Raw genomic sequence first — 72,089 nt, 5'->3', positions numbered from 1 at the left:
TAATCTCGAAATACATCAACCCAACATGTACCTTTGGAGACACCTGTAGAGCACCTTTATAATCACCCAGTTACGTTGTGACATTTGGTAGCACACAAAGTGTTCCTCCGGCACACGGGAGTTACATAATCTCATAGTCATAGGAACATGTATAAGTCATGAAGAAAGCAATAGCAACATACTAAATGACCGGGTGCTAAGCTAATGGAATGGGTCATGTCAATCAGATCATTCAACTAATGATGTGATCCCGTTAATCAAATAACAACTCTTTGTCAATGGTTAGGAAACATAACCATCTTTGATTAACGAGCTAGTCAAGTAGAGGCATACTAGTGACACTCTGTTTGTCTATGTATTCACACATGTATTATGTTTCTGGTTAATACAATTCTAGCATGAATAATAAACTTTTATCATGATATAAGGAAATAAATAATAACTTTATTATTGCCTCTAGGGCATATTTCCTTCAAATATGTCGTCACATGGTCGTCTCGCCAACTATTGCTCTTGCAACTATTGCTATCGCATAGCGATAAAGTAAAGCAATTATTTGGCGCTTGCATCTTATGCAATAAAGAGACAACCATAAGGCTTTTGCCAGTTGCCGATAACTTCAACAAAACATGATCATCTCATACAACAACTTATATCTCATCACGTTTTGACCATGTCACATCACAACATGCCCTGCAAAAACAAGTTAGACGTCCTCTACTTTGTTGTTGCAAGTTTTACGTGGCTGCTACGGGCTTAGCAAGAACCAATCTTACCTACGCATCAAAACCACAACGATAGTTTTCAAGTTGGTGCTGTTTTAACCTTCTCAAGGACCGGGCGTAGCCACACTCGGTTCAACTAAAGTTGGAGAAACTGTCACCCGCAAGCCACCTATGTGCAAAGCACGTCGGGAGAACTGGTCTCGCATAAGCGTACGCGTAATGTCGGTCCGGGCCGCTTCATCCAACAATACCGCCGAACCAAAGTATGACATGCTGGTAAGCAGTATGACATATATCGCCCATAACTCACTTGTGTTCTACTCATGCATATAACATCAACACATAAAACCTAGGCTCTGATACCACTGTTGGGGAACGTAGTAATTTCAAAAATTTTCCTACGCACACGCAAGATCATGGTGATGCATAGCAACGAGAGGGGAGAGTGTGATCTACGTACCCTTGTAGATCGACAATGGAAGCGTTTGGTTGATGTAGTCGTACGTCTCCACGGCCCGACCGATCAAGCACCGAAACTACGGCACCTCCGAGTTCTAGCACACGTTCAGCTCGATGATGATCCCCGGACTCCGATCCAGCAAAGTGTCGGGGAAGAGTTCCGTCAGCACGACGGCGTGGTGACGATCTTGATGTACTACTGTCATAGGGCTTCGCCTAAGCACCGCTACAATATTATCGAGGACTATGGTGGCAGGGGGCGCCGCACACGGCTAAGAATATGATCACATGGATCAACTTGTGTGTCTATGGGGTGCCCCCTGCCCCCGTATATAAAGGAGTGGAGGAGGGGAGGGCCGACCCTCTCTATGGCGCGCCCTAGGGGAGTCCTACTCCCACCGGGAGTAGGATTCCCCCTTTCCTAGTCCAACTAGGAGTCCTTCCATGTAGTAGGAGTAGGAGACAAGGAAGGGGAAGGGAGAAGGGAAGGAAGGAGGGGGCACAGCCCCTCCCCCTAGTCCAATTCGTACTAGGCCTTGGGGGGCGCGCGGCCTGCCCTAGGCAGCCCCTCTCTCTTTCCCGTATGGCCCAATAAGGCCCAATACTTCTCCTCCCGTATTCCCGTAACTCTCCGGTACTCCGAAAAATACCCGAATCACTCGGAACCTTTCCGATGTCCGAATATAGTCGTCCAATATATCGACCTTTATGCCTCGACCATTTAGAGACTCCTCGTCATGTCCCCGATCTCATCCGGGACTCCGAACTCCTTCGGTACATCAAAACTCATAAACTCATAATATAACTGTCATCGAAACCTTAAGCGTGGGGACCCTACGGTTCGAGAACAATGTAGACATGACCGAGACACGTCTCCGGTCAATAACCAATAGCGGGACCTGGATGCCCATATTGGCTACTACATATTCTACGAAGATCTTTATCGGTTAGACCGCATAACAACATACGTTGTTCCCTTTGTCATCGGTATGTTACTTGCCCGAGATTCGATCGTCGGTATCTCAATACCTAGTTCAATCTCGTTACCGGCAAGTCTCTTTACTCGTTCCGTAATACATCATCTCGCAACTAACTCATTAGTTGCAATGCTTGCAAGGCTTATGTGATGTGCACTACCGAGAGGGCCCAGAGATACCTCTCCGACATTCGGAGTGACAAATCCTAATCTCGAAATACGCCAACCCAACAAGTACCTTCGGAGACACCTGTAGAGCACCTTTATAATCACCCAGTTACGTTGTGACGTTTGGTAGCACACAAAGTGTTCCTCCGGTAAACGGGAGTTGCATAATCTCATAGTCATAGGAACATGTATAAGTCTTGAAGAAAGAAATAGCAACATACTAAACGATCGGGTGCTAAGCTAACGAATGGGTCATGTCAATCACATCATTCTCCTAATGATGTGATCCCGTTAATCAAATGACAACTCATGTCTATGGCTAGGAAACTTAACCATCTTTGATCAACGAGCTAGTCAAGTAGAGGCATATTAGTGACACTCTGTTTGTCTATGTATTCACACATGTATTATGTTTCCGGTTAATACAATTCTAGCATGAATAATAAACATTTATCATGAAATAAGGAAATAAATAGTAACTTTATTATTGCCTCTAGGGCATATTTCCTTCACCAACAGGTATCATCACCTGTGCTAATGCACAACGAGCTCATCAGCATTGGTCGTCCTCTGACGCCAATTGCTCAGGATGCATCATGGGCTGATCACCCACAAGCACAAGAGGAAGAAGACTTTGATGCCCAACCAACTCCAACTCCACAGGCGTCGCCAGCGTTACGCAGGCTTCGCAAAGGACCAAGGCCTCCAGTCTCCGAGTCTGAAGCTAAAGCTGCTGAAGACATTCCGGCTGCATCAGCCGATGAAGAAGAAACACCGAGCGCTGCTACACCCCCGTCTCACCAAGAAGCTCTTCTCGAGGAGAACGTGGCTGTGACCGACCCTCCAGCTCATCAAGTGGAGTTTGAGAATTTTGAGGCTGCCACCGACGCCACTGACGCTGTCATGGCTGAAGCCAATGTGGAGCCTTCACCTACCCAAGCACCAGAAGTCAGTGAAGCCAATGATGCTACTGCTTCTGTTCCTGCGCCTGCTGCTGGTCCTCAGTTTGACTACCATGTTGAGCATAGGCCTCAGGTACAGAAGCCAATCCCCAGATTGCCCAGGTTTCCAGGTCCTGCATCAGCACCTGGATCCTTCAATGTCAATGGCTTCAAAGCAGACAACACTTTCTTCAATAGCTCCAGGAACCCCTACTCAAGGGAAAGAATATCATCTGATCGGTTCTGGAGCTATCCGCAGCGAAGCTATTACTTCTGCATTCTATACAATCAAGGTCGCATCTTCCCACATAAGCGTCTTGACATCGAAGCAATAGCTGGTCTGCCCTGTCTGGAAGAAGCTCTGGATTGCTTCAAAGAGGTTGGATTGCTGCCGTTTGTCACCGACCAAGAGCACTGGAATGAAGAGTTGCTGCTCCAATTCTATGCCACGCTTCACATCCGTGGGTACAACAGAGATCCGAAGACTTGGGTCCTGGAGTGGATGACAGGAAATGTTCATCACAAAGCCAAAGCCTTTGATATCATTGAGCTTACTGGTCTGCCCACTCCTGGCGATCTCTACGAACATGGTTGTTAGCTTCATAGTGAAGCTGTGGAGAGCATCTTTCAGAAGCCTGAACCTAACATGAGTCAGATGCTCAGTATGATGAAGCCATTTCCCCAAGATGCTGCATATCCCAAGGAGTTCTTCGTTGAAGACCTTGAGTATCTGCCAAGGACTATTTATCACATCATAAGGCGAACTCTCTGGCCCATCAAAGGACATTCTCCACATGCCAAGCTGGAAGGTGCAATGAAGACTTTGGTCTTCTATATTCTTCATGGCAAATGCTTCAATGCACAGGACTTCTTCATCCACCAACTTGCTGCATCAGGCTTTGATCTTTTTGGCTTGAAGTTTTACGCTCCATGGATAATGCGGCTGATTAAACTCCACTCCGCTATCTCATATCAGCCATCTGCTCGCAATTATCGGATCTTTCTGCCTGATGTGGATATGTCTGTTGAAGCCATTTATCCTAAGCCTGCCAAGGAACCTCTAAGTCTTCAAAATGCGGAGCATCAAAGTTTTTCTCAGAACATTGAAGGAGTTGAAGCAGTCACTCGTGTGTATCCTTTGGCTGGAACTACACGTGCACCACATCCCGCCCTTACTGAAGCCACCGATAGCACCATTGCCCAACGACCTAAGAAGCGCACTCGTGTTCTCAATGACCGAGAGCTTCTGGTGGCTCTTCATCAGAAACAAGATAGGCATCAGGACTGGCTGAAGCGCCAAATGCAAAGCCTTTTGGTGGATGTCAACCGTATTCGAAATCTTGCCACCAAGAATGCCTTTGTTGCACATGAAACCTCTCGACGCACATGGAAAGGGCTGACGCTTATGTGCTCTGAAGATGATCTTCAAGAGGATGGCTTCTCTGAACGCTTCAAGTTTGACTCCACACCTCCTCGAAGGGCAGTGCTGCGACGAACTCCATCTCTTGAAGACTCTGAGTTCTCTTCCTCTGCTGCAACTGTGAATGCCAGAGTGATCGAGGATGAAGACGATGCTACTTCACCGCCACCTCCTTCAGCACGCTTCGACACTGCTCCAAGTTCTTCTGCACCGCCGAACACCACCGACGACCCTGCTGCTTCACCTACTCTTCATGGGAATGAGTAGATGCTCTATGTCTTCAAACCTTTTTGGTCCTTACTGACAAAAGGGGGAGAAGCGCATGAGTTTGATAGTCTTCAAGCGGGTCCACATGGGCGGGTGCTTTATATTTTGCCTTGTGTTTACAACTCTCGTTTTGATACATTTGGTTCTTGAGTTGTAACACCTAAACTCGATGGTCGTCTGCTACTTATTTGCTACTTCGTGATGCAACGATAAATTCCGCATGTGCGACGATAAATTCCACACTTAGATCATTTTGCAGACGTCCATTTTCCATTATGCATGTCATTATCTTCACACACCTTCTCATGCATAATGAATTGTCATCATAAGTTGAAGAGGATCTCCACGAGTACAACCTGCCATGTGCATTTGCATTCCAAAAGCAAATTACTTATATGCACATCTTCAGGGGAGCCCTTGCAACTAATGAAGACAATTCATTTACAATTTCACATATTATATTCCCCGTTGAAAACTTCAACTAGTTTGTCATCAATCACCAAAAAGGGGGAGATTGTAAGTGCATCTAGTGCCACCCCTAGTTGGTTTTGGAGTATTGACGACAAACCTAGTTGAGAGACTAATGTGTTTGTGAGAATTGCAGGATAACACAGGTAGAAGTCCCTCATTGATTCGGTTTTCCTATCAGAGATGACCCCTAAAAATGTATGAAGACATTGATGTCAAAGGTGGTATATGAAGATATTCACATTGAAGACTATGACAAGAGAAGACATCGCATGAAGCCTATGGAGCTCGAAGACTTAGATCTTTCGTAGTTCTTTTTCTTCTTTGTTGAGTCATAGGAACCACCGCACTGTTAAGTGGGGTCCAAGAGAACCAGTCAGAATGACTGAAGTGATGCTTAACCAAAACCTATGTCTTCGAGTGAAGACTATGAGAGCGAATCTTGTACAGAGTCGGACAAGTCAGCTTTGCTTGTAGCCCAAGTAAAGTTGCCGTGTGTGTTTGAAATCTAACCGTTGAAACACGTGTCAGTTCCTTAGTGACCCAGGGTCATTTCGGACAAATCAGGTCGGGTTGCCTAGTGGCTATAAATAGCCCACCCCCTACAACCATAAACGGTTGGCTGCTCAGAGTTAGAGTACGGCTTTTGTCGTTTGAGAGCAACCCACCTCGAAGCCTTTGAGAGAGAATTCCTTGCGAGGATAAAGCCCTAACCACCCAGAGCCAAAGAGTGTTAGGCATCACTTAAATCTTTTTGTCTGTGTGATCTGAAGACTTATTACACTTGAGGACTGTGAATCCTCCAGCCGGTTAGGCGTCGCGTTCCGAGCATCCAAGAGACATTGTGGATCGCCGGTGAATGAAGTCTGTGAAGGTTTGGGAGTCTACCTTGAAGACTTACCAGAGTGATTGGGCGAGGTCTGTGTGACCTTAGCTCAAGGGGAATACGGTGAGGACTGGGTGTCCTGAGCTGCGTGTTCAGGACTGGGTGTCTGGGACTGTGTGTCCTCAGGTTTAAATACCTAGCCACCCTAACCAGACGTACAGTTGTCACAGCAACTGGAACTGGTCCAACAAATCATTGTCTTTAACGAGTCACTGGTTTCATCCTTCCCTTCCCTTTACTTACTGTTGGTCCTTGTGAAGTCATTGTATGATTGCACTATTTTTTGTCTTCACTGAGTGACTGCGTGTTCTGTTTGTCTTCATAATATCTTCCTACCTGATCCTTACTACCTAGCTGCTATTAGTCATTGTGCTTTCACTTCATTGAATACTTGACTATGGTTTGCCTAGTGTAGTCTACCTTCCGCTGCATGGTAATAGGTTTATTTCTATCGTTTTTCTTCGAAACTTCCACGTTTTGAAGACTTTCATAAAAATTGCCTATTCACCCCCGTCTAGTCGATATAACACACTTTCAGTGAAACCAACCACGGGTGACAACAATAATCGGACAAGTCATGTAACGAGAAAACTGTTTGTCCTTTATCTCGATCAACATACTACATACGCGACATGATTTTATTTGATTTTGGTATGACCACTAGTGTGTTTTATAAAAATGGTCATACAGACGCCTTTACGAGGAAGAGTGTCCTAGGATGATTTAATAATTAAAAACCTATGTTAATGGGCTAAATCTCATGTCGGGTTAGAGAAACCTTGGACCAATTTGATGAATATAACAGTGGATACATGATACTTAATACACGTCAATTGATGTGTTTGATGAATATGAACCAAGTGATGGTAATATTTAGAGGCAATAAAAAAGCTTGTGAAGTGAGGAACTCCTAAATTTTCCATGCAGTGTGACGACAATAAAACTAATTACTAGGAGACATGTCTAAATTTGGAGGAATTAGTGTAAGATGATGTGCATGCATGTGGAGGCTAACACAAACTAAGTGGCAGGCAATGATTCTGTAGCTATATATATAAATTTTCATACATCCATGGACTATGCGATGTGTGACCTATATTGGCATTAACTTGTAGGCTACGAATAATATCTCTAACATTCATTATATTTTATAGCAAAATGTAATATGAGAAATGTCAAAATTGTCTCAAACATCAACCACCACACTTTACGCAATTACTAAAATTTAGAGCAATGTGTCTCAAACATCAACCACACCCACAACTTACTCAGCAGTTTTCAAAACCAACTAAACTGAAAAATGTGCAATTAGTACCTGCAGGAACGGTCCAAACAAATTTGGGGACTAGAGCGAATTGATAGTTTATATCAAACTTTTGTATTTGTTTAATTCAATCTTACTACAATATTAAGAAGTATAATTTTAATGTTAGTTGGTATAGTTAATCACATAATTTAGTCGGTGCAGTTAACCCGTGCTCTTTGTTGTGACTAGTAATGTATATGACCCGTCACTTATAAATTAAGTGGTGTGATATAATTTATCTTTAAATTATTTTTGTGACAATTAAAAAATAGCGTAGTGCGCACCTACATATTTGTATGAATGTGCCTATGCTTATGTATAGTTTATTTTCATTAAATATCATGTGATAGGTTCCTAAATAATAATATCTAACTAATATTTTTATAGTGATTTCTAGTGTGTTAGGTGTGCATATTTCTAGAATTCACAAACTGTACCATTTGCAAATTTGCTAATGTTAGATACTGTAACGAATTCAAACGCATGGTACTAAAAATAGTCACTGACGAACATAACATATCGCCGATTCAGCTATGTTTACCTACAATTTATTTATTTGATATGCTTAGAAATTTGGTTCCGTCTGGTGTGTACAAAGAGCCGATGCCAATATCTAAAATAAAAGCGTTTGTACAGATTAAACTTAGAATCTATCGTAGCTCATTCTCACCTATCAGATTCACTATAGCCTATCAGACTGGTTGTTAGTTTGATGTGATGTTGATTTGCTCATGTAAAATTACAATTTTATTTTACATGTTTATAATAGTATTTTTGAACATAATAGATAATATGACATAATAGATAATACTATAGTGGTTTGTACCATATTTAATATTTGGGGCCCTTCTCCTCTTGGGGCCCAGGGCGGTCGCCCTCTTTGCCCGGCCAATGGGCCGGCCCTGAGTACCTGTATATGCTTGCCGTGACCAAAGGTTGCTTAGTAGAAATAATCTACATGTGGTTGTTGGTTTTATTTGCTGAAACTATTCCCAGCCCTTTGTCATTTGAGAAAAAATATGCATACAACAGGTGTTCTCAGAAGAAAATAATTTAAAAGAGTGAAACTAATCGAAGCAGTGACTTCATTAACTCTCTGACAGTACCATGATTATTCCAGTGCCGTTTGTGAAACCACTGCTACAACACCGCATGTGAAAGGCATCTGGTGCAGGGAAAGAGTAATCTCATGCTAGAGGAACTTCATAGGGCCTAGGTGCATCAAGTTGCCTGAAAGTGGACCGAGTTTTACTTTTTTGCAGGAACGAAAATGGAAGAAGCACCTTTCTGATGGCTACTCCTACAATAGTAATAGAAGTACCAACGAATCATTCCTACAACATCCACATTAATGTGCAAAGAAATTATATGATCCAACAATGGGCTAGGCAAAGAACATAGTTTCTTCTATTTAAAAGAAGAACAGAGAACCTGCCATATCATGGCGTTGCCGCTTGGATTTGGGGACCCGACGGCGAGCTAGCAGGCGGCTGGCCATCGTAGTCAAGGTGGTGGCCAGCGACTTTGGCAGTAGAGAACGGGGACTTCATAGGGCATAGGTGGGTTAGGGATTCTGACGCCCACACGCGACCAATCACTCACCTAGGGCGCACCTGGTTCGCCTCGTTCGTTGGTTGACTAGTCCATGCCTGACTAGTTGACCAGTCAACCACTGATTTTTTAAAAGCAAAAAATATCCAAAAATCCAAATAAATGAAAAAAAGTTCACAAAAACTGAATGATTTTTTACAATTTTGGGAAAAAAGTTCACAGATTTTGGGAAAGAAGTTCAACGATTTGAAAAAAGGTTCATGGATTTTGAAAAGAATCACAATTATGAAAAGATGTTTATCGATTTTGAAAAAAGTTCAAAAGTTCGTCGATTTAGAAAGAACTGCACCTATTTAGAAATATAAAAAAGAAGAAGAAAGAAAGAGGAAAATGAAAAAAACCCGTAGAATCCAAGTGGAAAATGCATACAAAAATTATAAACATGAAGAATATGGGCCGCCCCGCTACTAGACCTACTGTACATGGGTGTGCGCCCTGTATGAAATTGCCTTTAAGCGGCGTTTAAGGCGCCAATAGGCGCCGGGGCCTGCAAGGCCCATATAATTTTGACGCAGTGGGTGGGAGCCCACGAGGGTGATTTTGTGGGCTTGGATGTGGGCATTGAGGGCAGCCCACGTCCACCTCCGGCCTGGCTTAAGTACATCGGAGAAATCAGTTCAAACTTGATCTCATGGCGTCAGTTGGTTTGTACTAGTTCATGGCTTCAGAGGACGGCACTTTGCACGCCCTAACTTTATAAACAGCAGAAGGCCCTAGGGAGATGACATGAATGAATGTCGGAAGCTTGTAGGAGATGACATGCCAGAATGAGGAAGTAAGAAAGAATAATTGGTGGAGGGACCAAGGATCAAGGTACTCCCTCCGTCCGGAAATACTTGTCATCAAAATGGATAAAAGAGGATGTATGTAGACGTATTTTAGTTCTATATACATCTTTTTTTATTCATTTTGATGACAAGTATTTTCGGACGACGGGAGTACCAAGCAAAAAAAAAATAATAAGACAACTAATTCGGGGCGGAGGGAGTACATGCCTACCGAAACTTATCTGTAATACTTTTTCCCATTTTGTATGGAACTGTAATTTCACAGAGTAAAACACCACCTATTGCACCTTACACCATCACTAGCATTGAGAACAGCATATATTTGTCTTCATCGGTCAATATATATCAGCCACATCCACGATATCAAAGTATCAAATAGCTAGTTTTCTCGTCACACCACACTCTGTGATGAGTGCTGTAGAAAAGTCACTGGTAAATATATAGATGGAACAACCGTTAGACGTATGCAGAGATTGATACATGGGTGTGGTCTGATTCGTTGGAAGTGTATGCATTGAGAAAGAACTAACGAGTACGAGGGTGCAGAAGTGTAGTTTCTTGCCAAAACAATCGATTCACACGAGACGTGTGACAGCTCGTGTGCGACAGAAACACTCAAATTAACACTCACCTCCTGCTTCTACTATGGGAACGAAACCCATTTGAAATATTTACATGAAAATGGTACAACTAAACCATGTGTAATTGCAGGACATCACCTGCCACCACCGCTCATTGGATGAGGAATTTTGCCTCATATGACATGGCTCTTCCCCGCCCTATGTGGGTTCAGTTGAACATTCTTAACATCCTTGCTCCACACGCCCTATGTCTGGTCATGTTCTCTAACCCGGCGTCCTACCCCTTCCCCGTGGCATACACTGCTGCTGGTCCGACCACCTACCCCACTCCTTCACCTTTTGCCGCTGCTCCACCTCTTGCTACTGGGGCCAACAAGCTAGGATCAGCAGGACCTTTTCAACATGGCCTACGACAACACCGCCATGCAATATCCCAACAACGCCATTGATTGGGTGATGGATTGTGGCACCTCCTCACATGTCACAGGCAGCAAGGTAACCTCTCCATTTGTCACTCTTTTCATCTGGCATTACTGTTAGAAATGTCCTTCGGTTACCTATAGTTGCATATGGTTCCAGCACACTTTTACCATACCCTTTTCTCTAGATGATGTTTTAGTTTCCACACCTCTCAAAAAAAAAATCTCATTGGCGTCCGCATATTTATTACTGACAATTGGTGTTATGTCGAATTGAACCTTTTCAACTTTGATGTGGAGGATCTCGTCAGCAGGACGGTTCTCTTGCGCTCCAGTAGCCTTGGGTCTCTCTACACCTTCCATGGTGATTCTGTCCACACCTCGTCGTGGTTCTTTCCATTTATTACTGACAGTTGGTGTTATGTCAAATTGAACCTTTTCAGCTTTGATGTGGAGGATTTGGACGGTTCTCATGCGCTCCAGTAGCCTTGGGTCGCTCTGCACCTTTCACTGGTCCCAGCAATTCACAACACCGGTCGAAGTTTTTTCGGTCGCAGAATCACTTGTTGCAGGTCCTAGCACAAGTTGTGGCACTATATGTCATTGATCGTAGTCGCCGTCATCACCCCGTTAGGGCATGGACTATGGAGGTGTCACCTTTCTAGTGCCTCACGCTCCATCAAAGAAAAAACGATTCAGACACCATCAATAGCATCTACCACCACCAATCCCAGCTCCCGACAACCACCACCGTCTGTCCTAGCATCAGACGTCTTTTGTCGCAGACAAAAGTCCATATTTCGATCCTGAACTAACCAGGTGGTTTAATTTATGACCTTGAACATTTCAAACCGGTTGGAATGCACCCTCAACTTTCCATAAGGTTCAAATCTAAACCCTGGTCTTGGTTTTCCCTCAGTCAACCGATTTTGACTACAGTTAACGCTGACGGTGAATGCCAACTCAGCAGCAAAATCCACCTCAACATAGGGATTAAAAATCAGGGTCATTTTCTTTCTTTCACTCGACCCCCTGCTTCTCCCGCAGCTGGAGTCGCCTCCGCTGCCTCACTTGACTCCGGCCACCGACGGAGACCGGCAACCGGAGTCGCTGCATCTCGGCCGCAGCCATGGGCGGCTCGTCCAAGCCCGCTTCCTCTCAGAGGGGGGAGGTAGGTGAAGGAAATATGCCGTAGAGGCAATAATAAAGTTATTACTTATTTTCTTATATCATGATAAATGTTTATTATTCATGCTAGAATTGTATTAATCGGAAACATGATACATGTGTGAATACATAGACAAACAGAGTGTCACTAGTATGCCTCTACTTGACTAGCTCGTTGATCAAAGATGGTTATGTTTCCTAGCCATAGCCATGAGTTGTCATTTGATTAACGGGATCACATCATTAGGAGAATGATGTGATTGACTTGACCCATTCCGTTAGCTTAGCACTTGATCGTCTAGTATGTTGCTATTGCTTTCTTCATGACTTATACATGTTCCTATGACTATGAGATTATGCAACTCCTGTTTACCGAAGGACCACTTTGTGTGCTACCAAATGTCACAACGTAACTGGGTGATTATAAAGGTACTCTACAGGTGTCTCCAAAGGTACTTGTTGAGTTGGCGTATTTCGAGATTAGGGTTTGTCACTCCGATTGTCAGGGAGGTGTCTCTGGGCCCACTCGGTAATGCACATCACTATAAGCCTTGCAAGCATTGTAACTAATGAGTTAGTTGCGGGATGATGTATTATGCAACGAGTAAAGAGACTTGCCGGTAACGAGATTGAACTAGGTATTGAGATACCTACGATCGAATCTCGGGCAAGTAACGTGCCGATGACAAAGGGAACAACGTATGCTGTTATGCGGTTTGACCGATAAAGATCGTAGAATATGTGGGAGCCAATATGAGCATCCATGTTCCGCTATTGGTTATTGACCGGAGACGTGTCTCAGTCATGTCTACATAGTTCTTGAACCCGTAGGGTTCGCACGCTTAAAGTTCGGTGACGATTTGTATTATGAGTTATGTGATTTGATGTACCGAAGGTAGTTCGGAGTCCCGAATGAGATCGGGTACATGACGAGGAGTCTCGAAATGGTCGAGACGTAAAGATCGATATATTGGATGACTATATTCGGACATCGGAAAGGTTCCGAGTGATTCGGGTATTTTTCGGAGTACCGGAGAGTTACGGAATTCGTACTGGGCCTTAATGGGCCATACGGGAAAGGAGAGAAAGGCCTCAAAAGGTGTCCGAATTGGACCAGGGAGGGAGGGGGGCGCCCCTTTCCTTCCTTCTCCTTTTCCCTTCCCTTTTTCCTATTCCATATGGGAGGAGGAATCCTACTAGGACTAGGGAGTCCTAGTAGGACTCCACACTTCTAGCGCGCCCTAGGGGCTGGCCGGCCTCCCCTCCTCCATCCTTTATATACGGGGGCACGGGGGCACCTCTAGATACACAAGTTGATCAGTTGATCTCTCCCAGCCGTGTGCGGTGCCCCTTCCACCATAATCCACCTCGGTCATATCATAGCGGTGCTTAGGCGAAGCCCTGCGTCGGTAGCATCATCATCACCGTCATCACGCCGTCGTGCTGACGGAACTCTCCCTCAAAGCTCTGCTGGATCGGAGTCGTGGGACGTCATCGAGCTGAACGTGTGCTGAACTCGGAGGTGCCGTGCGTTCGGTACTTGGATTGGTCGGATCGTGAAGACGTACGACTACATCAATCGCGTTGTTCTAACACTTCCGCTTTCGGTCTACGAGGGTACGTGGACACACTCTTCCCTCTCGTTGCTATGCATCACCATGATCCTGTGTGTGCGTAGGAATTTTTTTGAAAATACTACGTTCCCCAACAGTGGCATCCGAGCTAGGTTTTATGCGTAGATGTTATTTGCACGAGTAGAACACAAGTGAGTTGTGGGCGATACAAGTCATACTGCTTACAAGCATGCCATACTTTGGTTCGGCGGTATTGTTGGATGAAGCGGCCTGGACCGACATTACGCGTACGCTTACGCGAGACTGGTTCTACCGACGTGCTTTGCACACAGGTGGCTGGCGGGTGTCAGTTTCTCCAACTTTAGTTAAACTGAGTGTGGCTACGCCCGATCCTTGAGAAGGTTAAAACATCATTAACTTGACAAACTATCGTTGTGGTTTTGATGCATAGGTAAGAACGGTTCTTGCTCAGCCCGTAGCAGCCATGTAAAACTTGCAACAACAAAGTAGAGGACGTCTAACTTGTTTTTGCAGGGCATGTTGTGATGTGATATGGTCAATACATGATGAGATATAAGTTTTTGTATGAGATGATCATGTTTTGTTGAAGTTATCGGCAACTGGCAGAAGCCTTATGGTTGTCTCTTTATTGCATAAGATGCAAGCGCCAAATAATTGCTTTACTTTATCGCTATGCGATAGCAATAGTTGCAAGAACAATAGTTTGCGAGACGACCATGTGACGACACATTGATATAAATTAAGATGATGGAGATCATGGTGTCACGCCGGTGACGATGGAGATCATGACGATGCTTTGGAGATGGAGATCAAAGGCACAAGATGATGATGGTCATATCATGTCACATATTTTGATTACATGTGATGTTTATCTTTTATACATCTTATTTTGCTTAGTTTGACGGTAGCTTTATAAGATGATCTCTCACTAAATTTCAAGGTTTAAGTGTTCTCCCTGAGTAGGCAACGTTGCGAAAGTTCTTCGTGCTGAGACACCACGTGATGATCGGGTGTGATAGGCTCTACGTTCAAATACAACGGGTGCAAAACAATTGCACACACGGAATACTCAGGTTAAACTTGATGAGCCTAGCATATAACAGATATGTCCTCGGAACACTGAGACCGAAAGGTCGAGCGTGAATCATATAGTAGATATGATTAACATAGTGATGTTCACCATTGAAACTACTCCATCTCACGTGATGATCGGACATGGTTTAGTTGATTTGGATCACGTGATCACTTAGATTATTAGAGAGATGTCTATCTAAGTGGGAGTTCTTAAGTAATATGATTAATTGAACTTAAATTTATCATGAACTTAGTCCTGATAGTATTAGCTTATCTATCTTGTAGATCAATAGATCGTGTTTAGCTCCCCTGTTTTATTTTTGATATGTTCCTAGAGAAAACTAAGTTGAAAGATGTTAGTAGCAATAATGCGGATTGGATCCGTGATCTGAGGATTATCCTCATTGCTGCACAGAAGAATTATGTCCTTGATGCACCGCTAGGTGACAGACCTATTGCAGGAGCAGATGCAGACGTTATGAACATTTGGCTAGCTCAATATGATGACTACTTGATAGTTTAGTGCACCATGCTTAACGGCTTAGAATCGGGACTTCAAAGACGTTTTGAACGTCATGGACCATATGAGATGTTCAATGAGTTGAAGTTAATATTTCAAGCAAATACCTGAGTTGAGAGATATGAAGTCTCCAACAGGTTCTATAGCCAAAAGATGGAGGAGAATAGCTCAAGCAGTGAGCATGTGCTCAGATTGTCTGGGTACTACAATCACTTGAATCAAGTGGGAGTTAATCTTCCAGATAAGATAGTGATTGACAGAATTCTCTAGTCACCATCACCAAGTTAGTAGAACTTCGTGATGAACTATAGTATGCAAGGGATGCTGAAAACGATTCCTGAGCTTTTCATGATGATGAAATCAATGAAGGTAGAAATCAAGAAAGAGCATCAAGTGTTTATGATTAACAAGACCACTAGTTTCAAGAAAAGGGCAAAGGGAAAAGAAAGGGAACTTCATGTAGAATGGCAAGCAAGTTGTCACTTCCGTGAAGAAGCCTAAAGATAGACTAAAGCCTGAAACTGAGTGCTTCTACTGCAAAGGAAATGGTCACTGGAAGCGGAACTACCCCATGTATTTGGCGGATAAGAAGGATGGCAAAGTGAACAAGCTATATTTGATATACATGTTATTGATGTGTACTTTACTAGTGTTTATAGCAACCCCTCGGTATTTGATACTGGTTCAGTTGCTAAAAGAAGTAACTCGAAACGGGAGTTGCAAAATGAACAGAGACTAGTTAAGGGTAAGGTGACGATGTGTGTTGGAAGTAGTTCCAAGATTGATATGATCATCATCGCACACTCCCTATACTTTCAGGATTAGTGTTGAACCTAAATAAGTGTTATTTGGTGTTTGCGTTGAGCATGAATATGATTTGATCGTGTTTATTGCAATACAGTTATTCATTTAAGTTAGAGAATAATTGTTGTTCCGTTTACATGAATAAAACCTTCTATGGTCATACACCCAATGAAAATGGTTTGTTGGATCTCGATCGTGGTGATACACATATTCATAATATTGAAGCCAAAAGATGCAAAGTTAATAATGATAGTGCAACTTATTTGTGGCACTGCCGTTTAGGTCATATTGGTGTAAAGCGCATGGAGAAACTCTCCATGCTGATGGGATTTTGGAATCACTTGATGCTTGCGAACCATGCCTTATGGGCAAGATGACTAAGACTCCGTTCTCCGGAACAATGGAGCGAGAAACTGACTTATTGGAAATAATACATACTGATGTATGCGATCCGATGAGTGTTGAGGCTCACAGCGAGTATCGTTATTTTCTGAACTTCACTGATAATTTGAGCAGATATGGGTATATCTACTTGATGAAACATAAGTCTGAAACATTTGAAAAGTTCATATAATCTCAGAGTGAAGTGGAAAATCATCGTAACAAGAAAATAAAGTTTCTACGATCTGATCGTGGAGGAGAATATTTGAGTTACGAGTTTGGTCTTCATTTGAAACAATGCGGAATAGTTTCGCAACTCACGCCACCTGGAACACCACAGTGTAATGGTGTGTCCGAACATCGTAACCGTACTTTATTAGATATGATGCAAACTATGATGTCTTTTACCGATTTACCACTATCATTTTGGGGTTATGCATTAGAGACATCTGCATTCATGTTAAATAGGGCACCATCTAAATCCGTTGAGACGACACCATATGAACTGTGGTTTGGCAAGAAACCAAAGTTGTCTTTTCTTAAAGTTTGGGGTTGCGATGCTTATGTGAAAAAGTTTCATCCTGATAAGCTCAAACCCAAATTGGAGAAATGTGTCTTCATAGGATACCCAAAGGAGACAGTTGGGTACACCTTCTATCACAGATCCGAAGGCAAGACATTCATTGCTAAGAATGGATCCTTTCTAGAGAAGGAGTTTCTCTCGAAAGGAGTGAATGGGAGGAAAGTAGAACTTGATGAGGTAACTGTACCTGCTCCCTTATTGGAAAGTAGTTCATCACAGAAATCTGTTCATGTGACTCCTACACCAATTAGAGAGGAAGCTAATGATGATGATCATGTAACTTCAGACCAAGTTACTACCGAACCTCGTAGGTCAAGCAGAGTAAGATCCACACAAGAGTGGTACGGTAATCCTGTTCTGGAGGTCATGTTACTTGACCATGAAGAATCTATGAACTATGAGGAAGCGATGATGAGCTCAGATTCCACGAAATGGCTTAAGGCCATGAAATCTGAGATGGGATCCATGTATGATAACAAAGTGTGGACTTTGATTGACTTGCCCGATGATCGGCAAGCCATAGAGAATAAAATGGATCTTCAAGAGGAAGACGGACGCTGATAGTAGTGTTACTATCTACAAAGCTCAAAGTGTCGCAAAAGGTTTTCGACAAGTTCAAGGTGTTGACTACGATGAGTTTTGCTCACTCGTAGCAATGCTTAAGTCTGTCCGAATCATGTTAGCAATTGCTGCATTTTATGAAATCTCGCAAATGGATAAACAAAACTATATTCCTTAATGGATTTCTTAAAGAAGAGTTGTATATGATGCAACCAGAAGGTTTTGTCGATCCTAAAGATGCTAACAAAGTGTGCAAAGCTGCAGCGATCCATCTTTGGACTGGTGCAAGCATCTCGGAGTTGGAATATACGCTTTGATGAGTTGATTAAAGCATAGAGTTTTATACAGACTTGCAGTGAAGCCTGTATTTATAAGAAAGTGAGTGGGAGCACTACAACCTTTTTGATAAGTATATGTAAATGACATATTGTTGATCAGAAATGATGTAGAATTTTCTGGAAAGCATAAAGGAGTATTTGAAAGGAGTTCTTCAAAGAACACTACAAGAAATATGTCAACTAGTGACCTTCTCTTAGTGACCCCAGCTGAATTGGTTGTAAATTCACGGCCATTTCGCTTGGAAGGGCTCAAACCCTGAAATTGCTTACACCAAATGGTCACAAAGGAGACAAGAGGCGCCAATGACCCTATTTCTACCTGATTACGACCAATATAAATGGTCATGAGGTTGTGAACGTGGATGCATTGCTACTTATTGCTATGACTAGGCGCCACCTCATCAGTTTTGTCTATGTGTCATGTTCATGTGTCAATTTTTTCCCTAGGTTATGAAGCAACCTATACTTCTGTCATTCCCAAAATTCCCTAAAAAATTGGGCATTCTTTACGATCCAAATCATTGCCTCATGACAATATTCAACTCCATTTGCCTGGTAAATCTTCCTCGGCAAATTTCCAAAGTTTTTGTTCAACTCGAACTTTTGTGAAGGAAGTACTAGCTAGGCATATCCTAATGAGCTGACTTTTTCCACATCTTCTATATTCCCAAATCATAGCTCTCCACAAAATTTGAGCCACATCTAACAATACATGTGAGTGTGGCTTCAACATTCATATTTCTGTCCAGTGTGGTACGTTGCAAAGCAAGTGACACCTAGGATCCTCCATTTGAGCTGTAAATTTTCCAAGATAGTGTCCTTAGTAGATGATCATCCTCGGCCAAAACTCAGGCCAATTGGCCATGTGCAGTTCCCGTACCACTAATCAAACACTTGGGTGCTAATTCATGTTTGAGAATTGTTCGGTTTCCTCATGAGATTCTTCTGTTGTTATTTCCTTCCAAGCATCTACCTGGGGAGTGCCAAGCCTACTAGACATGCCTAGGCTTCCCAGAACGCATGGCAACGCCACAGTCACACGGTGACCATGCGACGGGCATGCGAGTCTACGCGCTTTGGAGTTGGGGCCCTGGGCCACCGTCCAAACATCAACGTATCACCACCAAACCATGTATTTATGCTCAAATAGATACTTATATACCTAGAAATTATTTTTGGAAAAAATAAAGAGGAAACTATAAGGCAGCTGCAGTTCAAATTTGACCCGCTTCCTACTGAATCGGCGGAAATTTGTCTTTTTCACCAGAGGTGGATAATTTTTTTTACACCCAACCATTTTGTCAATTGTGCATTAAACATGGCCTGGTATTTTATAAAATTGATTTGGTCCGTTTTTGCAACAATTATTTGGTAGTTCCTTCACAAAAAAACCTCATTTCGGGCACTCGATAAATGGAAAATGAATTTTCCGTGCAAAGAAAATGAAAACTCCCTTAGGCAACATTGTTTGGAATTCCAAGATGCACCCTTGTGCACAATACGAGATCATATGAACAAACTATGCCATGAATGTGGCCACAAGATTGATCATTTGGCTTGAAAGCCATGAATCTTCACGCATGATAGCTCATTTCTGAGAACGCTTTTTTAAAAATAATTGCCGTATTACAAGTTTATTATTTTTCCAGGAAACTTGGTCACATATGATGACACAATGCGAAGGTTTTCCAATTTTTTGATTTTTTTTGAATTTTTTATGCCCGTTTCAAAATGCGGTCAAAACAGCGGGCTTGACCGTTCCTAGCTAGTTGTTGAATCTTGGAAACCTTTTGATGTTTCTCTAATTAAATAGATATTTATGTACCTAGAAATGATTTTTGGAAAAAATAAAGAGCAAACTATGAGGCAGTTACAGTTCAAATTTGACCTGCTTCCTCCTGAATCGGCGAAAATTTGTCTTTTTCACTAGAGGTGGATCAAGGCTTTTGACACCCAACCATTGTGTCAATTGTGCATTAAACATGTCATAGTATTTTATAAAAATGATTTGGTTCATTTTTACAACATTTATTTGGTAGTTCCTTCACAAAAAAACCTCATTTCGGGCACTTGAAAAATGGAAAATAAATTTTTCGTGCAAAGAAAATGAAAACTCCCCTTGGCAACATTGTTTGCCATTCCAAGATGCACCCTTGTGCACAATATGAGATCATTTGAACAAACTATGCCATGAATGTGGCCATAAGATTGATCATTTGACTTGAAAGCCATGAATCTTCACACAGGATAGCTCATTTTTGAGAACACTTTTTTAAAATAATTACCGTATTAAAAGTTTATTATTTTTCCTGATAACTTGGTCACATATAATGACACAATGCGAAGGTTTTCCATTTTTTTATTTTTTTGAATTTTTTATGCCCGTTTCAAAATGCGGTCAAAACGGCGGGAATGACCGTTCCTAGCTAGTGGTTGAATCTTGGAATTTTTTTGGTGTTTCCCTGATTAAATAGATACTTTTGTACCTAGAAATTATTTTTTGAAAAAATAAAAGCAAACTATGAGGCAGCCGCAGTTCAAATTTGACCCGCTTCCACCTGAAACGGCAGAAATTTGTCTTTTTCACGAGAGGTGGATAAAAACTGTTTATACCCAACCATTTGGTCAATTGTGCATTAAATATGGCCTAGTATTTTATAAAAATGATTTGGTCCATTTTTGCAACAATTATTTGGTAGGTTCTTCACAAAAAAACCTCATTTGGGGCACTCGAAAAATGGAAAATGATTTTTTCGTCCAAAGAAAATGAAAATTTCCTTAGGAAACATTGTTTGCCATTCCAATATGCACCCATGTGCACAATATGAGATCATTTCAACAAACTATGCCATGAATGTGGCCATAAGATTGATCATTTGGCTTGAAAGCCATTGATCTCCACACATGATAGCTCGTTTCTGAGAACAATTTTTTAAAAGAATTGCCGTATTACCAGTTTATTATTTTTCCTGGTAACTTGGTCACATATAATGACACAATGCAAAGGTTTTCCAATTTTTTTGATTATTTTTGAATTTTTTATGCCCGTTTCAAAATGCGGTCAAAACGACGGGCTTTACCGTTCCTAGCTAGTGGTTGAATCTTGGAAAAAATTTCGTGGTTCTCTGATTAAATAGATACTTTTGTACCAAAAAATTATTTTTGGGAAAAATAAAGAGCAAACTATGAGGCAGCTGCAGTTCAAATTTAACCCGCTTCTAGTTGAATCAGTGGAAATTTGTCTTTTTCATGAGAGGTGGATCAAAATTTTTCACACTCAACCATTTGGTCAATTGTATATTAAAGATGACATAATATTTTAGAAAATTGATTTAGTCCAATTTTACAACAAATATTTGATAGGTTCTTCACAAAAAAACCAATTTTTCCACAAGAAAAATGATTAAAAATATCTAGAAAGATAAAAATGCATGCAAATCGGTGATCATCCATAAAATGGGGTTTAACTTGAGTGAAAAATTTAGTTGTGCCATTTTGCAAAATATTTTGATAGTTGCTTCACAAAATTCCCCTAGTTTTAGTACTTAGAAACTATTTTAAATCACAAAATTTCTGAACCAATCATGGCTCTTCTCACGGATCACTCCACTGTAGCCGATCTGAACCGTCCGCATCCGAGGGATCCAACGTCTATCATTCACCTCTCCCAACCCAACCCAAACACTAGCAGCAACTCAATCCCCCTCTCCCCGAGCGCACACCCGCCGCCGCCTGTCTCTCCCCCTCTACCCGATCCAGATCGACGAGGAGGTATCCCTCCGTCGCCGCCCCACAAACCCAATCCCCAACCCCAAGCCGCTCTCCTGAGTGCGTCGAGCCGCCGCAACCGTTGCTGCTTTGTCCCTCTGCATCGCCCGCATCTAGCCGCGCCATGGCTTCCTGCGTCGCCGGATCCGACTTCCACCAGTCTACCGCCGCGCCAATCAGGGTTCCACCACCGTGCGGGCCCCGACCCAGCACCCCATGGCGGCCGGAGACGATGGCAAGGAAGGGCCGGGTCCCCTGACGAATCCTCCTTCCTCCATCACCCGACGCGCATGGTAGGAGACCACAGCTCCGTCAGCTTCTTTTGTTGCTGTGTAGTCGACGATGACGACGCGGCCGTGCGGTTGGTGCCCTCTGATGCCGCCCGACGCGATGGCTCCCACCAAGAAGGCGGTACGAACCCTAATCGATCCCCACCCGCCGCTCCTCCCATTTCGGCCTGATTCGTTCTCCGGTGGTTATCTCGCCGTGTCTTTCTTTCCGAGAAATCTTCTCACTGTTTTTCAATTGATGGATGCGCTCTACAGAAGAAGAGCGGGGAGAACATCAACAACAAGCTGCAGCTGGTGATGAATAGCGGCAAGTACACGCTCGGCTAGAAGACCGTCCTCAAGACGCTACGCAGCTCCAAGGGTATGGATCTTTTTGTCACTCTTGATTGATTTATCATTGTGGCTGATCTGCTAGTTCCTTTGTCTGCTGGATCTGAAGGGTAGTACTATAACATATGCTCGGGACTGTGTTAATTCCTAAGATTCGTGATTAGCTTTTGTAGAATGAGGTGGTTAATATCTGTTTTGTGGCTGTCAATTGCTTGCTGTACTTATTTGTGAGAGAAGCTGAATTGTGTACATATTTGCTTCACGTGTGTAGTGATACCCGCTAAAGTTTGTAGTGTTGAAACTTTTAGTTCGTAGAATTGGGACTGATGTTTACCTCATTGGCTTGCTTTTTCCGTGCCTTAGAGATGAATACAGCGCCCTAGAACAAGCCACCTCTTAATTAAGACTTCTATGAGACCTCTTTAATGTCTAGTGGGCAATGGGAGGTTGAAATATTTCTGTTTGCTGATAGCAGTTTGTACTGTGTTTTTGGTTATGTGTCGGAAGTTGTCTTGTGTAGTTTTTACCGATCAATTTAGTTTGTAGAGTGTGACACATTGTTGTTCGTACTGATCAAATTTATCTCTTCTCTGTGTAGATAACAATGCTGAATGTTGTTCATGCGACTGTGTGTATGCAGAAACTGTGAGGATGACAAGGTGAATACCTCCAAGCTTCGTTTTGTTCTTCTTCTTCATGTGCTACTTGCAGCATCAAGGGGATCTTTGACCGCTACCAACAGGCCACCGGGACCAGCCTGTGGACCGAGCAGTATGAGGTTGGCTTCTGCTTCTCTATCTTGCCTCCATCCATCTTTTTCTTTAGCTGTATCACTTTCTCCTTTCTTTGATGTGGCTGATTTTCTTCCGTTTGATATCATGGCAGAATATTCAGCGCACCCTGAGCCAGCTCAAGAGCATCAACCGGAACCTGCGCACTGAGATCAGGTCAATGCCTTTCCTCTTTATGACCATCTAAAGAGATCTTCTACTAGCATTGATAGATCTGAAGCTAATTTGCTATAATTGGCATCAAAATTGTGAGTGTCACTAGTGATGCACTGCTCTTTTTCCTTGTGATGCCCGAGTACTGAAGAAACTGTTTTAGGTAATATGCACTGGTCTTTTGCTTATGCTCTTTTGAGTTTGGCAAGTGATTGCTTGGGGAGTAGATGTAGTGTGTGCTTATGCTCTTCTGAGATTTGCAGGAGTCGTTCATTTTTGGGACATGTGTTAAATAAATAATGTGTGTTAAATCAAGCCTAGCAGAGTACAATATACACACTAGATTGTTTCTGAACGTGTTAAATCAAAAATGTGTATGTGTTACTATATCCTAGTAATTCTGTTGTGTCACCGTATCCCAGTAAAGCAAGATGCTTGTTATACTCATGTTCCTGGTGATATTGGTGTACACTCAATCTGGTTATTTCTTCTAGTTCCGCTACTACTTGCTGTGTACTCCTAGTGCTGTTGTTGCTGTGTGGTAATACAAAAATATTAATGCTCATATATGATGATGTGGCATGCAGAGCACTTGCTTTGACGTCGACCCGTCCGTCGCCCTCGCCTTCGAGGACAACGAGGACACGACAGACGCCGTCGGCCTTAGCGACAGCTTCCACCACTACCACATCATCGTCACCTACCACTTCCACGATGGTGTCTGGGCCATCGAGTCCTTCTGCAGCTGTTGCCGCTGTTCCTTCCACAGTTTGGGTGGGAATCGTCGGATCGGCCTCCTCGTTTCCTATTTCAGGTAGTACATCCTTCTTTCTCGAATCTACTATTTGATCTGCCTACACATCTCCCGCTCCGGCGCAGAATTGATGGTACTTCCTGGATTATGGAATCCTGCAAAAAATTGAATTTTCTAGGGGCAATCTCAGCCTACTTGCCACAAATCCTGCTTGTCCGATTGGCTCTGGCATTAATTACTAGGCCGAGATTTTAGTTTGCTGTCATCTTTGAGTCTAAGATCCCCATTGCTGGAAATATGCCCTAGAGGCAATAATAAAAGCATTATTATTATATTTCCTTGTTCATGATAATTGTCTTTTATTCATGCTATAATTGTGTTATCCGGAAATCGTAATACATGTGTGAATAATAGACACCAACATGTCCCTAGTAAGTCTCTAGTTGACTAGCTCGTTGATCAACAGATAATCATGGTTTCCTGACTATGGACATTGGATGTCATTGATAACGAGATCACATCATTAGGAGAATGATGTGATGGACAAGACCCAATCCTAAACATAGCACAAGATCGTATAGTTCGTTTGCTAGAGTTTTCCAATGTCAAGTATCTTTTCCTTAGACCATGAGATCGTGTAACTCCCGGATACCGTAGGAGTACTTTGGGTATACCAAACGTCACAACGTAACTGGGTGACTATAAAGGTATACTACGGGTATCTCCAAAAGTGTCTGTTGGGTTGACACGGATCAAGACTGGGATTTGTCACTCCGTATGACGGAGAGGTATCACTGGGCCCACTCAGTAATGCATCATCATTATGAGCTCAAAGTGACCAAGTGTCTGGTCACGGGATCATGCATTACGGTACGAGTAAAGTGACTTGCCGGTAACGAGATTGAACAAGGTATTGGGATACCGACGATCGAATCTCGGGCAAGTAACATACCGATTGACAAAGGGAATTGTATACGGGTTTGCTTGAATCCTCGACATCGTGGTTCATCCAATGAGATCATCGAGGAGCATGTGGGAGCCAACATGGGTATCTAGATCCCGCTGTTGGTTATTGACCGGAGAGCAATCTCGGTCATGTCTACATGTCTCCCGAACCCGTAGGGTCTACACACTTAAGGTTTGGTGACGCTAGGGTTGTAGGGATATGTATATGCAGTAACCCGAATGTTGTTCGGAGTCCCGGATGAGATCCCGGACGTTACGAGGAGTTTTGGAATAGTCCGGAGATAAAGAATTATATATAGGAAGTGCTATTTCGGCCATCGGGACAAGTTTCGGGGTCACCGGCATTGTACCGGGACCACCGGAAGGGTCCCGGGGGTCCACCGGGTGGGGCCACCTATCCCGGAGGGCCCCATGGGCTGAAGTGGGAAGGGATCCAGCCCAAAGCGGGCTGGGGCGCCACTTCCCCTAGGGCCCATGCGCCTAGGGTAGGGGAAACCCTAAAGGGGGGCACCCCCTTGCTTGGGGGGCAAGCCCCCCACCCCTTGGCCGGCGCCCCCCCTAGGAGATTGCATCTCCTAGGGCCGGCGCCCCCCCTAGCCCCCCCTATATATAGTGGGCGGGAGGGCCTCTCAACCACGCCATTGGTGCCTTCCTCTCCCTCTCCAACACCTCTTCCTCCTCCATAGAGCTTGGCGAAGCCCTGCCGGAGTACTGCAGCTCCATCACCACCACGCCGTCGTGCTGCTGCTGGAGCCATCTTCCTCAACCTCTCCTTCCCCCTTGCTGGATCAAGAAGGAGGAGACGTTACGCTGACCGTACGTGTGTTGAACGCGGAGGTGCCGTCCGTTCGGCGCTAGGATCTCCGGTGATTCGGATCACGTCGAGTACGACTCCCTCATCCCCATTCTTTGAACGCTTCCGCTCGCGATCTACAAGGTACATAGATGCATCCAATCACTCGTTGCTAGATGAACTCATAGATGGATCTTGGTGAAACCGTAGGAAATTTTTTGTTTTCTACAACGTTCCCCAACAGTGGCATCATGAGCTAGGTCTATGCGTAGTTCTCTTTGCACGAGTAGAACACAATTTGTTGTGGGCGTAGATGCTGTCAACTTTCTTGCCGCTACTAGTCTTATTTTGCTTCAACGGTATTGTGGGATGAAGCGGCCCGGACCAACCTTACACGTACGCTTACGTGAGACCGGTTCCACCGACTAACATGCACTAGTTGCATAAGGTGGCTGGCGGGTGTCTGTCTCTCCCACTTTAGTTGGAGCGGATTCGATGAAAAGGGTCCTTATGAAGGGTAAATAGAAGTTGACAAATCAAGTTGTGGCTTTCACGTAGGTAAGAAAACGTTCTTGCTAGAACCCTATTGCAGCCACATAAAACTTGCAACAACAATTAGAGGACGTCTAACTTGTTTTTGCAGCAAGTGTTTTGTGATGTGATATGGCCAAAGTTGTGATGAATGATGAATGATATATATGTGATGTATGAGATGTTCATGCTATTGTAATAAGAATCACGACTTGCATGTCGATGAGTATGACAACCGGAAGGAGCCATATGAGTTGTCTTTATTTTTTGTATGACCTGCGTGTCATTGAGAAACGCCATGTAAATTACTTTACTTTATTGCTAAACGCGTTAGCCATAGTAGTAGAAGTAATAGTTGGCGAGCAACTTCATGGAGACACGATGATGGAGATCATAATGATGGAGATCATGGTGTCATGCCGGTGACAAGATGATCATGGAGCCCCAAGATGGAGATCAAAGGAGCTATGTGATATTGGCCATATCATGTCACTATTATTATTTGATTGCATGTGATGTTTATCATGTTTTTGCATCTTGTTTACTTAGAAAGACGGTAGTAAATAAGATGATCCCTCATAATAATTTCAAGAAAGTGTTCCCCCTAACTGTGCACCGTTGCGACAGTTCGTTGTTTCGAAGCACCATGTGATGATCGGGTGTGATAGATTCTAACGTTCACATACAACGGGTGTAAGACAGATTTACACATGCAAACACTTAGGTTGACTTGACGAGCCTAGCATGTACAGACATGGCCTCGGAACACAGAAGACCGAAAGGTCGAGCATGAGTCGTATAGAAGATACGATCAACATGAAGATGTTCACCGATGTTGACTAGTCCGTCTCACGTGATGATCGGACACGGCCTAGTTAACTCGGATCATGTTATACTTAGATGACTGGAGGGATGTCTATCTAAGTGGGAGTTCATTTGATTAGATGAACTTAATTATCATGAACTTAGTCTAAAATATTTACAATATGTCTTGTAGATCAAATGGCCAACGTAGTCCTCAACTTCAACGCGTTCCTAGAGAAAACCAAGCTGAAAGACGATGGCAACAACTACACGGACTGGGTCCGGAACCTGAGGATCATTCTCATAGCTGCCAAGAAAGATTATGTCCTACAAGCACCGCTAGGTGAAGCACCTGTTCTCCCTGCAGAACAAGACGTTATGAACGCTTGGCAGGCACGTACCGATGACTACTCCCTCGTTCAGTGCGGCATGCTTTACAGCTTAGAGCCGGGGCTCCAAAAATGTTTTGAGAGACACGGAGCATATGAGATGTTCGAAGAGCTGAAAATGGTTTTCCAAGCTCATGCCCGGGTCGAGAGATATCAAGTCTCCGACAAGTTCTTCAGCTGTAAGATGGAGGAAAACAGTTCTGTCAGTGAGCACATACTCACTATGTCTGGGTTGCATAACCGCTTGACTCAGCTGGGAGTTAATCTCCCGGATGACGCAGTCATTGACAGAATCCTTCAGTCGCTTCCACCGAGCTACAAGAGCTTTGTGATGAACTTCAACATGCAGGGGATGGAAAAGACCATTCCTGAAGTATTTGCAATGCTGAAATCATCAGAGGTAGAAGTCAAAAGGGAACATCAAGTGTTGATGGTGAATAAAACCACTAAGTTCAAGAAAGGCAAGGGTAATAAAACCTTCAAGAAGGACGGCAAGGGAGTTGCCGCGCCCGGCAAGCAAGCTGCCGGGAAGAAGCCAAAGAATGGACCCAAGCCCGAGACTGAGTGCTTTTATTGCAAGGAAAGTGGTCACTGGAAGCGGAACTGCCCCAAATACTTAGCGGACAAGAAGGCCGGCAAAACGAAAGGTATATGTGATATACATGTAATTGATGTGTACCTTACCAGTACTCGTAGTAGCTCCTGGGTATTTGATACCGGTGCAGTTGCTCACATTTGTAACTCAAAGCAGGAGCTGCGGAATAAGCGGAGACTGGCGAAGGACGAGGTGACGATGTGCGTCGGGAATGGTTCCAAGGTCGATGTGATCGCCGTCGGCACGCTACCTCTACATTTACCTACGGGATTAGTTTTGAACCTCAATAATTGTTATTTAGTGCCAAGTTTGAGCATGAACATTGTATCAGGATCTCGTTTAATACGAGATGGCTACTCATTTAAATCCGAGAATAATGGTTGTTCTATTTATATGAGAGATATGTTTTATGGTCATGCTCCGATGGTGAATGGTTTATTCTTAATGAATCTCGAGCGTAATGCTACACATATTCATAGTGTGAGTACCAAAAGATGTAAGGTTGATAATGATAGTCCCACATACTTGTGGCACTGCCGCCTTGGTCACATAGGTGTCAAACGCATGAAGAAGCTCCATGCAGATGGACTTTTAGAGTCTCTTGATTACGAATCATTTGACACATGCGAACCATGCCTCATGGGTAAAATGACCAAGACTCCGTTCTCAGGAACAATGGAGCGAGCAACCAACTTATTGGAAATCATACATACTGATGTGTGCGGTCCAATGAGTGTTGAGACTCGCGGTGGCTATCGTTATGTTCTCACCCTCACTGATGACTTGAGTAGATATGGGTATATCTATTTAATAAAACACAAGTCTGAGACCTTTGAAAAGTTCAAGGAATTTCAGAGTGAGGCAGAAAATCAACGTGACAGGAAAATCAAGTTCCCGCGATCAGATCATGGAGGAGAATACTTGAGTCACGAATTTGGCACACACTTAAGAAAATGTGGAATAGTTTCACGACTCACGCCGCCTGGAACACCTCAGCGTAATGGTGTGTCCGAACGTCGTAATCGCACTCTATTAGATATGGTGCGATCTATGATGTCTCTTACCGATTTACCGCTATCTTTTTGGGGCTATGCTTTAGAGACTGCCGCATTCACTTTAAATAGGGCTCCGTTGAAATCCGTTGAGACGACACCGTAGGAATTATGGTTTGGGAAGAAACCTAAGCTGTCGTTTCTAAAAGTTTGGGGATGCGATGCTTATGTCAAGAAACTTCAACCTAAAAAGCTCGAACCCAAGTCAGAAAAATGCGTCTTCATAGGATACCCTAAAGAAACTATTGGGTATACCTTCTACCTCAGATCCGAAGGCAAGATCTTTGTTGCCAAGAATGGATCCTTTCTAGAGAAAGAGTTTCTCTCGAAAGAAGTAAGTGGGAGGAAAGTAGAACTTGATGAAGTATTACCTCTTGAACCGGAAAATGGCACAACTCAAGAAAATGTTCCTGAGGTGCCTGCACCGACTAGAGAGGAAATTAATGATGATGATCATGAAACTTCAGATCAAGTTGCTACTGAACTTTGTAGGTCCACAAGGACACGTTCCACACCAGAGTGGTACGGCAACCCTGTCTTGGAAATCATGTTGTTAGACAACGGTGAACCTTCGAACTATGAAGAAGCGATGGCGGGCCCGGATTCCGACAAATGGCTAGAAGCCATGAAATCCGAGATAGGATCCATGTATGAAAACGAAGTATGGACTTTGAATGACTTGCCCGTTGAGAGGCGAGCCATAGAAAATAAATGGATCTTTAAGAAGAAGAAAGACGCGGATGGTAATGTGACCATCTATAAAGCTCGGCTTGTCGCTAAGGGTTATCGACAAGTTCAAGGGGTTGACTACGATGAGAATTTCTCACCGGTAGCGAAGCTGAAGTCCGTCTGAATCATGTTAGCAATTGCCGCATTCTATGATTATGAGATATGGCAAATGGACGTCAAAACGGCATTCCTTAATGGTTTCCTTAAGGAAGAATTGTATATGATGCAGCCGGAAGGTTTTGTCGATCCTAAGAATGCTAACAAGGTGTGCAAGCTCCAACGCTCGATTTATGGGCTGGTGCAAGCATCTCGGAGTTGGAACATTTGCTTTGATGAGATGATCAAAGCGTTTGGGTTTACGCAGACTTATGGAGAAGCCTGCATTTACAAGAAAGTGAGTGGGAGCTCTGTAGCATTTCTCATATTATATGTAGATGACATACTTTTGATGGGAAATGATATAGAACTCTTGGACAGTATTAAGGCCTACTTGAATAAGAGTTTTTCAATGAAGGACCTTGGAGAAGCTGCTTATATATTAGGCATCAAGATCTATAGAGATAGATCAAGACGCCTCATAGGTCTTTCACAAAGCACATACCTTGATAAGATATTGAAGAAGTTCAATATGGATCAGTCTAAGAAGGGGTTCTTGCCTGTGTTACAAGGTGTGAAATTGAGCTCAGCTCAATGTCCGACCACGGCAGAAGATATAGCAGAGATGAGTGTCATCCCCTATGCCTCAGCCATAGGTTCTATTATGTATGCCATGCTGTGTACCAGACCTGATGTAAACCTTGCCGTAAGTTTGGTAGGTAGGTACCAAAGTAATCCCGGCAAGGAACACTGGACAGCGGTCAAGAATATCCTGAAGTACCTGAAAAGGACTAAGGAAATGTTTCTCGTCTATGGAGGTGACGAAGAGCTCGTCGTAAAGGGTTACGTCGATGCTAGCTTCGACACAGATCTGGATGACTCTAAGTCACAAACCGGATACGTGTATATTTTGAATGGTGGGGCAGTAAGCTGGTGCAGTTGCAAGCAGAGTGTCGTGGCAGGATCTACATGTGAAGCGGAGTACATGGCAGCCTCGGAGGCAGCGCATGAAGCAATTTGGGTGAAGGAGTTCATCACCGACCTAGGAGTCATACCCAATGCATCGGGGCCGATCAAACTCTTCTGTGACAACACTGGAGCTATTGCACTTGCCAAGGAGCCCAGGTTTCACAAGAAGACCAGGCACATCAAGCGTCGCTTCAACTCCATTCGTGAAAATGTTCAAGATGGAGACATAGATATTTGTAAAGTACATACGGACCTGAATTTAGCAGATCCGTTGACTAAACCTCTCCCTAGAGAAAAACATGATCAACACCAGAATTCCATGGGTGTTCGATTCATCACAATGTAACTAGATTATTGACTCTAGTGCAAGTGGGAGACTGCTGGAAATATGCCCTAGAGGCAATAATAAAAGCATTATTATTATATTTCCTTGTTCATGATCATTGTCTTTTATTCATGCTATAATTGTGTTATCCGAAAATCGTAATACATGTGTGAATAATAGACACCAACATGTCCCTAGTAAGCCTCTAGTTTACTAGCTCGTTGATCAACAGATAGTCATGGTTTCCTGACTATGGACATTGGATGTCATTGATAACGAGATCACATCACTAGGAGAATGATGTGATGGACAAGACCCAATCCTAAACATAGCACAAGATCGTATAGTTCGTTTGCTAGAGTTTTCCAATGTCAAGTATCTTTTCCTTAGACCATGAGATCGTGTAACTCCCGGATACCGTAGGAGTACTTTGGGTATACCAAACGTCACAACGTAACTGGGTGACTATAAAGGTATACTACGGGTATCTCCGAAAGTGTCTGTTGGGTTGACACGGATCAAGACTGGGATTTGTCCCTCCGTATGACGGAGAGGTATCACTGGGCCCACTCGGTAATGCATCATCATTATGAGCTCAAAGTGACCAAGTGTCTGGTCACGGGATCATGCATTACGGTACGAGTAAAGTGACTTGCCGGTAACGAGATTGAACGAGGTATTGGGATACCGATGATCGAATCTCGGGCAAGTAACATACCGGTTGACAAAGGGAATTGTATACGGGGTTGCTTGAATCCTCGACATCGTGGTTCATCCGATGAGATCATCGAGGAGCATGTGGAAGCCAACATGGGTATCCAGATCCCGCTGTTGGTTATTGACCGGAGAGCAATCTCGGTCATGTCTACATGTCTCCCGAACCCATAGGGTCTACACACTTAAGGTTCGGTGACGCTAGGGTTGTGAAGATATGAGTAACCCGAATGTTGTTCGGAGTCCCGGATGAGATCCCGGACGTCACGAGGAGTTTCGGAATAGTCCGGAGATAAAGAATTATATATAAGAAGTGCTATTTCGGCCATCGGGACAAGTTTCGGGGTCACCGGCATTCTACCGGGACCACCGGAAGGGTCCCAGGGGTCCACCGGGTGGGGCCACCTATCCCGGAGGGCCCAATGGGCTGAAGTGGGAAGGGATCCAGCCCAAAGTGGGCTGGGGTGCCACTTCCCCTAGGGCCCATGCGCCTAGGGTAGGGGAAACCCTAAAGGGGGGCGCCCCCTTGCTTGGGGGGCAAGCCCCCCACCCCTTGGCCGCCGCCCCCCCTAGGAGATTGCATCTCCTAGGGCCGGCGCCCCCCTAGGACCCCCTATATATAGTGGGGGGGGGGGAGAGAGGGCCTCTCAACCACGCCATTGGTGCCTCCCTCTCCCTCTCCAACACCTCCTCCTCCTCCATAGAGCTTGGCGAAGCCCTGCCGGAGTACTGCAGCTCCATCACCACCACGTCGTCGTGCTGCTGCTGGAGCCATCTTCCTCAACCTCTCATTCCCCCTTGCTGGATCAAGAAGGAGGAGACGTTACGCTGACCGTATGTGTGTTGAACGCGGAGGTGCCGTCCGTTCGGCGCTAGGATCTCCGGTGATTCGGATCACGTCGAGTACGACTCCCTCATCCCCGTTCTTTGAACGCTTCCGCTTGCGATCTACAAGGTACGTAGATGCATCCAATCACTCGTTGCTAGATGAACTCATAGATGGATCTTGGTGAAACCGTAGGAAATTTTTTGTTTTCTGCAACGTTCCCTAACACCCATGCCCATTTATATGATCTCTATGGTGAATTACTTCTATGGTGTGTGTCAAAATTTGAAGTAGATCTGAAGTCTGCAGCTCCAGTTTTCCTGGAGGCCACATTACCTTACTTTAACGGTCAACTTTTTCAGAGTAGAGTTGAATCCTGTAGACCACATGATACTATTGTGATAATGCAGAGTTGGTGTCCATTTCTCCATGGAGATTTGAGTTTTCTCTTTTTGTTTATTCCGTGTGGTGTTAGTCCGATGGTTTATTGCAAGATGGCTGTATGGATGACTGAACTTTGTTTATTCTGTGAGGGCTTGCTTGGTACCAATTGTTATGTGCTTCATTGTGAAGTGCTGATTTTGCAGCACTGATACGAACTTACAACAGTATTACATTGTAGTGTTTTCTGCATGTTGTCGTATCACTAGTTCCATGTTGCCTTCACATTTGAGTCTTTTTGTTTTTATCCTTGATTAGTATCAATTGTTGTATTGTAGACTTAAAATTGTGGTGGTTCCTCCTTTACAGAAGCTCAAGTGTGAAGTCGTGAAGTGTGAAGCAAGTGTGAAGCCGTGAAGTCCAACTCATTGTAGCATATCTGTGTTGTAAAGATTGTAATAGATTTATTTAGTGGTGTTTTATGTGTTCTTTGTTCTATTTGAACTATTGATTATGTATGTGATTTGAAAACTTGTGAAATGGAAACCTGTCCAGTGGGGCCACTTATGAAAATAATCTGTCAAATTTGTACATTTCTGACATGTGGGACGAATTTGAGAGATGAACATGACAAGTTGGACCCATCTGACTAGTGGGACCATCTTGAATATATAATGGTTGAAAATAGAAAATCAGTAGACTAAAAGGCCATGGCCCAGAAAATAAAAAGACCGAATTGTAAGGCTTGGCCCGTGTAGTTCACCAAAATTACCAACGAAAAAAATTATAAATGGGCTGAATTAATGGGCTCGGCCCATATAAACACCGAATTGGACCGGGCTGATTCTTATCCACGTCAGCTTGCTACGCTGGATCCTACGTGGCCTGGGGATGCTGCTAGTGACCAAAAATTTGGTCAAAGAACCAACGACCTTTTACATATCACAAAGAAGGTAGTTAATTTCAGTTTAGGACCGCCAGCTTTTGACCTTCTGTTTTTGGTCACAAAAAGGTCGCAAATGAAAAACTATGACCTTTCAGCGGCCAATAGTGAGGGTCACAAGTTGACATATTTCTTGTAGTGGAAAGACCTCGGTGAAGCTGCTTACATATTGAGCATCAAGATCTATATAGATAGATCAAGATGCTTGATAAGATTTTCAATGAGTATGTACCTTGACAAGATTTTGAATTAGTTCAAAATAGAACAGTCAAAGAAAGAGTTCTTGCCTGTGTTGCAAGGTGTGAAATTGAGTAAGACTCAAAGCCCGACCACGACAGAAGATAGAAAGAGAATGAAAGTCATTCCCTATGCCTCAGCCATAGGTTCTATAAAGTATGCCATGCTGTGTACCAAATCTATTGTATACCCTACACTGAGTTTGGCAAGGGAGTACAATAGTGATCTAAGGGTAGATCACTGGACAGCGGTCAAAATTATCCTTAATGGAATAAGGATATGTTTCTCGATTATGGAGGTGACAAAAGGTTCGTCGTAACGGGTTACGTCGATGCAAGTTTTAACACTGATCCAGATGACTCTAAGTCTCAATCTGGATACATAATGATAGTGGGAGCAATTAGCTAAATTATCTCCATGCAGAGCATTGTAGACATAGAAATTTGCAAAATACATACGGATCTGAATTTGGCAGACCCGTTGACTAAACTTCTCTCACAAGCAAAACATGATCACACCTTAGTACTCTTTGGGTGTTAATCACATGACGATGTGAACTAGATTACTGACTCTAAGTAAACCTTTTGAGTGTTGGTCACATGGCGATGTGAACTATGGGTGTTAATCACATGGTGATATGAACTATTGGTGTTAAATCATATGGCGAGTGAACTAGATTATTGACTCTAATGCAAGTGGGAGACTGAAGAAAATATGCCCTAGAGGCAATAATAAAGTTATTATTTATTTCCTTATATCATGATAAATGTTTATTATTCATGCTAGAATTGTATTAACCGGAAACATGATGCATGTGTGAATACATAGACAAACAGAGTGTCAGTAGTATGCCTCTACTTGACTAGCTCGTTGATCAAAGATGGTTATGTTTCCTAGCCATAGACATGAGTTGTCATTTGATTAACGGGATCACATCATTAGGAGAATGATGTGATTGACTTGACCCATTTCGTTATCTTAGCACTTGATCGTCTAGTATGTTGCTATTGCTTTCTTCATGACTTATACATGTTCCTATGACTATGAGATTATGCAACTCCCGTTTACCGGAGGAACACTTTGTGTGCTACCAAACGTCACAACGTAACTGGGTGATTATAAAGGTGCTCTACAGGTGTCTCCGATGGTACTTGTTGAGTTGACATAGATCGAGATTAGGATTTGTCACTCCGATTGTCGGAGAGGTATCTTTGGGCCCTCTCGGTAATGCACATCACTATAAGCCTTGCAAGCAATGTGACTAAGCAGTCAGTTGCGGGATGATGTATTACTGAACGAGTAAAGAGACTTGCCAGTAACGAGATTGAACTAGGTATTGAGATACCGACGATCGAATCTCGGGCAAGTAACATACCGATGACAAAGGGAACAACACATGTTGTTATGCGGTTTGACCGATAAAGATCTTCGTAGAATATGTGGGAGCCAATATGAGCATCCAGATTTCGCTATTGGTTATTGACCGGGGACGTGTCTCGGTCATGTCTACATAGTTCTCGAACCCGTAGGGTCCGCACGCTTAAAGTTCGGTGACGATTTGTATTATGAGTTATGTGATTTGATGTACTGAAGGTAGTTCGGAGTCCCGGATGAGATCGGGGCATGACGAGGAGTCTCGAAATGGTCGAGACGTAAAGATCGATATATTGGACGACTATATTCGGACATCGGAAAGGTTTCGAGTGATTCGAGTATTTTTCGGAGTACCGGAGAGTTACGGAAATTCGCATTGGGCCTTAATGGGCCATACGGGAAAGGAGAGAAAGACCTCAAAAGGTGGCCGCACCCCTCCCCATGGTCTGGTCCGAATTGGACTAGGGAGGGGTGTGCCCCCTTCCTTCCTTCTCCTTTTCCCTATTCCATATGAGAGGAGGAATCCTACTAGGACTAGGGAGTCCTAGTAGGACTCCACACTTCTGGCGCGCCCTAGGGGCTGGCTGGCCTCCCCTCCTCCATCCTTTATATACGGGGGCACGGGGGCACCTCTAGACACACAAGTTGATCAGTTGATCTCTTCCAGCCGTGTGCGGTGCCCCTTCCACCATAATCCACCTCGGTCATATCGTAGCGGTGCTTAGGCGAATCCCTGCGTCGGTAGCATCATCATCACCGTCATCACGCCGTCGTGCTGACGGAACTCTCCCTCGAAGCTCTGCTGGATCGGAGTTCGTGGGACGTCATCGAGCTGAACGTGTGCTGAACTTGGAGGTGCCGTGCGTTCGGTACTTGGATCGGTCGGATCGTGAAGACGTACGACTACATCAACCGCATTGTTCTAACGCTTCCGCTTTCGATCTACGAGAGTATGTGGACACACTCTTCCCTCTCGTTGCTAAGCATCACCATGATCCTGTGTGTGCGTAGAATTTTTTTTAAAATTACTATGTTCCCCAACAGTACGGCGTCAATTTTATTTTGTTTGCATTATAGGCATTTGGAACTAGCTAACCAGCCAATCAGAACATTAAGGTGGTTGCGCGCATGTATGCGTATTAGCACGTCTGGGATTGACTGGTGTTAATGTTCATCGTTGTTGATCTGGCTACAAAAACAAACTCAACTGAGTTGAAAGAGTTGAACAGGGATGCACGTGCGGGCTTTCGCATCCCCTTTTCCAATTAATGAAATGAACCCCGGTATTCCAGTTAAAATCTCTTTGTCCGACTCGTATGTTGTTCACAAAAATCAGAAGATTGGTTGTCTTAACCAACCCTGTGTGAGCTACGACTCATCATTGTTCCTCATACAACGAAGATGTGTGGGAGGCACATCCTTCTTGGGAGGGGATTGGCAAAAAAATGGAAGCATCGCATGGTTCATAGAAAGACGTCAGCCACCCGAAGGAGTTTCTTCGTGGGCTGGACTGGTTTTCTTGAACAGTAGGATCAGATATGTAGCCCTGTTGTGTAAATGGATTGCGAAGTAGGAGAGGTGGTGCAGAATATGTTTTTGTTGAATTCTTCTTCCTCTTAATTATTTGTAGCAGCCCTTTAGAAAAGGGGAGTCTGCGGTCATGATGGTACATCAAAGTTTGGTTTGGTTTGGTTTTATATGTTTGTTGGTCCCACGTTAATTATAGAGTGTGTCATTGTTTGAACGGGATGATCACGTTAATTATGAAGAGTATCATTCTTTGGACAAAAGGATCACGTTAATTATGAAGAACATCATCAAGCGTTGGACGGGAGGATCACATTGATTATGAAGAGTATTATTCTTTGGATGGGAGGATGACTTACTTATGGAGAGTTTAATTCTTTGACTGAGAGGATCAGTTAATTATGAAAAGTATGATCGAGCGTTGGATGGGAGGATCACTAGAATACATATGCCCCCGTTGCAATGCACAAGCAGTAGCTACCGTATGATCAATTGTTCCAGTAGTTGAATAATATCCATATGTGTGTGTGTGTGTGTGTGTGTGTGTGTGTGTGTGTGTGTGTGTCTATATGAGACCATATTATACAAATAAACTCCGAGCAAATTTATTAGAACATACAACCCCACTGCTGCTTAAACCATCACTAACATTACAGCAGTATACCGATCCTTCAATACATGCCACTAGATCCACATTATTTACTTTTTTTTTTCCTGTGTACACATTGTGACTAGAATTGTGTTATAGTTCTCAATAACAACTTCCGATCTTTTATAAACACCTCTTCAAACACGGATGTGTAGCTTGAGTAAGTAAAGTTAGACTTCGACGGACCTTATAATATGCCACGTTTTCCCACCAATATACTCAAATACCATAGCCTTCTTCCTTGGGCCATCTTTGAATTTAACGGCTATGATACACTGCACCAGCACTTGAGGCAAATCTCTACTCATAGAGTAACTTGGTGGCAGCACAAACGTGCTAGTCTGAAGTGAAGGAGCAGCGGTATACAATGGGACCAAGTCATGCAACTGTATCAGTGTAACTAGGCAGGAAGGAGCGGGGTGGGCGAAGGTGAGCCACGTCATGAGGAAGAGTTATTCCCTGCGAGCCAATACAAAGTTATCCATTGTTAGAGTTTATATGTAATACGTTTGTAATCTTAACTAAACCCCTTTTTCTCTCTCTCTTATCCCGTCCAACCACGGAATCCTAGAGATCGGTAGGTTCAACTTGTACTCCAAGCATTGGCCTTGCGCCCATATCAATATAAGACCAACGCGGCTCCCTTACGAGGGAGTAGAAACGCTTCCTGACATGGTATACAGAGCCAACCTCTTCCCATCTATCTAGCCAGAAAAGCTTCTCCTTCGATCACCACCACCACATCGATCGCCACCCCATTGCCAGATCACGATCACCACACCACCATGTCCTCCTCGGCCACCATCGTCATCAACCTTGGTGCTCCACCAGCCGAGAAACTCACCAGGACAAACTATATCCTGTGGAGGACCCAGGTCATGCCGGGACTGCGAGGAGCGCAAGTCACCGGCCTCCTGGATGGATCCGACGCTGCGCCACCGAAGACAGTGCAGCAGCAGCAGGCGGACAAGACCATGGCAGAGGAGCCAAACCCTCTGTATGCGCAATGGATCTCGAAGGACCAGTAGGTCCTGAGTCATCTCCTGAATTCTCTGTCGAAAGAGATTCTCGCCCAAGTCACGAGTAAGGAGACAACCTTTGATCTTTGGACTGCTATCACCACTATTTTTGCCTCGCAGTCCCATTCTCGCATCACAAACTTGCGGATTGCCATCACCAATACCAAGAAGGGATCCATGTCGAGCACCTCCTACATCGCCAAGATGAAGAACCTGGCGGATGAACTTACCGCAGCAGGTCGCCCTGTCTCTGATCCAGAGATGGTCGACTACGTGCTGGCAGGTCTCGACAGAGACTACGATGCTGTTGTGGCAGCTATTGGCGCAATCAAGTCGACGATCTCAGTCGACGATCTCTTCGCCCAGATCGCGGCGTTCGATCAACGGGTGGAGATGCTAGGCGATGGCGTCGATGCTGGCTTCAACTCCTCAGTGAACATGGCGTACAGGGGACGCGGGCGCGGCTACAGCAGGGGGCGCGGTCGCGGCTACAGCAGAGGTTGTGGCCGAGGCAGGCGCTCCTCCCCGAGTCCATCTGGCGGCAACGGCGGCGGCGGCGGTCGCGGCCGCCCACAGCAGCAACGGCTGCAGCAGGTTCGTGATTTTTCGGAGTGTCAGATCTGTCACAGGCACCATCCAGGGGGCGCCCGTGATTGCTGGCACAGGTATGACGAAGATGAGCCCGAGGACAAGGGGGCCAACATGGTCACCGATTCTTACGGCGTGGACACGAACTGGTACGCGGACACCGGCGCCACCCACCATATCACCGGAGAGCTGGACAAGCTGACAGTCCGGGACAAATATCACAGACATGATCAAGTGCACACCACGAGTGGTTCTGGTATGCAAGTTTATCATATTGGTCATTCAATTGTTAGAACCCCGAATAAAAACCTGCATCTAAACAAAACCCTCCATGTTCCTGAAACTTCAAAAAGTCTTCTATCTGTTCATCGATTTACTCGTGATAATCATGTCCTCATTGAGTTTTACCCTTATTTCTTTCTTGTCAAGGACTTGGCCACGAGGAGAATACTTCTTAGGGGCAGATGTGTGGGAGGACTTTACCCACTTATATCTTCTTCATCATCGTCATCGAATAAACAAGCTTTTGCGGCTATCAAGCCTTCATCATCAAAGTGGCATAGTAGATTAGGTCATCCTTCGTCAATTATAGTTAAACGTGTTCTTAGTGAAAATAAACTTCCTCACTCCCATGAAGTTAGTACTGAGTTAGCTTGTGATCCATGTCAACAAGCTAAAAGTCATCAGTTGCCATATCCTGTGTCTACTAGCATCTCCACTGCACCCCTACAACTTGTATTCTCAGATGTATGGGGACCAGCTCCCACTTCAGTTGGTAGATACTCATATGATGTAAGCTTTATTGATGATTTTAGCAAGTTTACTTGGATCTATCTTCTTAATAAAAGATCTGAAGTGTTTCAAGTCTTCTCTAATTTTAAAAATCTTGTTGAGAGAAAACTGAACACTAATATCATTGCCATGCAAACCGATTGGGGGGTGAATACAGGAAGTTGAATTCCTTTTTTCAGCAACTTGGCATTTCTCATCACGTTGCATGTCCACATGCACACCAACAGAACGGCTCTGCAGAGAGAAAACATCGCCATGTTGTAGAAGTAGGCCTTGCCCTACTTGCTAATGCATCTATGCCACTCAAATTTTGGGATGAATCATTCCTCACTGCTACATATCTCATCAATTTGCTACCTAGCAAAGTCATTAATTTTGAAACACCCATCACACGTCTCTTTGCCACCACTCCAGATTATAAATCTCTTCAAGTGTTTGGTTGTGCATGTTGGCCCAACCTACGACCATACAACACACGCAAGCTTGCTTTTCGTTCCAAAAAATGTGTGTTTCTGGGGTATAGTCCTCTCCACAAAGGAGTCAAGTGTTTAGATGTCACCTCTGGTAGGGTCTATATATCACGAGACGTTGTTTTTGATGAATCTGTCTTCCCATTTGAGTCTCTTCATCCCAACACCGGAGCTCGTTTAAAACAAGAAATTCTTCTTCTTCCTCCTAATCTCCGGTCCTTTGATCAAGGGGGCGACAATTGTACCGACCATTATGACTGTTCAACCAGTTCTGGTGTTGCATCTACTCATGTGCAGGCCCATGGTGAAAATACAGAAGAAAACGGAGTTGAAAATGATCAAAATCCGGCTCAAAATGAAGGTATATTGCATGTGGAGGAAGAAGACGGAGCTGGCGCTGATTACGAGGAAGATCCGCTCCAGCCTGCGACGCCAGTGCTACAAGATCCCTCGGGATCAGTGCGGGGATCCGCCTTGGATCACGCGCGCACGGCGGGCCAGCAGCGAACTGCCGCGTCAGGCAGCGCGTCGGCCCCGCGTCCCATGCATGGGCGGGCGACAGTGACCGCGCAGCAGCCACCGGTTGGCTCGGGGTCCAGCCCGCGTGTGCACATGCAGCTGCATGCAGGATCGTCTGTGGCGAATGACTCTGCGACAACTGGCTCCAGCAGTACAAGTGCAGCCACACAGTAGGATACAGAGTCTGGGATCGGATCTCCTGCGCAAAGCGACGAATCTGGTGCAACTTCAGGATCTTCTGCGACAGAAACTTTCACGTCCTCTCATGTGCCGCAGCCTGCTCAATCTCATCCAGTAGTGACATCACGTGTTACAACTCGCCTGCAAAAAGGTATAAAGAATCCAAAGGTTCGAACTGATGGTACAATACGGTATGGCATGATGTGTATTGCAGGAGAGCCAACAAAAGTAGAAGATGCACTTGGAGATGTGAGGTGGAAGCAGGCAATGGATGAGGAATACTCAGCACTTATGAGGAACAAGACATGGCACCTTGTACCTGCACAGAGAGGTAAAAATATTATTGATTGTAAATGGGTGTACAGAATCAAAAACAAGGCAGATGGCTCAATTGACAGGTACAAGGCACGGTTAGTTGCAAAAGGCTTCAAACAACGGTATGGGTTATATTATGAGGATACATTTAGTCCTGTTGTAAAGGCCGCAACTATTAGGCTTGTGCTATCTATTGCTGTGTCCAGGGGATGGAGCTTGAGACAACTAGACGTTCAGAACGCGTTTTTGCATGGTGTTCTGGAAGAGGAGGTTTATATGAAACAACCACTTGGGTATGCAGACAAGAAAACACCTCATTATGTGTGCAAACTTGACAAGGCACTTTATGGCCTAAAACAGGCCCCAAGAGCATGGTACTCAAGGTTAAGCTCTCAGCTGAGGTGTCTTGGTTTTGTTGCATCCAAGGCTGACACGTCACTCTTTATTTATAACAAAGCAAACATAGTCATATTTGTGTTGATATATGTTGATGATATTATAGTTGCGAGTTCCTCACAAGATGCTACTAATGCTCTTTTGCATGATTTGAGATCAAAGTTTGCTTTGAAGGATCTTGGTGATTTGCACTTCTTCTTAGGCATTGAAGTTAAGAAGATTCCAGATGGTATAGCCTTGAACCAAGAAAAGTATGCTACTGAACTTTTAGCTCGTATGGGAATGAAGGACTGCAAGCCTTCACCCACTCCGTTGTCCTCTTCAGAAAAACTTTCAGCCTTTGAAGGTGCCACTCAAAGAAGAAGAAGGCACAAGATACAGGAGTGCTGTAGGAGCTTTGCAATATCTGACACTTACAAGACCTGACATATCATTTGCAGTCAATAAGGTTTGTCAGTATTTTCATGCACCTACTTCTGCACATTGGACAGCTGTAAAAAGGATTGTCAGGTATATCAAACATACTATGAACCTTGGGTTACAATTTAGACGTTCTGGCTCTACTCTTGTGAGTGCTTTCTCTGATGCTGATTGGGCAGGATGTAGTGATGACAGAAGGTCAACTGGAGGCTTTGCTATATTCTTTGGTTCTAATCTTATCTCTTGGAGTGCTAGAAAGCAAGCTACAGTCTCCAGGTCAAGTATAGAAGCTGAGTACAAGTCACTGGCAAATGCAACTGCTGAGATTATCTGGGTTGAATCCTTGCTTAATGAGTTAGGTGTTAAACCACGCCGTGTCTCATGTCTTTGGTGTGACAACTTGGGAGCCACCTATCTCTCTGCTAACCCAGTCTTCCATGGTCGAACAAAGCACATTGAAATCGATTTTCATTTTGTAAGAGAAAGAGTTGCAGAGAAGAAGCTGGATATCAGATTCATTCCATCAAAAGATCAAGTAGCAGACGGGTTCACCAAGGCATTGCCAGCTCGGCCATTTGAAGAGTTCAAGAGGAATATCAATCTAGGATAGTTGAGATTAAGGGAGGGTGTTAGAGTTTATATGTAATACGTTTGTAATCTCAACTAAACCCCTTTTTCTCTCTCTCTTATCCCGTCCAACCACCGAATCCTAGAGATCGGTAGGTTCAACTTGTACTCCAAGCATTGGCCTTGCGCCCATATCAATATTAGACCAACGCGGCTCCCTTACGAGGGAGTAGAAACGCTTCCTGACATCCATTATCTAAAGAAGGCAAGATTACAGTGCCTCTAGATCTAACTAAGTGGGTGGTCTGTCCATCAGATGCATGCATGCAAGCAACTGCACCGTGTTGATGTGGTACTAGCTAGCCCTTTCCCGGTGCCTACAATTCCAATAAATTGAATACATGTTTTTTTGGAAATAAAATAGGAGTTGTTGCCATCCTATCTGCGGCTACATCCATCTCGGTACAAATGGACCAACACTTTCTCCATTCATACCTATTCTAGTGAGTTTTCAACAGCAAACATCACAGAAGTATATATATATATATATATATATATATATATATATATACTACTCGAATAGACAGCTTGGATGCACCTGGTATATGCTGAAGGTTATGGTGGTGTTAAGTGTAGTGGACTGGTGGTGGGCGATGACTGAGTCAATTTTTTAATATTTCTTATAGTTGTTATAGATACAATTCAATACCCTCATAGAGGTTAATGCAAACATGTGCCGTGTATCACATATTCCATTCATGCATAGAAATCCTATTCTAACGCCAAAATTAATAAACATGGTAATGTGTGCCAACATGATCTAGTATAACTAAATATTGTCCCCTACTAAGTGTTTTTGTATGCCTCTTCATTCAAACACACTCTCTTTGCACTACTCCTCCACGTTCAACCACTTCATCTCCTAGTAACTAATTTCTGTTTTCCTTTTTAGGCTGAGTTCAGTTTCCCCAATAGAACTTGCCTAGAAACCATCTAATGTGAACTATATAGTCTCATTTTCCCGTCCCGCTTCAACCCATGAGAACAATCTCCAAACTATTTTTCTTGCGGCCTCATTAATCTATGTGGCCATGAATATTTAGCACTTCCACTCCACCTGCTCAACTTCAAGTATATACTATAAAATACAGTGTTTCCAAAATTATATTTTCTTATATGAATCGGTTTTTCGATCAACACTTTCCACAATCAATTGTGAGGGAGAGTCGCTATGCGGGCCAAAGCAGGGTCGCTATGCGGACTACACATGAATTACTTATTGTGGCGGTTGTTGCAGCTTGCATGTGACTCGGATATTGTGGGCTACAAAGCCATCGTTGCTTTAGTTGCAAGAGTTACAAGAGTGAGTGTCCACTGTTAGAGTTATATTAAGTGATGTCTTTTGGCCTTTTACATTCTAGTCTCTTGGCATCCTCTTGTAGCCTTTTGGCATCCTCATGTATGTGTATATATGTTGGCATTGGCCTCCTAATAACATAAGTTGCTATTCCAACATGGTATTAGAGCCTAGGTTTTCTCCGGCGCTGCAACTCGCCTGACGATCGTTTTTTTTCTTCCCAGTCTTCTTCTCTCGATCTCTTCTGAATCGATCCCTCTACAGCTATCGATGTCAGATCGATTGATGCCAAGCACATACACTGCCACTGCTCCCTCTCGTCTGGTGCTTTTCTGATCCAAGTTGATCGGGACGCCCGCCCAGGACGCCGGCCGGCCTCGCCTCCTCCCGGCCAGGCCGCCGTGGCCCTGCATCCTCCCGGCCAAGCCGCCGCGGTCCTGCCTCCTCCCGGCCAGGCCGCCTCCTCCCGGCCAAGCCGCCGCGGTCCTGCCTCCTCCCGGCCAGGTCGCATCCTCCCGGCCAGGCCGCCGCGGTCCTGCCTCCTCCCGGCCATGTCAGATCGATTGATGCCAAGCACATACACTGCCACTGCTCCCTCTCGTCTGGTGCTTTTCTGATCCAAGTTGATCGGGACGCCCGCCCAGGACGCCGGCCGGCCTCGCCTCCTCCCGGCCAGGCCGCCGTGGCCCTGCATCCTCCCGGCCAAGCCGCCGCGGTCCTGCCTCCTCCCGGCCAGGCCGCCTCCTCCCGGCCAAGCCGCCGCGGTCCTGCCTCCTCCCGGCCAGGTCGCATCCTCCCGGCCAGGCGCTGCTGTCCTGCCTCAGGCCGTGTGCGTCCGCCTCAGGTCGTGTACCTCAGGCCGCTCCGCTGCCGTATGCACCCGCGTCCGCCGGTACCTGTTCCCGCTGTCGTCCGCGTCCGCAGGCCGCCGGATTCCGCCCAAGATCTGCCGCTGGCCGTTGCCCGTTGGTTCCCGTGCTAGATCGGCTGTCAGGCATTGGATCGATCTCACGGTAGACATGTGTTTGACTGGGTGGACTGCATCGATCCACCTGCTTCGTGTGTGCGTGCGCGTACTCCCTGTGCCGTGCATCGCTTTGCTTTGGGCTGCTTGCACGCAGCCGGGCTTCAGTTGGCTTGCTTCTGCTTCCGGCTGCCTGGCTTGAGCTCTGTGTTTCCAAAAAAAAGAGCACCATGTCTTTGGCGTCATCTGGCTATGTTGCCATCCCGCGCTGCCCGGTGATATTTGATGGGGCTAACTATGCTGAGTTCGTTGCCTTTATGCGCATTCACATGCGTGGCATTCGTCTCTGGGGTGTTCTTTCCGGTGAGGTCCCCTGTCCTCCGCGCCTAGTGCCTCCTATGGCTCCTACCCCACCGCCGACGCCATCGGCTCTTGACACAAATGCTTCTGATGCTGATAGGGCTGCAGCCAGGGTTGCTGCTGATGATGCAGATGCCGCTTATGACCAGGAGGTCTTGGATTATTCAAATGCTCCTTCTGTTTATCGTGACGATCTGGCTGCTTACACTCAGTGGTGTGATGATGATGCTCGTGCTGCGACTGTTCTCATTTCCAGTGTTTTGCCTCAGTTTGCTTCTGAGTTTATAGGCCTCGGTACTGTCTTTGAGATGTGGACTCATCTTCGTCAGCGCTATCAGCCCTCTGGTGATGCTCTCTACTTGTCTGTGGTCCGTCAGGAGCATGCTCTTCAGCAGGGAGACTCCACTATTGATGAGTTCTACACTCAGAGTTCTGCTATCTGGTGCCAGCTTGACTCCCTTCGCACTACTGTTTGTGGCACTTGCCCGTGTTGCCAGACTGTGAAGTCAGACTTGGAGTTTCAGCGCGTCTATGAGTTCTTGTCATGGCTTCGTGGGGAGTTTGAGCCTCGACGTGCTCAGTTGTTTGCTCGTGGACGTGTTCCTATTTCTGAGGTGCTTTCTGAGCTTCGTGCTGAGGAGACTCGCCTCCGTGGTGCTGGTTTGCTTCAGGTTCCCTCTGTGCTCACTGCTCGAGGTGCTACTCCACCAGTGTCTTCTCGCTCCAGTGCTCTGCCGCTTCTGCCCACTCCTCCGGGTAGTGAGGTCCGCTCTCGTCCTCGTACTCATTGTGACTACTGCAACAGGGATGGTCACCCCGAGTCTGACTGCTTCCAGAAGAAGCGTGATATGTGTAATAGGGAGCGCAATTCTTCTTCTGGGACTCGTGCTTCTTCCTCGACGCCATCTACAGTCTCCTTGACTGAGCAAGATATTGTGAAGCTCAAGCGACTACTTGCTGCTTCAGGTTCTTCGACAGGTACTGCAGGCTCTGTGACTGGTGCTTCTAGTGTTGAGCGACCACTGTCGACACAGTCAGGTACATCCCCATGGGTTCTGGATTCTGGAGCTTCATTTCATATGTCCTTCGATTCTTCTATCTTGTCCTCTCGTAGATCTCTCGATTTTCCAATTAATGTTCTTACTGCTGATGGTACTCCTCTTCCTGTTGCGAGTCGAGGCACTCTTGCCACTTCTTCCTTTTATGTTCCAGATGTTTCTCATGTGCCTCGCCTTACCATGAACCTATTTTCTGCGGGTCAGCTTACTGATTCTGGTTGTCGTGTCATTCTTGACGTTGATTCTTGCACTATCCAGGATCGTCACACGAAGGCTCTGGTTGGGGCTGGCCCGCGCCGCCGTGATTCTCAAGGGCTTTGGGAGTTGGACTGGCTTAATGTTCCTTCCGCTACCACCACACTCGCCAGTCCATCTGCCTTCGCCGCTTCAGCTACCAGCTCCTTCCAGCAATGGCATCATCGACTTGGTCACCTTTGTGGTTCTCGACTATCGTCTTTAGTTCGTCGTGGTCTTCTGGGGCCTGTATCAGGAGATGTCTCCTTGCAATGCCAGGGTTGTAGGCTTGGTAAACAAGTTCAGTTACCTTATCCTACTAGCGAGTCAGTGTCGCAGCGCCCTTTTGATTTAGTACATTCAGATGTGTGGGGTCCGGCTCCCTTCTCTTCCAAAGGGGGCCATCGCTACTATATTATTTTTATTGATGATTTCTCTCGCTACACTTGGCTTTACTTCATGTCTTCTCGTAGCGAGGTTCTCTCTATTTATAAGCGTTTTACTGCCATGATCCACACTCAGTTCTCTACACCTATTCGTGTGTTTCGTGCTGATTCTGCTGGCGAGTATATCTCCAAAATGTTGCGTGGTTTCCTTGCCGAGCAGGGTACTCTTGCTCAATTCTCTTGTCCCGGTGCTCACGCTCAGAATGGCGTGGCTGAGCGCAAGCATCGTCACCTTCTTGAGACAGCTCGTGCAATGATGATTGCCGCCTCTCTTCCACCTCATTTCTGGGCTGAGGCTGTCTCCACTACCACATATCTCATAAACATTCAACCCTCATCTGCTCTACAGGGAGGTATTCCTCTAGAGCGTCTTTTTGATCATTCTCCTGATTATTCTGCTCTTCGGTTGTTTGGTTGTGTTTGTTATGTTCTCCTTGCCCCCCGAGAACGCACCAAACTAATCGCTCAGTCTGTTGAGTGTGTTTTTCTGGGCTACAGTGATGAACATAAGGGTTACCGGTGTTGGGATCCTGTCGGTCGACGGATGCGTATTTCTAGGGATGTGACTTTTGATGAGTCTCGTCCATTCTACCCACGACCATCCTCTTCGACCTTTTCAGTAGAGGATATCTCTTTTCTCATGTTTCCTGATACACCTCCCTCTATGCCTCATATTCCTACTCCTCCTTCTCGTCCCACTATTGTAGATCCGACACCATCTTCTCCTATCATTTCTTCTCCTTCCTTATTGCATGACACTCCACCTTCATCACCAATGTCTTCTCCATCTCCATCACCTCCGGTGGTTCCTTCTCATCCCACCTTTCCTTTTCATTATACCCGTCGTCGACGTGTTATGAATGAATCTACTGACATGCCATCTACTTCTGGTGCACCGTCTTCCTCGTCCCAGCCGACTTATGGTCTTCGGGCTCGACCTTGCCCTCCTCTTGACCACTATTCTCCTAGCTGATATGGCCTTTCGATTGTACTTGAGCCTATCTCTTATCGTGATGCTGTTGTTCATCCTGAATGGCAGTTTGCGATGGCAGAGGAGATTGCCGCACTTGAGCGCAATGGCACATGGGATCTGGTTTCTCTTCCTCCCCGTGTTCGTCCCATCACTTGTAAGTGGGTCTATAAGATTAAGACTCGCTCTGATGGTTCTCTTGAGCGTTATAAAGCTCGTCTTGTGGCTCGCGGCTTTCAGCAGGAGCATGGTCGTGATTATGATGAGACTTTTGCTCCTGTGGCCCATATGACCACTGTCCGCACACTTCTCGCTGTGTCCTCTGTTCGCCACTAGTCCGTGTCACAGCTTGATGTTAAAAATGCCTTTCTTAATGGTGAGTTGCATGAGGAGGCTTATATGCAGCCACCACCTGGGTATTCAGTTCCTGATGGCATGGTTTGTCGTCTTCGTCGCTCTCTCTACGGCCTTAAGCAAGCCCCTCGCGCTTGGTTTGAGCGTTTTGCCTCTATGGTCACTGCTGCTAGTTTTTCACCCAGTGATCACGATCCAGCGTTGTTTGTCCACCTTTCTGCTCGTGGTCGCACTCTTCTTCTTCTATATGTTGATGACATGATCATCACCGGCGACGATTCTGAGTACATTGCCTTTGTCAAGGCCCGTCTTAATGAGCAGTTCCTTATGTCTGATCTTGGTCCTCTTCGTTACTTTCTTGGGATTGAGGTTTCCTCCACCTCTGCTGGCTTTTTTATTTCCCAAGAAAAATATATCCAGGATCTTCTTACTCGTGCGGCTCTTAGTGATGAGCGCACTGCTGAGACTCCTATGGAGCTCAATGTTCACCTTCGTGCTTCTGATGGTGAGCCCTTGTCTGATCCGACACGTTATCGTCATCTTGTTGGGAGTCTTGTGTATCTTGCTGTCACTCGTCCGGATATCTCATATCCTGTCCATATTCTGAGTCAGTTTGTTTCTGCTCCCACTTCAGTTCACTATTGTAACCTTCTTCGCGTTCTACGATATCTTCGTGGCACGATCTCTCATCGTCTCTTTCCCCCCGTTCCAGCTCGTTACAGCTCCAGGCCTATTCGGATGCTACTTGGGCTAGTGATCCTACGGATCGCCATTCACTTTCTTCCTACTGTGTCTTTCTTGGTGGTTCCCTCATTTCCTGGAAGACGAAGAAACAGACTGCAGTTTCTCGTTCGAGTGCAGAGGCCGAGTTGCGAGCTATGGCTCTTCTGACGGCTGAGGTGACTTGGTTACGATGGTTACTGGAGGATTTTGGTGTTTCTGTTACTACACCTACCACCCTCCTGTCAGACAGCACAGGTGCTATCAGTATTGCACGGGACCCCGTGAAGCATGAGCTTACCAAACACATTGGTGTTGATGCTTCTTATGTGCGCGCTGCTGTGCAGGATCACGTTGTTGCTCTTCAGTATGTGCCTTCTGAGTTACAGCTAGCGGACTTCTTCACGAAGGCTCAGACTAGAGCGCAACATGGATTTCATCTCTCCAAACTCAGTGTTGTGGATCCACCATGAGTTTGAGGGGGGGGGGGGGGGGGGGGGGGGGGGGGTGTTAGAGTTATATTAAGTGATGTCTTTTGGCCTTTTACATTCTAGTCTCTTGGCATCCTCTTGTAGCCTTTTGGCATCCTCATGTATGTGTATATATGTTGGCATTGGCCTCCTAATAATATAAGTTGCTATTCCAACATCCACCACTTGTTATGTTAAACTCGAAGGTTAATAGATAGTCAGGCTAAAGAGGTTTCATCACACTCCCATGGGAGGGAGGACGCTGAAGGAATGAAAAAAGTTCTAACAAGTTGCCTGCGTGACTGCTTATTCGTCATCTCCCTGCTTCAAACAACTAACCCGAACACGAAATTTATCAAGTATCACAATCTCTTACCCTCAGCCAGCAGCTTTCCTCAAGATTTTCTTACTTTGGGCATGAGAGAGCACATTTTTATTTATTTAAACATTTACTCTTGTTGCCTAGAATTCACAAGTTCAACTGTTTGCAGTTCCTCGTCCCTTGGCATCTCCGGCCACACAAAATAGGGTCATAAGCTGTAATATTTGTTAGACCCGCCTTCGAACAGTTCCACCATTCAATCATGTACAAGGCAACATGCATGCACAGATGCACTACTCTAATCGTTCCATAATGTAATTAATTTTACACATTGACATGGTCTCCAATATGCTAGTTTGACCACAAATTCCTAAAAATATCTTATGTGAAGTAAAAAAATAGACTATGAAAATATATTTCATAATGGATCTAATGACATTAATTTGGCGTGGTAAATGTCACTACAGAAAAACCAATTTAAGCCAAGGCGAACAGTAAGTCGAGTGTTGCACTCGGCGTAGCGGATACGGCTTAGAATGTTTCGGCTTATGGGCTATGAGCCGAGTGTCAGTTATTGGGCATACTGCTTGTAGGTAAGCCGAGTATAAAGTAGGGACACATGACAAACAAAACGGGATCACGGCCGTTAGCACCCAACGGCCATGCCACGTGGCCCGCCTGTAAGCCGAGCGTTGTTATAAGCCATGAGCCCATGTTTTTAACACTCAGTTTACTGCATAATACAAGGCAACGTGTGTTTTTCCTGTAGTGTGTAGGTGTAAGCACTATTTATTTTGTACAAATGCTAAAATTGATATGTTTTGTAACGGAAGAAGTATAATAATCTGCAATCATACTGACTAGATCTTTCCAATGCCTAAAATTCCAACAAAATGATATGCACCTCCAACATGCATCAAATCATCATGCGGACATCATCTCAGTACACATGATACATGTAACACTTGTTTATCTATATTTCTTCTAGTGCTTTCTGTAGTACCCCATGTCATAGAGTGCCTCATTGGTGTTTTGGGTCGCGCACCAACCTGAGAGCGTATCATTTGTTGTGGGCACCCAGCACGGCTTGCCCATAGCCTGGAAAATCGCAGCCCAGATCTGTCTAGCAAAGACACAACTCATGAGTAGATGATCTATGGTTTCCTCCTCCTGGTTGCACAGCGGGCAATGGTCCTGATGGTCGAGTCCTCTCCTCGCCAGGTGGTCGGAGGTCCAGCAACTATTTTGCAGGGCTAGCCACACAAAGAAACGGCAGCGTAGCGGGCCCCTAGCTTTCCACGTGAACTCCGTCGTTGGATCAGTTTCACGGCCCCAAAACTTTGCTGCATCAGTTGATTTTGTGGTGTAGGTGCCATTCGTCTCCCAGGACCACACGACCTCTTCTTGCCACGTCTGGTCCAGCTCCATGCCGGTAATCCAAGTCCACAAGGCAAGGTACTTCTGCAAGGTAGCTGAGTTTATTTATGGGTCCACATCTTGTGCCCATGCATTATCCTGAAGTGCCCAGGCGACCGTGTAGGTTGATCGCGTTTGGGGCTGCACTCGAGCACGAATGTTAGGAGCAATGTCCGCCACACGGTATCCGCCCAACCATCTATCTTCCCAAAATAGGGTGTTCTGACCATTGCCCACAATCGATCTCGCCGCAGAGCTAACCAGCTGATGTGCCGCAGGCGGTACTTGGATTTGAAATTCAGCCCAAGGTCGTTCCTTGTCACACTTTTGTAGCCACGGCCACCGTGCTTGCAAGGCGGTGTTGAGCCACTGAAGGTTAGGGATGCCAAGACCTCCCGCCCATTTTGGCGAGCACACTTTCTCCGGCCACCAGTGAGGTGTGAGGCCACACCGGCGCGTCCGTGTGCATCTCGTGCGCCACACTTAGATGATCTAATCCTCGCAACCGGCTACGGTTCCTGTAGGGTGTGCAGCAAAATCCTTGCTAAAACTCATGCTGCTTCGTCATGTTTTAAAACTCTCTCACCTCGACCTCCCTCATCCCACTCAAGCATTAAACTTCCGTTAGGAAAGTAGATTTTCCTTTACTGAAAAAAGCACATCATGCCCAAAATAATTATGGATAATTTTACTAGGGGACAAAGTGATTTGAGAAAAATTACAAACAAAGTTCCACATAGAACTTTGTTTTCTATATGAAGAAAAAAGTAATAAGCTTTTCTTAGTAATCGATCCACATTTTTTTCTCAACTAGTACTCTGTCCCTAAGTTGATTTAAGAACAGAGGTAGTACAATATTCCTAAGTTAATTTAAGGTTTGCCCATGACTACAAACCTAAAAATGCCAGTAAGCTTTGTGTCACAGAATGTACGTAGAGGAGTTAGTGGATGACATGTCTGGGTGAGAAGGCAAACAAAATGAAATGGAAAGTTCCATTCGGGGTCGAGCTCCACTATACCCATAAGGTATCGTGTCCTCAATTTATTTCATTTTGTACAAGGGAGATCATTTTGTTTTTACGTGCCTTTCCCTCCCCCCCCCCCCCCACCCCCCTCCCCGGTCGTCTACTTCTGGGTGACACGGAGGCGAATACCTACCTTAGGGCCAGGGAACTACCAACATTCGCCGCCATCGGGTTTTCCTGACACCCTGAATACTCCCCTGCCTACGTCCCGTGACCCCACCCTCCGCTCCTGTCGACTACCACTCCTCCTCACCAACTTCACCTGGCATCAGTCTCCCTCCCGGATCGGGATGCTACGGCGTCGGCCATGGTGGCACGCCGTCCATGCTGTGCTCCGTGAGCGACCTGTTATTCGGCTCCTGAAAGAAATATGCCCTAGAGGCAATAATAAAGTTGTTATTTATATTTCCTTATATCATGATAAATGTTTATTATTCATGCTAGAATTGTATTAACCGGAAACTTAGTACATGTGTGAATACATAGACAAAGAGAGTGTCCCTAGTATGCCTTTACTAGACTAGCTCGTTAATCAAAGATGGTTAAGTTTCCTAACCATAGACATGTGTTGTCATTTGATGAACGGGATCACATCATTAGAGAATGATGTGATGGACAAGAGCCATCCGTTAGCTTAGCACTATGATCGTTTAGTTTATTGCTATTGCTTTCTTCATGACTTGTACATGTTCCTATGACTATGACATTATGCAACTCCCGAATATCGGAGGAACACTTTGTGTGCTATCAAACGTCACAACGTAACTGGGTGATTATAAAGATGCTCTACAGGTGTCTCCGATGGTGTTTGTTGAGTTGGCATAGATCGAGATTAGGATTTTTCACTCCGATTGTCGAAGACATATCTCTGGGCCCTATCGGTAATGCACATCACTATAAGCCTTGCAAGCAATGTGACTAATGAGTTAGTCACGGGATGATGCATTATGAAACAAGTAAAGAGACTTGCCGGTAACGAGATTGAACTAGGTATGATGATACCGACGATCGAATCTTGGGCAAGTAACATACCGATGACAAAGGGAACAACGTATGTTGTTATGCGGTTTGATCGATAAATATCTTCGTGGAATATGTAGGAGCCAATATGTCGGGGATATACCCCGCGGCGTAAACCGGCCGGAAGTATAACCCGGCCGGACTAGGCGTTTCATTGGTAAACCGCTAGAGGATTGGCGGTTTACATGATTAGCGGTGTAAACCGGCCGGAGGTTAACCCGGCCGGACTTGGCAGATTATCTGAAGACCCCGCTGACACTTGGCGAGTTACTGGCGACCCGCCTTGACCTGGCGGTTTACAAGCAACCCACCTGGTTATTATGACTCACTGGTGATCCGGCGTGCGGGACAGACAGATGACAAGGCCGAAGACCCAGAAGGCCGGTTCACGTTTAATGGTGGGCCGGTTTAAGAGGAAAGGCAGGAGGAATATTATCTTACAAGGAGCTAAGACCTGGACTTGTATCCGGTTTGTATTAGAGATAGACTAGTCCTAATCCTAATAGGATTCTACATGTAACCCGTCCCTCCAACATATATAAGGAGGGGCAGGGCTCCCCAAAAGGGACAAGTTCCACAAGTTGGACAAGTTAGGTTTAGACAATAGCTCTCGAGATAGAGCACTCTTGTAATCGTGATCATCATCATCAATATCAATGAAGCAGGATGTAGGCTTTTACCTCCACTGTGAGGGGCCGAACCTGGGTAAAACATCACATCTCTCATCCCGCTCAACCCCTCTCAAGCTACCACATAGATGTGTTGGCCTCACGACTAAGTCCTGACACTAAGGACATCTGCCGTGACAATTCCACGACAGTTGGCGCCCACCGTGGGGCACGCGCACGATGGTGTTGAGTTCTTGGAGGGATATATCTCAGTTTTAGGGATCGAGGAGTTCGCGATGGGTTGGATGGAAAAAAGCCGGCGTAGAAGACATCCGATGAACAGTCAAAGCGATATATACAAGATTTGAGATCAAGAGAAAATTAGGGTTGCATCAGATGTGCCGCCGCTGCTGTAAGTCGAAGACCTGTCCGAGATCGATCAGCGCAAGAATCAGATCACCGAGACCAACAAGAGTACAAGGAAAAGAAAAGAAAACGATAATGTTAACGCCCACACGTGTGGGCTTCACCACCCCGACCACACGCAAGCATCACCGTTAGCAGGTGTGTGCACGAATCTTGGAACAAACCAGGTGGTTTTTTGTGCCACGTAGGATGAGGCGCGTGTGCGGTGTGCGAGTAGGTTCGCCCGCACGTTCGTTGCCACCCTGCGGTCAGCGGTTGCCATCTGAGTCATGCGGTGGAACTACAATGCGCCCGCACGCCACGCTTCGACTGCGGTTGACGTCGCACGCCTCTGCCCCCTCTCCCTCACACTTCCATTTACTCACCCACACCATAGTTACCGGCAGAACCCACTCGCATTTCAAACCATCGAAGGAGAAGGCGAGGGGAGAAGGCGACGGCGGAGGCGGAAGAATCGACGGTGTTCGGGACCGTCGGTGGTACTCGCCGGAACGGAGCGGCTCGCCGGAGCGCCTACGGGTTGAAGGTACTGCTCGCTGCAACCCTTGCATTCCCTTCCTGCATTTCCTCCCCTTCCCTCCCTGTTCGATTCCTCGATCGAGATTCGTAGAAATTCAGGCGATTCGCCGATGCGTCGGCATTCCTGCCGGCGCCGAAGTCGTCTGATAGCCGCTTTTGGTTGCACTGGTCAGTTTCATCGCAGGCGCGGCGGCGGCATCGTCGGCGTGGTTCTGCCTGTTCGGAGGCACGAACTAGTATTGCCTATGGATTGAGCAGGTGTCTCCCGGGGTTGTTTTTGATGTGCGTTGGTTCGATTTTGTGTTTGCAGTCAGTTCGTGGGAGAATTTTGAGGGCGAATTTGAAGTCGAGGTAGTTCCCATTGAACCCTATCTAGTTAGTTTGGTTTTGAAAATGCAGTATGAGGCGAACTTGATAGTTACATTAACTATCATGTTTATGCGACCACTAACTCCCTGAAAAAATTTGATAGTTGCCACAAACGTGTTTCCCCTTGCGGCAACAAATTACTGAAATGATTGTGTTAGTTGCCACATGTAAGCTTTCTCACATGGCAACTATTTTTTCATTCAATGACTGTGATAGTTGCCACACACACGCTCTTCCATGTGGCAAATAATTTTGCTGAAGTAATGTGATAGTTGCCACGCACACGCTTTTTCTCCGTGTGGCAACTAAGATTTGCTGAATTCCTGTGTTAGGTGCCATAATCATGCTATTTTCATTGCGGCCAGTGTTTTTCCGAATGATATGTGATAGTAACCACACTGTGATAGTTGCCACAATCGGTAGTCAATGTACATTCACGAGCCAACTGCACTGGATGGCAACCACTGTGCACATAAAGTGTGCCTGTTGCCACCTGGATAGTATATTCATGTGGCAAATAGAGTGTGAACACACTGTCTGTTGCCATTCTGCATATAAGACAATGTGGCAAATTGGTTGCATAATGTGGCAACCAACTTTGCATATCAAATGTATCAGATGCCATACATATGCTTTGCATGTGGCAAGTTTTTGCTGACCTCTTTGCATTTACATTTCCACCATGACAATTTGGTCTGTTCCCATCTCAGCAGAATGGCTCGTGGTGATCGTCAAAACGACGATGATGATTTCATGGATCCACCACAGCGTAATCGGGCAACTGGGCGAAGAAAAGAGGGTGATGAGGTAAATGTTCATACATCCCCCTTCCTCCTGCTGTATGTTAATGGTTGACAACCTTGAGCTTAAAGTCGTCTGGCACGAACTAAAATTTATTTACATTGCAAAACGCGGCAACAACTGATCTCTTTTTTGCAAAAAACATGGCAACAACTGATCACTTTATGTCTGTTTTTTGCAGAAGAAGAAACGTATTCGTAACAGAGCCTCCCAAGAACGACTGACTGCGTTGACTGGCAAATTCAGCGACGATCAGAAGGGGGCTGCTGCTGAGATGGGTATGCAGTCTATGATGGCTGTCCGGTGCACGAACCTTGTCAACCCTGTATGCGATTGGCTTGGTGAGATCTACGACCCCGCCTACAGAGAATTCGTGATTCCGGGACGCGGAAGACTACCGCTGAATGAGGAATCCGTGTTCTGCACATTGGGTGTGCCCCATGGACATATCAAAGTCCCGTACGAGGTCAACAACGAGATCGAGGAAGCGCTATTCCCCCGTTTGTTTCCTGGGTTGGAATCCATGCCGAACACGACTGCAGTGGCAGATTCGTTGGAGGCCATGACGACGCACGGAGATGTTTTCAAGATGAAGCTACTTATGTACCTCATCTCAGCCGTTTTCGCGCCGACCACTTCTCTTCGCCCAAGCAACAAATGCTTCCCCATCCTGGTGAATGATCTATCTTTACTACATTATTTTTCCTTCAATTTTTTTGCTCCGATGTCATGTGCAAGCTAGTCACTGACAGTTTTTTTTGTTGTTTTTTCCATTGGAATTCTGACGCGGCAAGTCCTTGTCCTGAATTTTATGCGGTGCAGGCGAAACTGAAAGATGTGAAGAACATGAACTGGTGTAAGTTCATTGCCGACTTCCTGCATGATGCATTTGCAAGCAAGGTGTACCAGAAGGGTTGTCGACTGCATTTAATGGTATTTTTTTACCGGTCCTTTATGTGAACACTATTTTTTAACACATCATTATTCATGCATGTCAACATGATCATAACAAGATGGCAACTGCCATGTTGATTATGTGGCAACTGCCATCATGACTATATGGCAACTGCCATCATACTGTGATGGCAACTACCAACATTACAACATGGCAACTGCCATCACCCTATGATGGCAACTAGCACATGCAGATGGCATATCTTCAGAAAATACCATATATTTTATCTTGTTATTTGTCGCAAAATACCATGACCGCAACTGATTTTTCTTTCTTTTTAAAATGGTTGTACATCAGCTCATGTACGTCGACTGCCTTGATCTGTCCACCGTGGACTTCACTGGGACAGGAGGCCCGCCGCCTGCGCACAAGTTTGCTATTTCTGCGTGGACTATCGATGCTGTCAAGGCTGTGCTTGCTGCAGACAGGGTAACTGATAGCAAATATGGTAAACTGCAGGTTAGTTCTGTTTTTTTGCAACACATGAACTGCTAGTCAGTGTTCTTCATTCTCTCTCTTATATCGTTTGCTACTTTTTTTTCTTTCTCCCCAGCTGATGGCCAAGCATTCTATAGACTACAGCGTGTTTGGGGGGCCTCAAAACTTTGAAAAGTGGATGGACGTGCACTCAGCTCCGTCTTGTCCTTCAGAGGTAATCAAAAGATATACATATATGGTTTGCCGTGGAGTATTTTTCGATGTCGTGCAAGTGATTGCAATACAGGGTTGTCATTGATGCCTCTTTGTTTTGTGTACACGCGAGGGCACCTGTTGAGCAGCTAATAGGGCAGTTTGCATCTGGAATGACTGGCTTGCTCGGGAAGTTGGTTGAGGGGTGGACGTCCCTCAGTGGCTCTGACGGCGACGCGGTTGCGAGGCAATTCACTTCATTCGTCCCAGAACGTACACACCGGCCAACCGGTTGCCGTGGCCGGTATGACTACAACAGTTCCCAGGAGCCCGCTGACACACAAGATGAACTAGGTGGAGACGCTGGTCTCAGCAAGGATGACGATGATGTCATGGATAATGTGCAAGAGGACACCGATGATGATGAACACGCTGAAGTTCGCGCGGGTGGTAACAAGGGCAAGGATGCAACAGATGTCCCCCAACCGGATAAAGTCAAACAACACACGGCTGTGAGAGGCGAAGGGGTTTTGCCATCAAAGATGGGGATGGCTCCAGAGGGTGCTGGGCAAGTTTCTGCTGGCAAGAGGTCTAGGACCGACCCTGTAGCTGCCAGGAAGAGGTTTGACTTTCATCTTAGCTTTTTGCTTTGTCTATTTTCTTCGAACAGACTCATCCTCTTCTTTGCACTTGTGTTCTTTCAAACGCGGCAACGAGATTGCTGTCTGACAATTGCCACCTCTTTTTTTGACCTCCATCTCATACGTGCAGCGAGCCGACAGCTGGTGGACGAGCAATTACGAAGAAACAGGCGCCAACGCCAACCCGTGTTTCTGCTCGGTTGAACAAAGGTGCCCCCATTGCCGGTGATACCACTTCCACCAGGACATCTCCTCGCACGACGACAACCAACACCGGGGATCCTGTCGTGTTGCCAGACCTGAGGAAGGCAGTCAGGAAGTAGGTTTCTTCATCCGCTTTCATTGACATAGCGCTATATTTTTTTGATTCTCCAATGCATTCGTTTAGCTTGTCACATTGTCTTCTGTCATCGCCCCCCCCCATGTGGCAACCGCTGTTTTACCAAATGATATTTTATTTACTTTCTAAACATGTGGCAACTTCTATTTTTGTTTTTCACATGGCATTTGGAATGTAGGCCAAATGGTAACTTTAATGTACCTTATGGCAACTGCCATCTTTTTACCGTTGTCTTGTGAGCTCATCCCACGCCTAGGTTTGAAATTGCATTCATGGCAGATCAGACATTTTTATCATTCTTTCAAGGTTGCTAACATGGCAACTGCTAGTTATGACACATGGCAACTGACGTTCCCCTTACATGGCAACTGCCAGCTTTTCCACCTGTTTTTCCATTTTCTTAAGATTTCTACCAAGGCAAACATAATTTTGTTTCATTTTTAAATACCTTTTTCATGCGCTTCATTTTTTTTGCAGGGTGAAGAAGACTACTACGCGTGGGTCCAAGCATATCAGTAAGGACCCGCTCGAACGCATGCATTCAAAGTTGTCAACAGGGGGCAACTCAGATGTACAGGAGGCACCAGTCGACAATACTGCTGCTGCACCGTTGACCGCTCCCACCAATTATGATGCAAGTGGCAGACCATCTCCGCCGGCTGCAGATGTGCAGCCTACAACAACAGGCATCCGTACATCGGGGAGTGACGAGTCGGTATCTGCCAGGACAGCTGAAATACTGCCAACCCTTCTGGCAATGAAGGATGCTGCTGTGAGTCATGCCACCCCATCAGCAAGCGTTGAAGTGGACGCTCCCGAGACGAACCTAGGCAAGGAAGATTCCCGCTCATCTGACACTGATTCCAAGCGCGTGCGCAGTGGCACTCCTGTGTCCATGACAGAAGCGGTCGAGGCGGCAGTTCACAAGGACATGCCATCTACAGGTGAGAGTCCTGGCACAATAGCTCCAGCTCCTGGCGGTGCAGATACTGCTAAGGCGACTGTTTCGCGTGTTGGTCTACCACCTAGGCGTCGTAGCCCCCGCAAGCAACCAACAGACATACCGAACGCACCGACAGTAGCCAGGAGCAGGAGAGATGAGTCTGGTTTTGTTCCTGCGTCCACACTGTTCCCGCCACCTGCCAAAAGCAATGTGACGGAGAAACCTGAAGACCGGAGCACAACTGATGCAGGTGTCAAGCCGGGCACGAGCGACGCAGGTGAACACCCGGAGCAGACTGCGCCTTTTCCTGAAGTGGAAATCCCCAGCATAAATCTGCGCACTTCCAGGCTCCTAGTCAATGTCGGTGTCCCCTACAGCCCAAACAAGAAGATTGTCATGAAAGCTACGGTTGATACCACTGACAACACGCCCCGCCCTGCAAATAAGGACGATCATTCTGCAGCTGCCGATTCAGATATGTTTGTTGATCTTTCACCCTTGGATTCTGCCCCGCAAGTCGTTCATGGTCCGGCCAGCAGGAATGAGAGGCACCCAATGGCCTTTACCCCACCGAGTTTCAACCTTGGCATCAGTCAAGATCAACCGGTTGTGCAAAATCCTATGCCAGTTGCCTTTGCATTCCCAGGAGGCATGCCTGCAATGATGGCGCAGCCAATGGTCGAGGGCAGGAAGGCTGTCAAGTTCGCAGAGCCGATTGTGGCGGGTACACTTTCCATGTCCATATGATTTTTCTTGCACACGTCTGTGTAGTTTCACTGTTGTCCCAATCATATTTTTTGTTTTGGGGGGTTCTCACTTGTGATGGCAACTGACATGCGATGACATGGCAACTGGATTTGATGCACCGTGTCACCTACTTTTTTTTCTGCCATGTTGCATTTTACATTTGGGCAACCATGTGGCAACTGAAGTTGATTCGATATGGCAACCGTAGTCTCCGTAACATGGCAAACACAATGCATCACACATGGCAACTGGAATTGATTCAACACCATGTCACCTGCATTTTTTTGTTTCCATGCTGCATTTTTTCATAAAGCAATCACATGGCAAGTGCAGTTGACACAACATGGCAACTGTAGTTGCTGTGACATGGCAACTACATTCCAACTAGATGGCAACTACATTCCAACTACATGGCAACTGTAGTTGCTATGACATGGTCACTACAGCTGGATCACACATGGCAACTGCCCCACTTTTTCCTACCTACAACTCACATCATGCACCCCATCTTTTCTCACAATCCATCTGCTTTTGATTTCCTAGGTATCCTAACCCACTTTTTTTTATCACTGCAGCCACACCCGAGGAGATTTCACCGTCTCTTGAAGAAACTTACGGCATGCTTGAGGAGGCAGCATTGCAGAGGAAGTCCTCACGAGGGCAAGGGCAATCAAGTTCCAACGTGCCTGCAGACACGGTATCTGAGGATACCATTAGGAGTGCCACTCCTGGTTCTGTGAGGCAGCAGAGGGTAGTGCACCCACCTCCCGCGGAAGACTACGAGCCCGAATTCAGGGCCACTAAAGAACAGACCCAGCTGTACGATATCGTCAAGCGGTTTGGAAATGCGAGGTCCAGCGGCAAGCACATGAAGGAGCTGAAAGCGTAAACGACCCACACCCCATAACATCTCATTTTGCTTTGCTCCTTTTTTACCATTCACATCCTTCGTACTTTCTATGTTATATTGTTTTAGTTCTTTCATAATTTTTTTTTACTTAGTAGGCATGATCCTTCCATGTTATATTGTTTTCATACAGCTCATGTTTGGACAGAACCAAAGTCATTCAATGCGGAGCGACGTACGTCGACCTTGGTGATCTTGCTGAGTCCGTGAGGCCAAACGGCAAAATGTCGACGAACGTAGTTGCATGCGGTATTGACTACATCAACAACCACACCGATGTGTGCGCCGACAAGACAATCATGCATTACAGTGTGACCTGCAAAATATGGGACGGTGACTTCCACCACAAAATCCTGAGGAAGAACTTTGCCCAACACGGTGATTTCAAGATCACAATGAAGAAATATGTGAGTACTCCTTCAATGTCTGCACTTTTTTTTCACAAGGTGTGCTTTTTGTTGCCATCATATGCAGTTATCTTTTACGTGGCAGCTGTTTTCATCTGGCAACAGCTGCCATGCACACTGACTTATTTGATTTTTGCATGCCGCGCAAACTATGTGGCAACTTGACAGTAAAATACATGGCATACTTTTGTTCACACATGGACGGCAACTTTATTTCAACTACCCCCACCCATAACCAGAGTTTTTCTACGTGATTCTAATTCCTTTGTCCCTCTGCTGTTCTTTACGCGAACACTGATTCTCATTTTCCTCACTTTTTTAAATGCAGGTCATGTTCCCCATGTTCCAGGAGCTTTCACCACATGACCCACACGACAAGTGTGGTCACCACTACGTGTTCTGTCTTGACCTAAAGAACCAACGTGTTGAGGTGCTTGATTCAATCCGTTCGGAAGATGATGCAGACCTCACCACGCATGCTGAATTCCATTAAGAACCTCAAAGAGACATGGCACCGTCACTATGAACACTCAATGGTCCAGATCAGTCATTTCCCGACTGAGTATGTGGCGACTACAAAGCAAGGGAACACGGAATTCCTTCCTCCCTTTTCGTCTGCCATTTTACATCAATCCAATTCCTGTTTTGTTTGTCAGATCTTAAATTGAAGTCTGTCTTTTGTTACGTCTGAGCTCTTTGCGTGGTCACGTTACTCTTTTCCTCGTGCAGGACGGACTGTGGCTTTCATGCGCTGGAGTACCTTGTGAAGTGGGAAGGCAGAATTGTCCCCGCTATCACAGCTGCAACGGTCGTTGAGCTCCGGAAAATCCACACATGGAACTGGTTGACGAATGAAGATTTCAACAAGCGGGCGGGAGCACGCGAGTTTGTGCAGGAAGCTGTCAAGAAAGTCACCAAGAAGTACAAGTGATCACGTGGCGTCACAGACCGGACGCACACCTTACATTCTGTTGCCGAGGAATGTAAGGTATTATCTCGTTGTTTATCGTTGAAAACTATGTTTGTGTGCTATGTTGTGGCTACAACCCCGCGTAGGCTACTACGTAGTGGTGGTGTGCGAGTGACATTTGAATAGTTTCATGTAATATATGTGTGGACGTGAACCTGCTTTTAGGAGTAATTATTACAATGGTTTCGTCGTTTCTAGCACCGGTTTGATGCTTTGAACGCGTCTACGATGTTTTAAAAACGATGGCAAATGTAGTTCATCAGACATGGGTAGTGGAAGTCATTGTCGTTTTACATTTTTGGCTGTTTTTCTTCTTCATTTTCATCGGTAACTGCACGGGGGTAGGTTGATCATGCAGCCACAACGTTTTTGCTGGGGTTTATGCACGTTACGCTGTTTTCCAACTTGTTTCCCATATACTTGCACACAACACACTACGTGCCGTAAACCGCGTCGTTTTTGTAATGTGAATACATGCCATGTAGAGTCATCAGGAATACCATGGCATATGTCCAGTACATCTAACATGGCAGATACAGTACAAACAACATGGCAGCTCTAGCATAATTAACATGGCAACTACAGCACAACTAAGATGGCAGATCCAGTATAATTAACATGGCAGATCCACTACAACTAGCATGGCATATTCAGTACAAAACAGCATGGCATATTTAGCATAAATTAGCATGGCATGTTTAGTATCAAAAATCATGGCAGACTAACTACACATAACATGGCAAATTAAATGCATACATCATGGCAGATTAAGTACCCATAACATGGCAACTGCATTTAACCATTCAATGAATTTTCCCTTGCACTTCTGATGCCCCTGAAGAGTTATTCCCCCAATTGTTTTAAAAAAGAATTCTCAACATGTAGGGTACAAAACAAAATGTCCACAACGCCAAAATTTTTGCTCATGGATTGGCCACCCCTTTCTTCGTTTTCTTGTGTTTTGCTTGGATCTCCAATCCCGACTTGTACCTTATCTCTCTTGGACGACCCTTTGTGATGGAACGGGGTGGGTTCCTGACCTTGGTCTGTGTGCTTGCTGTTCCAGATCCTATCTCCGAGTTTTCAGACGACGGCCCCGTGGATGAAGGCACGCTTGATGTGCGGGGGAACTGGTGTAAGGCTTCCTCGGCTTTCCTCTTCTTGATCTCATCAAGCTCTCTTTTGAGTGCTTTCCTGTGTTTTTCTGCGACTCTCGCTATGTCATCACTCTTGCACGCTTCATCAATTAGCTCAGCATAGTTCTTTGTCAGCACAACGTGCCTCACGGCTTCCAATGTTGACTCTGGTCTCTCGTCATGCACAGCCAGAACTGCGTGTGTTGTTTGCGGCGCCAACGCATCGTCAGCGTCCCAAGTCCATCGCCGCCTTATGAAATGTCGGGGCATCCGTGTCACAGCGTTCACGTCCATTACTTTTAGTATGTGACAGCACACAATGCCGTCCCGTTCGAACTTGCAGCATTGGCAGTAGAACTCGCCTTCGCCTATCGAGGCTGTGACGAAGTAGTTCCTTCCTTTGTCCGGGTCTTCAGGTTCTGAATCTGACATGCCCAAAATAGAACACACCTTGAACGTACGTTCGTCCACCTGGAAAGCCGTGAACATGCTGGCACGCTTTATTTCTTCCTGGAATCTGCATTTTTTGTGTGTTTTCTGTTAAACTATTGTGGGCTTTTTTCTTGCAGCACCTTATGTTGTCATGGAAAATAGATATACATTTTGTTCGAACATGGCAAACGTAATTCATTGAACATGGCAAATATAGTATGTTGAACATGGCAAATGCAGTACGCTATACATGGCAAATGCAGTACAATAGACATGGCAACTGCATTTTCAACAAACATGGCAGATGCATCTTATTTAAACATGGCAACTGCATTTTGCTAAACATGGCAACTAGAGTTTATTAAACATGGCAATTGCATTTCAGCAAACATGGCAGTTGCATTTTAGTAAACATGGCAATTGCATTTCAATAGACATGGCAACAACATAACATTTTCCATTTGACACTAGCATTTGCACACCAACATGTCCAGTGGAAGTACATTGCATTAAACATGGCAACTGCATTTTCATTGAACATTGAAACTGCATCCGGGTAAGCATGAAAAACATAATTTCTATTGAATATGACAACTGCATCTGAGTAAGCATGGCAAACAGTACTTTATTAAACATGGCAACCGCAAAATCATGGCAACTGCATCGCACTCTATAAGGCACATACTGACTTGGTGCTTTTTCTGCAAATAAGACTGTAACGCAACTGACTTACTTGTTAAAGATCTTGTTGGTGTATATCTTGCTCATTTGCCTCTCCATCAGTAAGTACGTTAGCAATTTTGGCTGCTTTAGCGCGGTGTTCGCTTCTTGCTGCAGCTCAGATCCCAGAATTTTTTGTTGCAAAGCTGTGTACTGTTTGGCAAACTGTAGCAATGAGTTGCCAGGACTAACGTACCGCTTCAAAACAGCATTGAATCCCTCGCTGCGCTGCGTAGTCTGCAGAAAGGGGAAGAAGCACTGCATGAAGTAGGCCGGCACCCAGTACATTCGCTTCTCCCACAGGCTTACAAGAGTCTCGTTGTCTTGGACTTGATGTGTTTCAGTCATGGCCATCCAGCTCCTTTCAAACTCCTCCACCATCAAGCTGTGGTCCACGCACAGTTCGAATGCCTTGTGCAGCTCTGGACGGTCAGCAAAGAACGGTCCTAGCCTCTCCTCAGCCTTCTTTATAATGTGCCACCTACAGTGCCTGTGCACTGCCAACGGAAAGACCTCCTCTATGCCTGCACGCATGCTGAAATCCTGGTCCAGTATTATGTTCATCGGAGCAAGTCCATCCATGCACTCCAAGAAGGTCTTGAACAGCCAAACGTACCCATCCGTGTCTTTTCGTTCCGGACGAGCCCACAGCCGAACTGCAATGACTGATTGTGGTTATTTATCCCTATGAACGGAGCGCACGGCATCTTGTACATGTTGGTGAGGTACGTCGCGTCGAATGAAATGCAATCTCGGAAATGTTTGTAGGCTCTCCTTGCAGCACCATCCACCCAATACATGTTCCTGAAACGGTCCTCATCGTCCAACCTTATCCTGTAGAAGAAATCTGCATCTTCTTTGGCTTTCTCATCGAAGTAGGCAATTGTGGCCTCTATGTCTGCCAACTTGCTCTCTCTACGGTACCTTGCCCGTAGGTTTGTGACGTCAGCTGGTATGTACGGCATGCTACTCAGAGTCCCCTTTTTGCTGTGGATGAGAGATAGTATCTGCACCATTCTCGATGGACCGACGTTACAATCATGTAGCTGCTTTACGAATTGCCTTTCGACGGGGGTGAACCCTCTGTGGGCGGTCAGAAATTTCACCAGGTCGAACTTCTTTATCTGTTGGTGGTTGTGCTCGTCAAAATACTCATTGACCACCCACTGTGCTCCATCTACGTTTAGCTTACACCGGACAGGGCACTCAGTCTTCTGAATGATACCTCTCTTTCGTTCCGGAACGACAGGCGCATCGCCTTTCCCCTTCTTGTTCCTGCGTGCCTTGTGGCACCTCATCTCACCTCTACTGTACTCGTTAGTTTTCTTAATTTTCCTATGGTACTCTGTGTTGACCGCAAACCCATGGAACTTTGCATATGTCTGATAGTATTCCTTTGCTGCTTCGAATGACTCAAATCTCTGCCCAATGTACGGCGGCTGAGGCACCACGATATCTGATTGCCCACCATCTTCATCCCCTTGCGCGTCGTCGTCAGTTTCATCGTTCACTTCAGTATGGGCGGCAGTCCCATCTACCTGAGAGTTGCTAGTGCTTGTGTTCAAAGGGGTGCTTGCCGGCATTGCTGGAATGATTGCCATTCCCGACTCTGACTCGAAATTGTTTGCGGCATGTTTGTCTGCTGTCTGGTGGAACGCGTCTTCCGTGCGCTCAGAGCTCCCCGCAGTAGATGTGCCGGCGCCGCTGTGCATTGTAGTTGTAGGTTTTGTAACAAGGAAAAACAGGTACGAGATTAAGAATTTTGTGTTGGATAACATGTGGATCGCAACGGATCACACCATCTTCGAGTGATTTTCCATGACATCTTTTACAGACAACAAGCCGTCAGTCTGTTGGTGGTCATTTTTATGGCAGCTGTAGGTGTGCAGACATGGCACCTACTGTTCAACAAACATGGCAACTGAAGTTGCATCGGTAGGGCAATCGCAGTTTGTTATTAGATGGCAATTGCAGTTGTCATGAAATGGCAACTGCAGCTTTTCCTACATGGCAACTGCAGGTGTGCAGAGATGGCAAATGTTGTGTTTAATACATGGCAACCGTAGAAGACCAGTCATGGCAATTTTTGTAGTTGTCAACTATGCTCCTTGTGCTGACTGAGCATCTGCATCTTCACTATGTTTATGGACTCACCTGTGTACGACGTCGATGGCAGGTACATGGGTGCTGCCCGATTCCACATGCTGCACGAAGGCTCTGCATTTTACACCTGTGATAACTCGTGAGTCCTTTTGCCATCTTTTTTTCATGTTCATTTTTCATGTCCACACCATTATGTGCTCTTTTTTCGTTTTTGCATTACCTTGATTAGCCATACTAGCTAGTTGGACTTGGCTGCCCGTACATTTCTCAGCGTTAGCGCCTTGTGACTGCACTTGCCACGGGGCCCCCCTAAGAGTGTTCTGGTCATAAGAACCTGCAAGACAAATGACAGTGCACGACATAAGTAGAATGTCATGTCCATCTTCGCGAAGATGGCAAATGTTTCTCTTCATTTTTTAGCACGCATCGTACCTACGCCACTGTTCTAGCAGCGGCAGCAACGGCCCTGCAGAGATGAGCTGACTGTACTCTGATGCATCGAAAGGTGGCGGCGTTTCTGGCCTTTGAGAACCCCAATCATCTGCACCATCTTCGTGATTCATTCTTTTCCGTGTCTCGCTTCTGTTCTGATGTGCTCTCAATCACTGGATGAACAAGAAGGCATCAACAATCCAAATTTTTTTTATCATTGTGCTGCTTGCATGTAGAAGTTAACACGTCAGTTGTATCACATTTTTCATGCGTTGGCAACCAACATATCATGGCTAGTAGGACATGCACATCCACTATCCTTTTCTAAAATCTGGTGCTAGCTATCCGTTTGATTCGATGGCATCAGGCTCTACAATAGGATGGCAAGCAATAAGTTGACATGGTGGCAGTTGACGACAATGACAGGTGGCAACTGACGTTATACACCAATGGCAATTAATTTTCACACCCCCCATTATTCCAAATTTATCAATTATCTCTCCCTTTTTATGGATTCCTGCACATCCATTCATTCACCAACTAGGAGCATCAACCTACTGAGAACTCACGGTTATCTCTAGCGTACTACATGGCAGATCTAGTGTATTCTGCTTGGCAACTGCGAAGTCACACAACGTATGTAGTGTTTTAACCCTGTAGGATGGATCTAGTTGCCAACTTCGTCGGTAATTTTGCAATTTTCTGCCCAGAAGGAGGATGAGAAACAGTAGGGAGATCGGGAGATTCACCTGCTTTTAGCTGGTCGTCTCTGGAGGGCGTTGTTGGAGTGGGGGTTGGGGGGGTGAGATGGGGTGGGGGGAGATAAGGGGTGTGGTTTGCGGTGGGAGCGCCCTACAGATCCTCCCTGGTTGCCATGGCAACCAGAGATGGCCGGCGACGGAGGTCGGGGTTCGACAAGCGGGGGGCGAGGGCGCAGACGAGAGAGGGGACGGGTCGGAGGCCGGGAACGGCTGGGTCGTGCGGGCAGCGGCTCGTCTGGCCCGGACGAGGCAGTGCGGGCGGGGTTGCCACGCACCGGACGTGCGGGCGCGCTTTTGTGCACGCGGACGGGGTCGTGCGGGGCGGTTCCCGTCCATGCCACACGATGCGTGCGGGCGGGTCGCCCTCCACGCCACACGTGTGGCAGTTATCAGCTCCCAAAGAAAAAAGAGTTTGAGCGTTCTGTACGCCTGGCAAGTGGGACCGTCATTTTCTCCTACAACCTATTTTGCCTGCGCGTCAAATCTCGAGTTGGTTTTAGTGCTACTTCCAAGCCGTACAACATCCATCAACATTATCTTCTTCTTTGATATCGGTTTGCTATCTGGACACGAGGGACCAAGCCGTACAGACTATATGGAGTACTACTCCCTGGCGTAATGATCGAGTCAAGTGAATTTGCACTTTCTAAATATTCATTTGATTCAAGGGGAGGAAAACCTACAAAGGCACAGATTCCCAAGACAATTATTGCTCAAAAGGTTCATCTCACGTGAAGGATTAGGCTGATTCACTATCCGTCAATTGCCAAAGCCATGTTCGGTCTGCTCAAAAAAGATCAAGCTCAAAAAAAATAGGAAAAAGAAAAGAAGGAAAGGTCAAAGCAACTACGACCCGGAAAGGAAGTGGATGGAGTTTTGGATTCGGGCTCTGCTGCTTCCGAAGACTCCTACGACCCGAAATCAGTCGATACGAGGATAAATCATGGCAGCAAAAGAAAGGCTAGCGGCGCAGGTCAAATCCACCAAGTTGTCACTGCTATTGCTTTTTTAGACGTGAGGGCAAAGGAATAAAGAAACAAGCATCATTGCATGTCACGAGTCCCTAGGTTTAATGGAAAACTACTCTGGATGGAAGACAAAGAATACTGATACTAGCGCATCAATTGCTAGTAGTAATACCACCAAAGTTGGCAGGCACAGGGGGAGGACGCGTTCACGTTTGCACACATATAGGCTGCATAGCCAGCGCAACCGCGCTTCAAGGGTCTCCACTTGTTCGTCCAAAGTCCAAACCGACGGGACACGTGACAGAAGCTTATGCGCAAGGGACGGCCAGGCCGCCAGTGCACATAGCAGTATAGGCTCATGTGGATATCCATTAATACAAATTTTGTGCATTTCTGAAGGCCTCAAGGGAAGAGTCCACTACAGGGTACAGACTCGCCTGCCCGGCTGGTGCCGCTTCACTCTGCCGACACAGGCGGGTCACCACAACCACAAGCTAACTCCGCCGCCTTGAGCCGCCCCCTGCTCCATTGACTCGCCGTGACTTGCCATGTTTAAGCCGCTGTTGCCTGAGCCGTCACCTCTGTCAAGAGCCGTGGCAGCACTGCTCCATCTTTGTCTGTCCGATAAAAAATCAGGTGATATTCATCCAAGTTTGATCGATAATGTTAACGCCCACACGTGTGGGCGTTCACCACCCCGACCACACGCAAGCATCACCGTTGGCAGGTGTGTGCACGAATCTTGGAACAAACCAGGTGTTTTTTTGTGCCACGTAGGATGAGGCGCGTGTGCGGTGTGTGAGTAGGTTCGCCCGCACGTTGGTTGCCACCCCGCGGTCAGCGGTTGCCATCTGAGTCGTGCGGTGGAACTGCAATGCGCCCGCACGCCACGCTTCGACTGCGGTTGACGTCGCACGCCTCTGCCCCCTCTCCCTCACACTTCCATTTACTCACCCACACCACAGTTACCGACAGAACCCACTCGCATTTCAAACCATCAAAGGAGAAGGCGAGGGGAGAAGGCGACGGCGGAGGCAGAAGAATCGACGGTGTTCGGGACCGTCGATGGTGCTCGCCGGAATGGAGCGGCTCACCGGAGCGCCTGCGGGTTGAAGGTACTGCTCGCTGCAACCCTCGCATTCCCTTCCTGCATTTCCTCCCCTTCCCTCCCTGTTCGATTCCTCGACCGAGATTCGTAGAAATTCAGGCGATTCGTCGATGCGTCGGCGTTCCGGCCGGCGCCGAAGTCGTCTGATAGCCGCTTTTGGTTGCACTGGTCAGTTTCGTCGCGGGCGCGGCGGCAGCATCGTCGGCGTGGTTCTGCCTGTTCGGAGGCACGAACTAGTATTGACTATGGATTGAGCAGGTGTCTCCCGGGGTTGTTTTTGATGTGCGTTAGTTCGATTTTGTGTTTGAAGTCAGTTCGTGGGAGAATTTTGAGGGTGAATTTGAAGTCGAGGTAGTTGCCATTGAACCCTAGATCTAGTTAGTTTGGTTTTGAAAATGCAGTATGAGGCGAACTTGATAGTTACATTAACTATCATGTTTGTGCGACCACTAACTCCCTGAACAAATTTGATAGTTGCCACAAACGTGTTTCCCCTTGCGGCAACAAATTACTGAAATGATTGTGTTAGTTGCCACATGTAAGCTTTCTCACATGGCAACTATTTTTTCATTCAATGACTGTGATAGTTGCCGCACACATGCTCTTCCATGTGGCAAATAATTTTGCTGAAGTAATGTGATAGTTGCCACGCACACGCTTTTTCTCCGTGTGGCAACTAAGATTTGCTGAATTCCTGTGTTAGGTGCCACAATCATGCTATTTTCATTGCGGCCAGTGTTTTTCCGAATGATATGTGATAGTAACCACACTGTGATAGTTGTCACAATCGGTAGTCAATGTACATTCACGAGCCAACTGCACTGGATGGCAACCACTGTGCACATAAAGTGTGCCTGTTGCCACCTGGATAGTATATTCATGTGGCAAATAGAGTGTGAACACACTGTCTGTTGCCATTCTGCATATAAGACAATGTGGCAAATTGGTTGCATAATGTGGCAACCGACTTTGCATATCAAATGTATCAGATGCCATACATATGCTTTGCATGTGGCAAGTTTTTGCTGACCTCTTTGCAGTTACATTTCCACCATGACAATTTGGTCTGTTCCCATCTCAGCAGAATGGCTCGTGGTGATCGTCAAAACGACGATGATGATTTCATGGATCCACCACAGCGTAATCGGGCAACTGGACGA

This window comes from Triticum urartu, chromosome 5, assembly GCF_003073215.2.
Source record: "Triticum urartu cultivar G1812 chromosome 5, Tu2.1, whole genome shotgun sequence".
NCBI classification, from domain to species: Eukaryota; Viridiplantae; Streptophyta; class Magnoliopsida; order Poales; family Poaceae; genus Triticum; species Triticum urartu.
This window is presented reverse-complemented; position numbering follows the sequence as displayed.